This window comes from Lipotes vexillifer, unplaced genomic scaffold (genome assembly GCF_000442215.2).
Source record: "Lipotes vexillifer unplaced genomic scaffold, Lipotes_vexillifer_v1.1 scaffold40, whole genome shotgun sequence".
NCBI classification, from domain to species: Eukaryota; Metazoa; Chordata; class Mammalia; order Artiodactyla; family Lipotidae; genus Lipotes; species Lipotes vexillifer.
Window position 1 is genome coordinate 539,601 of NW_006771578.1, and position 72,089 is coordinate 611,689.

Consider the following 72,089-nt stretch of genomic DNA (forward strand, 5'->3'; position numbering starts at 1 on the left):
GCCTCAGGATAGAACTGTAATGCTCCAGCCAGAGGGGTGTGTTGGTTTCCATTGCAATACGTTAACATGTTCCTCATCTCCTTTTGAGCCTTAACCAGCATGGTCCTTAAAGTTCAGAGTTCTCTAACCAGATTGCTCAAAGCTTTCTCTTTCAGCACTTCCACAACTACCACGCTGTTTGAGCCACCATAATCCCTAACCTAGATTTCAGCACTAGCTCCTCAAGTGTCTCCTTCTACTCATGCCTCCCCTCCATTTTGTTCACAAAATAGAAACCAAAATAATTGTTTTAAACATTATTAAATTATGTGACCACTCTGCTCAAATCCCGCCAATGACTCACCATTTTCCCAAAAAATATATGAAAATCTCTACATTGGCCATAGATCAGGGAGTAATAATATTTTTTTATATCTTTCTATAAAAGGCTAGAGAGTAAATATTTTTTGCTTTGCAAGTCTCTATCCCAACTACTCAACTGCCATTGTTGTAGCACTAAAGTAGCCGTAGACAGTATGTAATCAAATTGTCCTGTGTCTCAGTAATTTTATTTACAAAATAGCCTACAGGCCACATTTGCTCATAGACTGTCATAGTTTGCTGACTCCTGTCATAGATTATCTGAACCCTCCTTGTCTCTGTGATGTCATTTCCTACTATTCCTCCCCTCATTCATTTTGCTCAAATTCTAGAGGCTTCCTGTTATTCCGAGATTACAACAGCCTTAAATCTGCCTTGGGATCTTTGGGCTGTTTTCTCTGCCTGGTGTTCTCCTTCTATATATCCATTTGGTTAAATCCTTCACCTTTTCAATTCTTTGCTCGCATCTCACCTTCTCATTGAGATGTAGCCTAGTTGCATTATTTAAAAATTCAACCCCAACCTCATCCCCAGAACTCTCAATTTCCTGTATCCTGACCACCATTTTTTTCCTTAGACCATTCATTACCTTCTAATTTACTATATAGTTTTCTTAATGAGTATGCTCCACCAAAGCAGTGCTTTTTTCTCAATTAAAATCTTTTTAAAAAGGAAAGAAGAAAGAGGAGGGAAAAAACAAAAATAAACATCCAGTAGTAGTTCTGATAATCAGTGTTCAGATCTATAAGTACTTCCCATACCTGCCTAAACAGACTGACACAGACACTCTGATGTTTAACAAAATATGAAGACAAACATTAAGTCATACATTCTCCAATGATATGGAACAAGATGATGGTGTATTTGAAAGTATATAAAAATTGTCATAAGCAGAATGTCTTATGTTGAAACATGTTACTGTCTTCATTTTGAATAGATGACTCATGGTAGATTTACAAATTAATATGGTGGTGATAATGATTTATAACATTAAGAAGAGCCTATAACCTATTTATGATAAAAATACAGCTTGATTAAATATTCCCCTGGAGTTTAAATGGTACTTTGATCTCATGAATATTCTTTTATGAATGTTATTTACTAACAAATTATCTGACTACCAAAGAGACTCAATCAGCAATTCTAAGCTTGACTTACAAAATCATAGACCTTTTCAGAGTAACGAATATTTCATGACTTTAACTTGTATAGATGTGCATCATTTTCTGAATTTTAAAAAGGTTTATAAAAATGAGACAACTATTCCTACGTGGTATTAATCAAAAGAGGAAACATGAATATCAAGTGAATGAAATTCGCCTATTTATGTGAAAAAATTTTAGTAAGAAGTATGTACAGCCACCAAGAGTATGCCTATTTACTATTTTTTATTTCTAATATACCCTAATAGTATGCAATTTTAATGAGAAACAAAATGAAATTGTGCATACATTTCTTTTTTGTGTATGTGTGTGTGTTTTTAAATTCATATATATATGCAAATATAGAAACTATTGTGAAATACTGGGATTCTTCTGTTCATCACTCTAATTTTTAAAAAGTGTGACTATAGAATTGTCTTAAATTTTTTCCATCTCTTGAGTTAAAAATATTGAATTAAAAATATTCTAAGAGAGTTGTCTTTTTGTCTTGTTTATGGTTTCCTTTGCTGCGCAAAAGCTTCTAAGTTTCATTAAGTCCCATTTGTTTATTTTTGTTTTTATTTCCGTTACTCTAGCAGGTGGATCAAAAAAGATCTTGCTGTGGTTTATGTCAAAGAGTGTTTTTCCTATGTTTTCCTCTAAGAGTTTTATAGTGTCTCTTCTTACATTTAAGACTTTAATCCATTTGGAGTTTGTTTTTGTGTATGGTGTTAGGCAGTGTTCAAATTTCATTCTTTTACATGTAGCTGTCCAGTTTTCCCAGCTCCACTTATTGAAGAGGCTGTCTTTTCTCCAATGTATGTCCTTGCCTCCTTTGTCATAAATTAGGTGCCCATATGTGCGTGGGTTTATCTCTGGGCATTCTATCCTGTACCATTGATCTATATTTCTGTTTTTGTGCCAGTACCATACTGTCTTGATTACTGTAGCTTTGTGGTATAGTTTGAAGTTGGGGAGCCTGATTCCTCCAGTTCCATTTTTCTTTCTCAAGATTGCTTTGGCTATTCAGAGTCTTTTGTGCTTCCATACAAATTGTAAAATTTTTTGTTCTAATTCTGTGAAGAATGCCATTGGTACTTTGATAGGGATTGCACTGAATCTGTAGATTGCTTTGGGTAGTATAGTCATTTTCACAATATTGATTCTTCCAATCCAAGAACATGGTATATTTCTCCATCTGTTTATGTCATCTTTGACTTCTTTCGTTACTGTTTTATAGTTTTTTGAATGCAAGTCTTTCACCTCCTTAGGTAGGTTTATTCCTAGATATGTTATTCTTTTTGTTGCAAAGGCAAATGAGAGTGTTTCCTTAATTTCTCTTTCTGATTTTCACTTGTTGGAGTTTAGGAATGCCAGAGATTTCTGTGCATTAATTTTGTATCCTGCAACCTACAGAACTACCATATAACCCAGCAATCCCACTGCTGGGCATATACCCTGAGAAAACCATAATTCAAAAAGAGACATGTACCACAACGTTCACTGCAGCACTGTTTACAATAGCCAGGACATGGAACCAACCTAAATATCTATCGACAGATGAATGGAAAAAGATGTGGCACATATATACAATGGAATACTCAGCCCTAAAAGGAAATGAAATTGAGTTATTTGTAGTGAAGTGGATGGACCTAGAGTCTGTCATACAGAGTAAATTAAGTCAGAAAGAGAAAAACCAATACCATAAGCTAATGCATATATATGGAATCTAAAAAACAAAAGGTACAGATGAACCTAATAGCAGGGCAGGAATAAAGATGTAGACACAGAGAATGGACTTGAAGTCACCGTGTGGAAGGGAGAAGCTGGGACGAAGTGAGAGTAGCATCAACATATATACACTACCGAATGTAAAATAGCTAGTGGGAAGCAGCAACATAGCACAGGGAGATCAGCTCAGTGCTTTGTGATGACCTAGAGGGGTGGATAGGGAGGATGGGAGGGAGGCTCAAGAGGGAGGGTATATGGGGACATATGTATGCATATGGCTGATTCACTTTATTGCACAACAGAAACTAACACAGTATTGTGAAGCAATTATACTCCAATAAAGATCTATTAAAAATTTTAAAAAGCAAAAGGGAAACAAAAAGAAAAAAAATATTCTAAGATTACTTAGAAATAATGTTAAAATACCCATAAAACGAAAGCATTTCTATATCTTGATGTTTCTGTATCGATTCTCCTCCTGACAAAATGGATCAATTAATATGAAATTCTTACAGCACCATGGCCTATTAAATATATGGAAGAACATTCACTTGCTTAGCAAGCATTTGGGGATTTTTAAATTAAAGACAGTTGTAAAATTAAATCATACATATTAACTTCATTTGGTTGAATTCCCCTCCCTTCCCATTAGACTTCTTTACTCAATTAAGTGAGGATTCCTCTGTAATTCCAATATTATATTTCACCCCACATCAAAATCTCAAATCACATTTATAAAGGCAGATTTCCATATGGCACTACCACTTCATTAAAAAGAGAATTAGAAAAAATATAATGTAACAAATATTCACAAATATATATTTGTGATATATATTTGTTTAAGATGACTTTCTCAGCTAAAGTTTTATATCAGAGTGAATAGTTTTCTTTGTTTTTCTTTTTTTGACTGTCAGATGGGTGATGATCACTGCTATAATCTTGGTTGCCCTTGGAAATATCTAATTTAACCAGAGAAAAGGAGAAATTACACATCTATATCTTTGTGTAACCTGTTAATATAATTCCATAACAAGGCTTTCTTTTTAATTCCTAAAAACAGTTTTTGAAAATTGTCCATTTTTCCATGCATGATCTCATTTGTGCTCAGCTTCATGCTCACACACCTGATACCTCACACCTTCTTTATTACTACAGCATATCCAGTTGCATAAGAGAAGAGCAGAAAAGAAATATCCACCAACTCAGTCTCCCTCATATGTCATACAGTACACATAGCAATATTGATTACACTGCTAGATGTCAAATGGTTAGAAGTATGGGTGATATTCAACATCTTTCACAACCAGTCTGGTCAGAACAAGGCAGGACGCTGACCAGTACCTGCTGAAAGCATTGAGCAGACAGCTACTTGAATGTTGTTTCAGGCGAAGACTGTGAATCTAACTTTCTTTCCAACAATAACATTGATAAGTATAATAGTATAGTAAGGTAATAATACAGCTATTGTTCATTGAGTGTTTACTGTGTCACAGGCACTCTAAATACATTATTTCATTTAATGATTTTGAACCTGATTTGAGTCTAAGTGGTATGACTCTAGAATTCATACTCTTAACCACTACCAGTTATCTTGCCTTTGCATAGACTGGGAGACCAACTTCATTAACCAAGCTATCTGTGATCTTTCTATAAAATATGGATAATAATATCAATCTCACAGTATTACTGGAAACAAAGCACAATATACTATATACAAAGCACATACAGTAGATGCAAGAAAAATGCCAATTTCCTTCTTTCTCATAAACATATCTCCTGCAAACCTGTATGAGTCATCTTCTATGCATAATAAATGACCCTATTGAGATTCTCTAGCTTTAACAGATTTATTACCATCTGGTTTTTATTTTGCTTCCTCTTTATAAAGAGGTGCCAGGTCTTCACTGTAACAGTCTAATACCCATAAAGATAAATATTAGAATTTTACCAATAACATTCAGAATAACTGGAAGAACACATACCATCTATTGAGTTTTATGAGCCAGACACCATGCAATCTGTTCCCCATATATTATTTCATATAGTCTTACAGATCTATGATTCTTATTAATTGAAATTAATATTACAGATAGGAAAACTAAGCTATGGGTGATTTCAGTAATTTATACAAGGGCCCACAGCTAGGAAGTAGTGGCAGATCACAGATTTAAATCCAAGTCTGATGACTCAGAAGCCCATGCTCTTAACAGCCAAGTTTTCTTATTCTCTAGTGGCAAAATGTAAAATTTTTATTTTATTATCCTTAAGTTTTTATTTCTCTATTTTAATGTTATCTCAATATAGAAATTGGAAATTAGTTTGAAATGCACTTCATCTAAAAATATACAATCATATATAATTACATTTTGACATGCAATCTAAAAAATATCAGGAAATGTCTCCTGATTTCATTCTACTTTGTATTCTGATAAAATATTACAGTATGAAACAATGGAATATTAATTTCCAGAATCAAACCCTTTCCTGTGCTTTTAAAACTAGCATCTATTCCCTCTATTGTAATACTTGTGGTTAAATTGGTTTCCAAGTACCCACTAGCTGGTATGATTCACTTACTTTGCACATTACAAACATCAGTGGTTTGAATACAAATGGGTCATTTATTCCCTGAGAATAATTTTTTACACGTGTTGTTGAACTCTAAGCATTTCTGCAAATTAACTGTAGAAGAAAATACAGCAGTTTCGGAGAAATGTCCAGAAAGCTATATAGCTTTTAAACACAACAATTTTAAATTATTATTTATTTATTTTTTATCTAGACTCTCTCAGCACTTTCTCTCTCGTATCTGTTGCACAAATTCTGTTTTTCTGTCCTTAAAATGAGGCTCTTCCATATCCCTCCACAAATTATGTGGTTGTTGCTATCTCTTCCCATCTTCTATGATTCAGAGTTTTCAGCTTCTATCTTTCAAAATTCTGAAATCATGTGATTTACTTTTATTTAGCCATTATCTTCTAAATCATAATGATCACAAAAGGCATGGTGACAATCAATGCATTAGAAATCCCTACTTCCTCTCAACAATCATGATGGGTGTTTCCACAAAATACTCCTGATCCAGTAGGTGAAAGACTTGCCATGACAGAGCAGGTTTCTCTTCCTGGAGCAGGTATACACTTACCTCTGCTAGGGTTTACATTTATAGACAATGACTACATTCAGCTGTTTAACATTTAACAGTTGGAAAGTTTTCAAATGCATGTTCACACTGCCTTAAATCCTTTTTGGAACAAGGCATGATACAACATATGAAATAAATAAGAGTTTAAAAAATGTTACCTTCCCAATAAGTCTGGCAAGAATGCAGGGGAGGTATTAATATTTCCACTGAACACATGAGAAACTTGAGGCTCTAAGATGTTACAGAAATTTTCTCAAGGTTATATAGTTAGTAAACTTTGGGGCTCAGATAAGCAAATCTTCTGAATCAAGGACAAGCCCCTAGCCCCTCTTTGCTTCTGCTTTCTCATACATAGAGAGACATGGTAGTGAAGAATTTAAAAGTTCTTGAAGTCAAACTGTTTGGATTCCTGCTCTGAGCCTGCTGGACTTCTCTGGCTGTGTTAATTTGGGCTAATCACTTCACTACTCTGTGATTCAATTTTTTCTCTTCTCTAAAATGGAAATAATTTTATTGTAAATTTTATGTGACAATGCTTGGTCACATTATTAAGTATACATATAAATAAGCGATAATAAACCTCTACCCACCTGTTTTTGGGTGTTCATTTCCTGGGTAAAATTTTGTAACATCAACAGTAAAGGAATACCTAAGTTACTTTAGAGTTGGTAATGCCCACGCAAAGATCAATGCCTTAGACAGCCATGGACTATGTATGGTCCAACACAGGAGAAAAAGTGTCAGGAAATTAGGGAAAGTGAAAGAAAATGCCTGAAAAGAAAAGGAAGAAATTGAGATAGGTATTGGGTATCTTAGGTACTCCCATAAAAGCACCTTACTTCCCAACACCTGCCATGAACAAATTAAGAAATAATGCAAGGGAGTGGCAGGGGACGCCAAAAGATTACCTTTATGAGTGATAAACCAACCAACAAACATGGAGACATAACTGAGTGTGAAGCAAAATAAATTTGTTAACTAATCCAGAATTAGGCTGCTTTACAAATCCAGGCATAGATATGTACCCCACCTCCTCCTGAATTAGGAGAGGGTACTCATTACCTCCTTTAAAGAACCATCAAGAGAAGGCTTCCAGTACTCTGTTGGCTCCTGGGAAGGAGGGAGGTTAGGGCTGAGCCTAGCATGCAGATTTACTCCTCCCAAACATACTGATGAGAAAAAAAAAAAATCACTCTATAAACCCTGGAATTGAGAAGTAGGAAATAAATAATAGAAACATCTAGAGTAGGGAAGAAGGATTTTCCAATAAAAATAGAAAAAATGCAAAGCTTACAATAACAAAAAGTCAATTTTTGAGGTATAGATGTGTTGAGTAAATGTGACAGAGAAAACTCATCATGAATTCTTACATGAAAAAGCAAAAACAGGCATTAACTTCAATACAAATAAGACTATTAGAATGTGTGTGTTCCTTCAATGTTCTACACCTGCTAGGCACTCACAATGAAGTAGTCCTTTTAAATCCTCGTGATAGCACTATGCAACAGGTCTTTCATTTTACCAGTGAGACGGGAAAATCAGAGAAATTTAGTTGTTGCCTGTGCCATGAAACTAATACATGGAAGAATTGGGAATGAGATCCCAATCACTGTGATTACAGTTTCCCAGCATAAGGTAACACACATGGCAGCAGGACACAATTCTCACATTAAGGTAGGTATTAAACTATTATCAAAATGTGCTTGTAAAGCAGAAAATAAAACTAAAGAGCAACTGAAAACTCTAATGAGAAATAATGATAGCCTAATGTCCTCTCCATTATGAGAATATATTGAAGTATAATTTTTAAGAAAATCACGACTCTCATGCAAATGTAAAATGAAGCCATGTCAGAGATTTTATTCTGCTTATTAATTAAACCACCAGTTAGATGTTTAAACCAGTTTAAAGATCATTTGAGAAACTAGGTGTATATGGGCAATTTATCAAAATAACAATAAGCTAAAATTGCTACATTAGAGTATTTTAAAGTGGTAAATACCTAACGGAGCCATAAACTGTAATCTTCAGTGTTTCATCTGTTGCACTGCACAGAAATTATTTGCATCTTTACTTGACAAAAATCTACAATTTGACTTCTGCCCTGCCCTTCTGGATGTGAAAACTGGCTGGTCAGTAAAAAGTCAAGCTTTTGTAAAAGAGGACCCAGTAATCCCTTTCATCTGTTTCCAAATCCCAAATAAATATTCTGACAGATATATGTAAACACTTGCTACTTGCTAATTAGGACCAGTTTATTTTCTTGGTCATTCAAAAACTGTATCTGCGGCCTCTTCAGTGCTGGAGATATGCAGAAAAGTATTCATCTTTGGCAACTCACTTTTTAAATCAGTCCACTGCTTTAGTCATATTGCATGATGTCCTTCATTGGATCGCAACTTTCTTTTATATTTTTCCCCAGATTACCTGACTTGGTCACTTTGATTGGATTATAAATTATTCTAGTCTATTAACTGCATAAAAAGAAATATCTAATTCAAAATAAAAACTGAAAAAATAAAACCAAATAAAACACACACAAGTTCTTCCCCAGGACTTTTGTGCCCTAGCCCATGGACCTTCCATGGGCCACAGTCAACATCAGTGCCATTGAGAGTAAACAAGAATTCCTACAGGACTTTCTTCAATGAATTATGGACCAGGGATGGCTATAGGCAGCTCCTGGCTGGCTCTTGAAGATTCTACTTTAGGGTGACAACCAAAGCCAGCCACCGTCTGCATTCCTTCTCCCTTGTCAAAAGCTTTTCTCTCTTTATTCTTCTTACACCTTACCAAATATATCTTATTTTTTTCAACAGTGCTTATGCAATTCCCTATGTCCTCTTCCCCCTTATTTACGCTCTAACCACAATTGTTCAAATGTCAGTTCCACTGTGAAAATAGCTCATTTCTCCCATTATGCTCTCATAGACTTTAATTCACCTCTGATTTTAAAAATGCATTATTTTATTCTTTTGTTATACTTAGTCCCTTACATATCTATCTTTCCATGCCCATTGCACAAAATATGTAGTTAGTATGAATTGAATAAATGAATGAAACAATGAATGAGTGTGGAGAGAGTATTTAGTAGAAAAAAAACATTTGCAAATTATCATAATTGTACTAGTAATTTATCACGTGGAAAGGTATACGTAAGTGTATGTATATAACATTTTTATGTTAAGAAGTCCAACCCGTTTTGTTGTTCAAGATTCTGTTCAGAGGTTGACCTCCTTCATGAAGTCTTCTATCCTCTGCCAAGGGAAAATATCTTGTCCCTGTAGGGACGATAAGGTTGGTAAAGGAGTGTGAGATGCTAGATTAGTGGTGAGAAAAACAGAAGCTGGAATAGAGAATACAGTAGTTTTTGGTTTTTGTTTTGTTTTGTTTTAGTGGAAGCACTACCAGAAATTTGTACTTAAGTCAAAATTTCCCAAGTGTCAACCAAGCACATTGGTCATATGCAGAATAACTTAAAGCACTTTCAGAAAGAAATGCTTTCTCAAAAATCTCATGGTTCCCATGGTAAATTTCCCTGTACTAGATGTTACATTCCATGCAGAAGCCATTCTTCTGAATCAGTCACCTTGTGAAAGAAACAATGTTTATGTATAATCTTCCTCTCCCTTAAAAAGAAAAGAAAAACTCTGCATGCCTCAATTGATGAATGGTTACATGGCACATAAACTAATGCGACTGGTAGATAGCTTTCTGCAGACTATAATCCTAAGAATTTCCAAGACAATGTTTTCCCATCAAATGTTATGCAAATTATAATGAATTATGATAATTAATTTCAAATGCAGATTTTCTGCTGAGAAAAATTTTCATTCAAACAAATGTGTTTTCCATGCCATTGGAATTACAAGTTACAAACATGTCTAGTCATTTATTAAGAGCCTTTTATTCAGGTTCAGGTGCTTGAATACCAGTTGATTGTCAGAAAGATTAATCAAATTCTTTCTATAAAAAAATCATAAAGTTTCAGGGCCTCTAGTAATGTATCAGTAAGTATTCACTATTATCTGAATAAGCAAGCCTATGTCACTGAGAAATTGAAACAGTGTGGTACCTAAAGCCTGTATGTAAAATAGAAATATAAATCACATTTCTCCATACAGCTACTCTAACATCTACAGCTAGAACTTCAGATGAGGGGAATGTTGTTTTATGTTTCATCCAGAAAAATACCAGGCTCTTAAACTCAGGCATAAGGACAGCCTTTTTTACATTTGCTTAGGGTTACATTTTGGTTAGTTTTTTGCAGTTCTTACCTCATCTTATTTAGGCTGCTGTCACATACCCTTTAATTAAATATATAATTTCAAAAGTCATACTCAGAAGAAAGCAGTAAAAATGTATGTTGGAAGCAGAAGGCATGGTTCCAAGTAAAGGCCCCAAACCCTGATGAGTTTAATTAATGATAATGAATTTTATCATTTCTGTCTCAGGCTGTGTAGTTCAATCTATTCCAATTCCCTAGACGAAAGTGTTCTTAGTGTAGTCCTCACACATATACAAAAGAATGTTTTCTTCATACCTTCTAGTATGCTCCTAATCTTATTAAAGTCTAACAATGAGGCATGTTTATTTGCTTGATATATAAAGACAGAAACAGAATTTCCTTATGGCAACTGCTTTAAAATCAGTTAACACTAATTCACTCTAGCTTTAGTTATTCTTTATATTTAAAAAACACAAAATTATAAAAATGCAAAGAATATGGCATCAAACAAATTCTCATCTACTTAGAACAATAATTTTAGACCTTAAAACTAAGTCAGCTTACTGACTTATTAAATAAATATTCATTTACACTGGGACTCCCCTGGTGGTCCAGTGATAAAGAATCCACCTTCCAATGCAGGGGACACAGGTTTGATCCCTGGTTGGGGAACTAAGAACCCACTATGCCACAGGGCAACTAAGCCCGCGTGCCACAAATACAGAGCCCACGTGCCTTGGAGCCCGCCCACCACAACTAGAGAAGAAAAAAAACATGTGCTACAACTAGAGAAGAGGAAACCCACATGGCACAACTAGAGAGAAGCCTGCGCACCACAACGAAGAGCCTGAATGCCTCAACGAAGATCCCGCATGCTGCAACGAAGACCCGACGTAGCCAAAAATAAAGAAAATAAATATTAAAACAAATATATTCCTTCACACCAACGATTTTCTAAGCAAAGGTTAAAAAAATCTGTTTCGTTGGAGGAAAAAATGGTTAAGAATAACACAGACAGAACTATCCCTTCATGTAACATTTTGGCTTTGTAAATTTGTCTAAAGCAAAGCAATAACAGGAGAGCACAAGAGAACAATCTGCCAAAGGGTTTTTGAGCAAAAGTTAAGAATATAAAATTTCAAAGTAATTGTCTGAAATCTGAATCATTCCTTTAGGCACAAGTTTGAGTTTAAAAAATCCATGAGAAAATGGTGCTTTAAATATATTCTAAAGCTTACAAATCAAAGCATAAATTATGACACTTTCCAGAGCTGCTGTTGAAGAACAATTTTCAGAGGGTATTCACTGAGCATATTTGGGCTGTAAATATAAAGAAACAGTGAACTTACAGTCTAGTAGTGGAGGAATAATAAATATTCAAAAATAATAGCACAAGTCAGAGAATGACAGTTACCATAACAGAGTCCAGAATAGATTTCTACAGAACGTGAAGGACGAAGAGACTATGTTTTTTCTAAGGAACCCACAGTCTTCCCAGAAATGACTGCATTTGTGCTGGACTTTGAGGAATGGGTTAAATTAAAACATTTAGAAAGGTAGGAAGTTTTATGAGCAAAGTCACACACACCGGAATTGAGGGACCATGCTTAGAAAAGAGCAAGAAGAATTTCTCTTTGGATAAAATGCAGGCTCTATGCAGGGGGTGGTTGGCAAGTAGACTGAAATAGTACACCATAATCACATCTGAAGATCCTCAGACCCCACGCTGACTTGTTTACATCAATTCCGTAGGCACTAAAAGTCTTTAAATATGGAACTAGCAAGCTCCAAACTCTAAAAGACAGTAGAAACCAAAAACTAATTATCTTGCCACCACAATGCTCCTTCCAATCTTACAGTGAAAATGTGGATAGAACCAGAGAAGTACACAAGTAAGCATATTAAGGTTGTGCCACACATGTATTGTTTAAAATTATTTTTACTGGAAACATACTTTAATGCATTTACCAGGACATTCTAGCCAAGAGTTCAAAGTGTATGTTTTTGAAGTATATGACAATATTTGTTTAGGTTTCTGAATATTTTCAATTTCTGAATTTGAGTTATAACTTCAGAGAGAACAGATTTTTTACTTCAGAAAAGAAATATGAGGAAATGTAATCTTTAAATTACTGAATAATCTATGGCAAAAGATATGTCTAACAAAGCATATATCCACTAATATCAAATACTCCATTGTTGAAAATCCAAGTTTTAAAAAATAATTGGGACTTCCCTGGTGGCATAGTGGTTAGGAATCTACCTGCCAATGCAGGGGACACCAGGGTTCAAGCCCTGGTCCGGGAAGATCCCACATGCCGCAGAGCAACTAAGCCCGTGTGCCACTACAACTGAGCCTGCGCTCTAGAGCCCGTGAGCCACAACTACTGAGCCCACATGCCACAACTACCGAAGCCTGCCGAGAGCCCATGCTCCGCAATAAGAGAAGACACCACAATGAGAAGCCCGCGCACAACAATGAAGAGTAGCCCCTGCTCACCACAACTAGAGAAAGCCTCTGTGCAGCAACAAAGACCCAACGCAGCCAAAAATAAATACATAATTTTTTTAAATAAAAAAATAATTTTATTAATTCTGCCTCCCCGAAGTATTAAAATTAAATACAAAATGGAGACTTGAGAATGGACTTGAGAATTCTCTGAGCAGGCAAAACCATTTAGGCCACATAAGCAAAACTAAATCAATCTCATTTCATAAACATAAGCAAAACCTAACAGGTTATTTCCTATAAATGCCTCTGACAATCATGAAAGAGACTTAAGTCATCTTACTAAAAATAGTATGAGGTAATCATTTTTAACCAAGCCTCTGCTGCCTGAAACCCTCCACTGTAATAACCAATCACTGGAAAGGGTAAACAACTTTCTCATTTTTACTTTGTGAGCCATCCTATAACTTCATGTCCCTGAGTTTTATATTCGTTTTTGAATTTGCAAGTTCCCTGTTCTCAAACCATCCTTATATGCCCATCTTACTAAATATTATTTACTGTTTTTGTGGTTTTAGTGTTGCCATTTCAGGATTTTTGACAAGAGAAAACTTTCAGTTAGAACACAAAGAACTGAGGAAGGTATTAAAAGCAGAATATCAACATAGAGCTTATGTCTTCCAAATTAAAATTACTAGGTCAAACAGCTGATGTCAGTTAAATAAAATATAACTATGCTTATTGTCAAATTCACAGGAGAAAAATCAAGTAGGCATTTTATTAAAGTTTTCAATTGTGAGCAAAATATTGAAAGATATACATAGTTCAAACTGTATATATATGTATGTATATAAAGATTGAGAAATATATATATATATAAAGAGAGGGAGAATTTTGAATTTTTAAGTAAGGGCTAAATACATTTTTGGCTTTTAACAAAGGCAAAAATACACAAACTTGCGTATAACATAATATTCACTGAATGATTATATACCCTTGAATAATATGAGAACTGCTAGTGAATAATTAATATTTCTGCCAAGACATAATCACATGATTCCACAGTAAATTACTTGTGAATGTTTTGTATTTCTGGTCCTGAATTAAAACATCTCACACAGGAATAAAGACACAGACCTACTAGAGAATGGACTTGAGGATATGGGGAGGGGGAAGGGTAAGCTGTGACAAAGCGAGAGAGAGGCATGGACATATATATGCTACCAAACGTTAACGTAGACAGCTAGTGGGAAGCAGCAGCATAGCACAGGGAGATCAGCTCGGTGCTTTGTGACCACCTGGAGGGGTGGGATAGGGAGGGTGGAGGGGAGGGAGCCGCAAGAGGGAAGAGATATGGGAACATATGTATAACTGATTTACTTTGTTATAAAGCAGAAACTAACACACCATTGTAAAGCAATTATACTCCAATAAAGATGTAGAAGAAAAAATTCTCACAATTTCCAAGTTCTTAAGTTCTTGACCTTCTCTTCCTCAGAGAAGACTTTATTGACTGCCTCTCTGTGGTAGGTCCTCTCAGCAATGCTCTATTGCAAAACTCTGCCTTTGATGATGGTAGTCTCAGTGTAATCCTTCTATTTATGTTTTGCCCACATCTCCCAGTAGACTGCAGGCTCCCAACGTCAAGGACCTTACCATTCTATGTTCTATTATATCTCTGGTGCCCAGAACTCACTGACATTTAATAAATGTTTGTTGAAATAAAATGTAATTTTTTTTCCAGAAATCTAATAATTTAATAGAGGAAATATTTTAATCAATCACTTGGATGTCTATATATTGTCAACACCTGAAATCTACAGTGATTTATTATTGATAAAAGTACTCCTTGTGTTTAAAGAATAAGGAATTTTTATATAGAATCAGGAAAACTCAAAGAAAAAATGATTTACTTTTAACTTGATTATTTGTTGGAAAACAAAATTGAAAATATAAAACAAACTTTACTTTTGCTCATTCTATACATTTTTATTGGATTCATCCTATGTACAAGGTACTATATTAGCTCTTATGGGAGATGGAAAGATAAATGAGACATAGTTCCTCCTTGAAAGAATGAATTATACAGGTCAGATATGAAATAGAAATATTGTAATTCAAGATAGAAAATGACAATTGGCTTTAGAGATTTACTACAGCAGTGCTTCTCAAACTTCTTTTTACTTCAACCCACAACAGTAAATGTATTTTCCACTGTCATGTACATAAAATGGAAACAAATGTGTCACAGAACAATATTTTACCTTTATTCTATGTATAAGAATACATATTCTATGTATCTATTTTGTATTCTATTTTATCTTTATTCTAATATTTTCTATACTATTGTTCTATACTATTTCTATACTATTGTTATTGTTAATATATTGTTATTCTATTCTATTCTTTTTGTTTAATAATGGGTGTTCATTTATTATGCTACTCACATAACACAGTGATAATCAGCACACAGTTTGAAAACACTGAACTACTTGGAGAATCAACTTCTTCAATGAGATAGTATTATGTTAATGTTGAACAAAAAACTGTCTAATATTCATACATGTAAACTTGAGGAAAAGGAATCATTCCAGACAGAAGGAAGAGCATACATAAAAGTAGTGAGAAAATATGTGAGGCATGAATAAGCAAGAGCAAGTAGTTCAATTTGGCTGGTGTAATAAGCAAAATTCTAAGATGGCCCCTAAGATTCCTGCATCCTGATATACATACTGTGTGTAATATGCTGTTCTTGAGTGCAGCAGAACCTGTGACTATTAGGGCATATTATTGCCATGATTATACTACTTTCTCTAGCAAACAGAATTTGTATAGATGTAACTAAAGTCTCTAATCAAAAAAAGACTGTCTTGGGTGGGTCTGACCTAATCAGATGATGCCTCAAAGGGAGATTCAAACTCAGAGATGCATTTTCCTGACAACTGTGAATATTCAGGCTTCCTGAACTTATGCTGAAAGGGAATGAATTCTGTAAATACCACATGAGCTTGGAGGAGGACACTGAGTCAGCTCAGCCAACATCTCAGGATTGTAAGGCCCTGAGCAGAGAACCCAACAGAGCCCACCAGACTTCTGCCTTACCGAAGGGTGAGATCATAAATGGGCGTTGTTTTAAGCCACTAAGTTTGTGATAATTTCTTACCCAACCATAGAAAACAGCTGGAGTGTGGGTGCACAAAGAAAACTAGTGAAAGAAATTCTTGGAAAGATAACCGAAATTCAGATCATAAGGTGCCATGAGAGCTGGTTAAAAACTTTCTTCTTTAGGAAATGTAAAGTTATAGAAGATTTTGGTGGAGGAAATTGCTTGGAAAGGAAAGTAAACACTGGAAGAGACGTCCCCACAATCATGCTATTCTCTAATTTATTATTTTAAATGTATTTTGCTTTTACAGTCCAGTGGACAGAAACATAAGTATGGGTATTGGTTTTAGGAATAGAAATACATAATGGAATAGGTATGGGTGTTGCTGGTAAAACACTATGTGGAAAAATATGTTATCATCATTTCTAGATTACTACTAATCTTTTAGATATAGATTATTCAAAAATTAGAATATCAATCAATACATCGAATTCCTGCAATTTTGAACAAAGGCAAAAAATGGATCATATACCTTTTTTCACTAATATTTTGCTTCTTTCCTTGACATAAGAGCATGGCATTGATGATTACTCTTTGTAACATAATATTTGCCTTTCCATCATAAGAATGTGATATTTTACTTATTACTAAATGACTGAATTAGACAATCTTAAGGTATAGAAGTCCTCAGACTTTAAGAAAGCTTTGTGGGGACGTGAATGGCCAGAACAGTAACTGCCATCCATGAACAGTTTGACCCATTTACACCCAAGTACCACATACATTTTGTCATTTTCTCTGTGTCCTATGATGTGATATGCTTGGGAAACCCTGCCTTAGGGACTATTTTGCCTTTAGAAATACAATTATGGTTTCCACATCCCTCAGTGAGCAGCTTAGAGCCAGTGACATTTTCAGAGCTCTGCCAATCAGGAAACTATAGTACACCAACTATGACTCATACTTTTGACTGTATGTTTTAAGTCGAAATATTTCCTAAAATGCACAGCGAACGACCTTAAGAACAAGTGCTTCTCAAGGGATACTAGCATTTTGCATATCATTCTTTCAAGGTTTGCAGACTTGTTGATAATCTTGCCTAGTATTAAAATTTTACTAATTTAAAACAGACACCTTACCTCTGAACTGGATAAAAAGGAAACAATTCCTAAGTCGTTATTCCACAACATGAAATGGTATAAAATCATTATTAAATGCACATACTTGTTTGAAATGCAGTCAAATTCTGTCCTTCGCAAGCATAGTGAACTGCAGTGTGACATTAAATGTTTAAAATGCAATACATACATTCTCTGTCTCACACACACATCTACCTAGATTTTCTTAAATTAGCAATGGCATCATATAATAAAAAGAAAACATATCTTAGATTTTTAAAAAATATCTCTGAGCTCTAAAAGAGACTATTTTTTATATCATACTCTCTTCAGCAAAACAATACTACCTGATATAGCCAAAGAAAGAAAGCAAAAATCAACCAAATTATATTTCCCACCTATTTTATGGGGTAAAGACTTTGATATCTTTAAAAAAGATTTTATTAGTGACTTTAGTACCACTTTCAAATTAACTTGTAAGCTTGCTAATTTACAACTGCAAAACCAAATCTCCCTTCCCCTTCTGAGTACCATGGTGGCACTTTTTCCTTGCTAACCACAAGGCAGTTTTTGCAATGGGCCAAAGACTGTACCTCTCTGTAAAAGAAATCACGTAATTTTTATGTGTTAAGAAATTGAGTTTTGGGGTTGCAGAGCACACTGGATGGTGATCATGGGCCTCCTTCCTTTTTGCAACACAACACTTCAGAAATGGCTTAATATATTTAAATCTGATTTATCTGATGTGTGGTCTTAATAGCCATACCGATTCCCATTTTTATCATCATGCTTAAAGAATGATCAATTTTAAATGAATGAATTAATTAATGTGATATAAGATTAAAATCGTAGGAGGCATCAATAAAAACTTAAGGGAGGGCCTCCCTGGTGGCGCAGTGGTTGAGAGTCCGCCTGCCGATGCAGGGGACACAGGTTCGTGCCCTGGTCCGGGAAGATCCCATATGCCACAGAGCAGCTGGGCCCGTGAGCCATGGCTGCTGAGCCTGTGCGTCCGGAGCCTGTGCTCCGCAACGGGAGAGGCCACAAAGAGGCCGCATACCGCAAAAAAAAAAAAAAAAAAAAACTTAAGGTAGTGAAGCTGGAAGTAATATGTATAATTTTATGAATTCAATATTATTATAAAAGTGGTAGTGCTCTCCTTCTATATGTTGAAAATATCAGCTACACAATATCTCTAATGTTGCTACTCACATCATGCTTTACCTGTTTTATCAACAGCAACCTCAGTCAGCCCACAAAATGTCTGATTTAAATTTTATCTTTGGGAGCAAAAATCTACTTAAGACCCCCTAATCCATGCCACAGTAGTGAGCACTTTTTTGGTGGGGAATTGTAAAGAAGAATTCTCAGATAATAGGCAGAAATTTTGTAGCCATCTCTGATAGTTCCTGACTATATTCTATGTACTCAATCTGTTGCTCAGTGTTGATTCTTTCTTTAAATTTTAAAAAAATTCTGTATTTTCACTTTATTTCTACTGTTTACACTCTAAGTTAAGCTGTTGTCTCCTAAATGTCTGGATGACTACCACAGTCCTTTACCTAAATTTACTAATGGGCCTCTTCTCTCAGAGTAACAAAACTAATCTCCTAATATATTGCTTATACCAATGGAAAGGACCGACGTACCAAAAACACTGCCACTGACAGCAAATCTCAAAATCACATTCTAGCTTTTTAGACTATGTTGTGCATACCTTACTTATTAAGTTCTTTTTACTAGCAGTCCTCCAAATGAACTCCAATACCATTAGACTGAATTCTTTATAGCTATGATTATCAACCATAATGTATATAAACATAAGGGTATATTGAAAAATTAGTAACAAATTGAAAATTAAAGGATCAAGGTTTCATTGATAACACAAAGGCTCAGATTATCAAATTAAATTCAAAGGAACAGATATTTCTCAGTGTTAAACTTTACTAAAAATTCAAATAACACTGATAATAAGATACAAGTCAAAGCACAGAGAAGGTTTAAAGTATCGACTAGCTCCCCAGATAGTTTTTCACCACATTAGGACTGACTCTGGTCCATATTTAACATATGAAGTGCAAAATGATGCATATGAGACATGGCTTGCAGAAAAGGAGATACTTCAGTCATGAAACAACTCTATTTTATACTCTAATTATTATACAGAAGATATGACATTCTTAGCAGGTCATGAATCCATAAATTCTAGATTTATTTACCATAAGCAATTTTCAGAGCCCTGAAACTCCTCTTAGATGTATTCCATAGATAAAGACTCTTCATTATCTTTCTGATATCAAATATCTCCATAGATTTGGCATGACCATTTCTTTTCTTTACTCCTAGGGACATTAATCCTCTGGAAAGTAGAGTGAGTTGTGACTAACCTTTTGTTTTCAGCTTGCAAATAGCTCCTGAGGAGGAAATATGAGGATATTTCATATACATGATCTCTTGGGTGTGAGAGAAAGAGGCAAGGTTACAGGAAGATTACCTGGGAATAGTGAATAACCCTGGATTCAACCATTATGCCTATGTGCATATCTATTCATATAATCTACTGAGTGTTTGTGGCCAACAGGAAAACCAACAAACTGACAATTGATGATCCTTTAAAAGTGGTTGCCAATTTTCATGCTTTCAGAAGCTACACATTTAATGGAAATATATAAAACTGCCTGATCTAAGACAATACACAGGTACTAGTGGAGTACAAAACATTGAAGAGTTCAAGCTGCACCTATAAGCCATTGATTTTAAATATTTAAATTCTCTGCTGGCCACCCAAAAGAGTACTATGCAATATTTTATTAGCAAAAAAACAAATTGCCATTCCGACAAAAGAACACTTTTTTCTTGACCATATATATTAAGTAAAAAATAAAGTTATTCAGACACTACTTTAAAAATCATTTATTCAGGTATATAAAAATGAGTAAGACATGATCCCTCCTCATGAGAATATAAAGAAATCCTCACACTCTTAGGAAAAGACTAATTGTTCTATGACCATGATAACAAGTAGTCACCAGAACTGATTTAAAAACTGCTTAATCTATAAATGACATTTTTATTCTGTTTGTCCTTTAGATTTTCTGTCAGTTGAGCAATGATCAACAACGGTTTGACCTCTGACTGTTTCACTGAGTACATGTTTCTAAATTTATTCTATTATCCTAGGACATATAACCAAATAAGTCTTTGCAAAAAGTAATTGTGTTAGTTCCCTGTGGCTGCTATAACAAATTACCACAAATGTAGTGGTTTAGAAAACAAATTTATTATCTCACAATTCTGGAGTCCAGAAGTTCAATATTAAGGTAGTCAGTATGGACAAAGTGGCAACTGGTCTAACTCCTGACCCCTACAAAATCTTCATAAAAGTGCCCCTGTCAATTTGTGAAAGAAAGTTCTTTTTCTTTAGACCATATTTTGTGATAAAGGTTGATGAACTGTTGATTGTAGGACCCTTTTCTAGCCCCTGCCTAGTAAACTGAGGATCATTCATAACCACACATTTCTACCAATTGTGATGGTCTCTTTCTTGTTTATCATGAACTTGTCACTATCCAAAATATCTAGAAGAAATTCTGGTTCCTTTTATAAGCTCATACTGTAATCAAAACTTTGAAATTAGCTTGGTGAAAGGTAAAACTTTTGTCTTAAAATAAGAGTGGCCATTATGGGAAATTTTTGACATGTGAAAAATCAACTAACTAATACATTGAAGAGGGAGCTCTAGAAAAATTAGAAGATAAAATGCAAAACAGTCAGCTTCCTTAATCAAATCCAAAGAAAAATCTAATTCCAAAATAGTCTCTCTCAATCATTCTCTTTTTAATCTTCTAAAACCTAATCTCCTTTCACTGCTTTCTCTTTCAACTTTATCAGCCCAACGCACCTATATTCCTTCTTTTGCTTATGCTTCTTCATCTGACCTCCAAATGTGCTTATCCTTTCTTCAGGTATCTTCAAGAAAATAGTAATCATTAATAAAATTCATATATCTTAAGACAAATCTTTGGATGCTGGCTTTAAACCCTGTTCTACACCTGAGTGGAGTGCTTTAACTAAGGATTTCCTTAAACTTCAGGAACTGAAGAAATCAGGATTGTATTAGATGCATAGTGTCCTAGACTATGAGATGTTAGCAAATTAGATCACTTAATTAATAGTCTTTCATGAGAGACAGAGAGAAATAAAAAGAAATGCTTAAAATTATCAGGGTAAAAAGATTATAAATATCTAATCAAATTATACATTTAAAAATTTTTTTTAATTGAGAAGGAAATATACTATTCAAGTCCACTTTAAAAGCTTTTCACTTATGGGCATATTCCACAAAGATTGTAAAGAAAATTAAGATAAGAAATTGACTACAGGAAACTTTCAAACAGTGCTCTGGTGTATTCTGGTATGGATTTAATAGCTGAAGTAAAGGGAACTTTAGACTCTGTTTTCAGAAATAGGGAAGTAAAAAAGTAAAATCAAAATATAGAATTGCCAGATATGGGGATATATGTATATGTATAGCTGATTCACTTTGTTATAAAGCAGAAACTAATATACCATTGTAAAGCAACTATACTCCAATAAAGATGTTAAAAAAAAAACTCAAAACACCAATATATAGCTGAATATTTTTGAATATTAACAAAATAAACAAGCTAGAAATTGACAAGCTAGAAATTAAAACAAACTTATGGTGCACTAGATAAAACAACTGGTTTCAGAAATAAAAACAAGATCAAAAAGTCTTCTGTTCTTTCAGAGTTCAGAGCCTATGGGTAAAGACCTCAGCAGATGCTGCAAACAAAGGCCCATTAGAAGAAGCAGTGCCCCATGATGCATAAGAAACAAAAAGGCAACTGTACAGAATTTGACCAATTATGCTCTGAGGGCAATGTTAGCACTGAAAATTTCTCAATTTTTCTCTAAATTTCCAAGAGAACTTTATTTATATTTATAAATATAGGTAGACAATAATTCAGCTTTCTTGTTGACAGAGTGCCACCTCCATAGGCCATCAGCTCTTCAGTTAATTTTAAAGGGATTTTCATAGGAAAAAGGGAGGTTAATCAACCAGCTTTAAGCGTGAAAGCAAAAAAGAAATTTCATTTAAATAAAATTGTCTGATTGGGCCAAAATATGAAAGAATAAGGTAAAAGACAATATTGAAGTGGATAGTAAATTGTAGAAAGCTTGACAGGGAAATGAACTATTTGCCTTAGTTTGCCAGAACCACTCAAGTAGATGGAATCGCCAACATTTCTAAATCCTTTCCCATGTCCAACCTGTAACTCATTTGGTGACTCACCAAAAAGATACTTCTTAAATCTTGTGTTATAACCCCTAAAATGTAATAGGTAGAATCTACTTCGAAAATCAACCTTTCCAGTAATATACTATAGAAAGATTTAGTTTTTTGAAAAAGTTTTCTTAAATATGATCAGATTACTGATGATCTTAACATTAATATACATGTACTATGTATGATTCAAAAAAAAAGGAAAAATCTGAAGTATCATCTATGGTTCTAGAATCCCTAAGGGAAAAAGACTCCATGATACAAACAAAATATGTGGAACAATACACACAGGAGTACAGATTAATTCTTCCAAGATTATTATAATCTTTTCATATGCATGAAATGTTAGGCTATGCTCTGGGATTTTTAACAGCATGGCACACATCAATGACCTGTTGCCTATCATAGCCTATCTCTTGATATAGTAGTCAAGTCTTACTCTGCTTGCCTCAGCAATTTCAGCCTTGGGAAAATTAACTACAGATTCTTCAGCACTTATACTAGATAACCATTAAATCTGATGGTACCTTATGCAGAATAATTCCTAATGTTAATGGAAAACATTCAATATGTTTTAACTAACTGACAAACTGATTATGAAAAATTTTTGCTTTCTTTTCTTTCTGTAGTAAAACACTCTCAATTCGTCACCTCTATCATTCTTAACCAAAGAAGGAGTAATTCATAATTATCTTTCTGAGGCCTAAGAAGTATTCATGTACAGATTCCGATATTCTGGATACTCTGTTAACAAATTCTGAAGTATTATTTTTTGTTTTTATGTCTTCCTTTAAAAATTAAAAGTGACAATGACAGTCTGGTGATGCAATAGCTAATCTATAATATACAATCTTCACCAGAAGTCAATCAACTCCAAAAGCCATAATTATGGCATTTCAAGAGCATCTCAAATTACTAAAAATAAAAGTATAAGTATATATATAGTATATTATGGAATGATTATTACTTGATGCCTTCATGCTACCAAATAAATTGTTGTAATAAGTTTACAGGATCACAGTATGTAGAGAAAATACTTTAACAGATAATCATGTTAAACTGGTATATATATATGACTAAAGTTATGTTTATGTAAAAGAAAGAAAAACCCATTTAGAAATTTAGGGATCTCATTATGTACACACAATATGTGGCCTCAATTCGATAAAAATTTGAACATAATTGAGTTGTTAGGTTCATGAGAATAAGATCTGGCACAGCCAGAATGGCTGCCTAGCAGCACCAGATATAACTTCAAGTTGACATTTGCTAAAAATTCTCCATGAGACAATCTCTCACAATCAGTACAAATTGATCATCATATGAAACAGTAATTAGCAAAATTTTTTAGAATAATATAAGATGTAGTCATAGTATGCTGCAACTTTAATTATATAAAAACTGTAATGGTGGTGCATAGAATTGAACCATATCCTGAAGAATACTTCGAATATCTGTAAGTAGCTTATACAATTGCTTCTCTCTATTAGTTATAAAAATATTCTATTAATAGAATTCATATTTTTGAATGGACTTGAAATATTATATTGTCAAAACCACAGCACTTATAGTGGGAAAAACCCCACAACTATAAATATCATATTTCTTATCTAAGGTATTCCACATTATCTGTCCAACAGTAAAGGAACGCATTTTACTGAGATAATTATTATGAATTATGCAAGGCTGGTCTTTTGCTCAAGAACTTGACTCTTTTTATTATCTTTAAACTCTGGAAAAATAGAAAGAACTTTATAGGAAATTTAAATTTTTAATATTTGATGCCTTTAACTGTGATTCTAGATAGAACCTCCAGAAAATGAAGATCAACAGAAGCTGTCTAATGACTCAAGATCCTCAAAACAAGTTGATGCCTTCCCTAAGTAGATAGTTTCTACCTAAGACCAAAGGAACACCTGAAATTATTGATTTTCACACTCAACTTTGTTAATTTGTCATGTATTTCTTCTTTATGTGTGTGTACATGTGTATGTGTGTGTATAATTTCCCTTTAAGATTTATTAAGGGCAATTACCACTCTAAATCTATATTTCAACACTCCCAAGTTATTCCTAAGACAAACACTTTAAATAATTATTGAATATGTTCTGTAAAATGAACAGATTATTTGAAGAAGATGACTTTTTATCATCCTCTATTTACTAAGTCTTCTTTAAAATAGTCCAAAGAGATAAAACCCTTCCTGGGAAAAAAAATAATTGTCAGTTGAAAGACTCTTGAGTATAGTGCTTTCATCCATGGAAGTTGGAAAACATAAGATGGTCATAAAAAATGTGTGTCTTATTTTGTTTAACATAGCTAATAATTCAATTCACGCTTTCTGATCCCCAAATCCAATTTCAATTTCTCAGATGAAAAACAAAATAGCTTTGGCTTTTTCTTTTGGTCAAACATAGGAAATCTACACAACTGGTAATATTTCATGTGTTATCTGGCTTAACACTACAGGTAAAATTAAACAATCCATATCTAAGTTAAAAGAAAAGCCAACTTGCTTATTTCAGATAGATAGACTTAAGACATTACTGGGACTTATCTTCTTGAACATTTGTGGGTAATATTTATATAGAGACATCCAGTGCCACCTTTTATTAACTTTTAGTTTTCTGGTCTCACAGTTGCTCAATGTATATATACAGAATCTTAAATAAATTTATATATCCGCTATTCAAAGAGATAGTTCAAAAAATAATTAAAAGCCAAAAACAGAATGAAATTAAGCTAATTGATACTGGAGCATAAAATCAGTCCTTCACCAAAAAACAAAGCCCCAAATCCTCATGCTCAAAGAAAATTAACAATGGTTAAAATCTAGTTAATCCTTGATAGTCTCTCCTGCAGCCTTGGCTGAAAAAAATGAAAAAGGAAAGAGTAAGATTAAAAACAAGTCCCCATATCCATGGGGAAACCAACTGTTCTTTAGCCATGATAATAAGTAGCCACTAGAACTGGTTAGACACGTTTAATCAATAAATTATAGTTCTATAGTTATAGAACAACCAAAATCCAGTGTGTATTTCTATTTAACCAGTGACTTTTTTTTTTTTTTCTCAGTGAACAAGGCTCTGGACACCAATCAGATAACAGCACCTCATTTTACTTACTTATTTATTTATAGACAATCAGACATGGATTCATTCCCATAAATGGACTCCTTGGACCAACCTATCACTAACGGTCTCACCTGAGTAACCAGACTTCTACAGCTGAATTAACTCATTCATACCTCTGGAAATCTGCCAGTAACTATCTGAACATAAACAGCCTCAAAAGCCATCTCAGTTTCTTTATTAAGCATTTTGGCATTAATTTTTTCTTTGTTTTCTTTTTAAGCAGGAGGATGGCAAGCATGTTTACCATCAAACTCACTTTTGAATTTAAATGGTGACTGTAAAAGAGAAAGTGGAGTTGGGAGAGATAAGAGAGGAGTTAAGAGTCTATGTGAAAGTTTATAGGAGTTTGAAGTAAAGCAGTAGGAATGCAGATAGAGAGGATGAGGTTCACTTTAGAAAGAAGACAATAAATTGAGTTCAAGGATAAAATGAAAAGATTTTTTTTTATCCAGATTTTATCAACGCAGCACCAGGTAAAAAAACACATAATTAATATTGTTTTATATCCCCTGTCAAGATTAGATGCTGAGCCCAAACCAATTTAGAGGTAGTAATGATCAATCACTCTGTAAAAATATTCACTAGTCATTAATTTAAAAAAATATTTTTCCAATAGTGGTACTTACACCAAATTGTGGGCTTATCTTAAAATAGGTGTCAAACCTTTCTACCAAATGAGAATGTAAAAGGATGAAGAAAATAAAATACTTAAAAAATAATGACTCCACTGGTTCTATATTCTCAGAATAAAAATAATAAAATAATTCCTCTTTAGTGGTGTGCTTTGTATGTCATTTTCATTTACCTTAAGGTCAAATGGTAGACTCTGAACTGGGAGAAGTCTGAATAACAATTTCTGAAGACTGTGGAATTTGTATTGCTTTTTCTGTTGTTTCTTTCACCTTCTATTTTTGCTGTGCTATAAGTTTACTGCCTGATTAATAGGGTACATTAGCACCAACACAGCATCTGGTTATCAGTGAAAACTTGTATTCACAATTTCCTTGATGAAGATACAAGTGGATGAAATAACTCACCCTGAATAGCCAAGATGCCATCAGCCTTGCCAAATTTAGAATTCAATATATTTTTTTAAAAATGTAATCCCTACTTAGACAACAAAATTTGAGTTCCTACTCAGGAGTCCAAAATAATTTAAAATGCTTGATGTTCTACATGAGAAACAGAAATACTGTATAGCAATATTTAATTATTATAGTTATAATACATTGTTTATAGAAAATAATGACATTAAATAATTTAGAAGACAATACCACCTGGAAAGAGCTGATAAAAAAGAAGTATTGGATGTTTGGTACCTATTTGAAGGTTTTCTTTATTAAGTAAAACCAATTTTCTATATTCTCAATGATGGCAGAGCTGTCATGTAATAATAAAACAAACCTGTCTGGGAAAGTCATTGTGTTAAGCTCAACATGGCACAAACATGAATCAGACGTGAGTCTCAATTTAAGGAGCTCAAAGTCTAGTCAGAGACACAGTGACATGTAAAATTTACTGTACTACAAAAGGATAAGTACTATAATAAAGCTATAACAAATGGTGTCAACAGAAAGAAAGGAGTTATTTATTCCTTCTCGTTTATGCATTCTTACCTTTGCTTGGTTTGTTACTACAGTGTCTGAATCAATATTTCTCAATGCCGACTGTACAGTATAATCACTTGGGGATAATTTTTTAAAAAAGGTAAATATTCCACAACTAGAATTATGAAGACATTCTCTTCAAAAAATGGTGTTGGAAAACTGGACAGCCACATGCAAAATAATGAAACGACCACTATCTTATACCATACACAAAAATTAACTCAAAATGGATTAAATACGTGAACATAAGACCTGAAACCATAAAACTCCTAGAAGAAAACACAGGCAGGAAGCTCCTTGACATCAGTCTTGGCAATGATTTTTTTGGATTTGACATCAAAAACACAAGCAAGTAAAGCAAAAGTAAACAAGCATGACTACATCAAAGCTTCTTAACAGCAAAGGAAGTCATCAACAAAATGAAAAGGCAATCTAAAGATTGAGAAAATATTTGCAAATCATACATCTAATAAGGAATTAATATGCAAAATATATAAAGAACTCATATAACTCAATAGCTAAAAAACAAACAATTCAATTAAAAAATGGCCAGAGTATCCTGAGACATTTTTCCAAAGATATACAGATGATCAAAAGGTACATGAAAAGGTGCTCAAGATTGCTAATTGTCAGGGAAATACATATCAAAAACACAATGAGATATCACCTCACACCTGTTAGAATGGCTGTTATAAAAAGACAAGAGATAACAAGTGTTGGCAAAAATGTAGAGGAAAAGGAACCCTTGTGTACTGTTGTTAGGAATGTAAACTGCTGTAGCTACTATGTAAAATAGTATGGAGCATCCTCAAAATATTAAAAATAGAACTACCATATGACCTAGCAACTCTGTTTCTGGATATTTATCCAAAGAAAACAAAAACACTAACTGGAAAAGATATATGCAACCCCATGTTCATTGCAGCATTATTCATAATAGCCAAAATATGGAATCAACCTAAGTGTCCATCAATGATTAAACGGATAAAGAAGTATATCACATATTTATCTGGGTATAGGGGCTCAAAAGGTACAGACTTCCAGTTATAAAATAAATAAGTCCCAAGGATGTAATATACAACATAGTTACCATAGTTATTAATACTGTACTGTATATTTGAAAGTTGCTAAGAGACCAGATCTGAAAAGATCTCATCACAAGGAAAAAAATTTTAAGTGTTGTTGATGGATGTTAACTAATTTCATTGTAGTGATCATTTCACAATATATACAAGTATCAAATCATTATGTATATTTGTACACCTTGATGGAAAACATTTTCACATACTGAGGTATGGGGAAGTCATTCTGGCTTATATATGATTTAAGTTGAACTTTATGCTAACTAGAACAGCCTGTATTGTGCCCTGTCACACATGCAGTATACACATGCTTTAATCATTACAGAAAAGAATGCATTTAAAAAATTAAGATGGAGTGACTGTGGTTCAAGCATCCAGGATGGAGCAGAGTGGCCATTTTAGATTTGGTTTCAGACATGTTTTTGCATTACTGATAACTTGAATTTTATGAACTGTATCAGACTCAAGGATACCATCAGCCATTCTCAAAACAATATCTGCTAGGAGCTACCAGTTACAACCTTATTGTCTCAAGGTCTCCCCTTGTAATTATGCAAGCATTTCAAACCCCAAACAATCCTTACTTAACAAGCACCCTTACTTCTTGTCAGTTCCAATCCTAATTCTTGACAACAGCTTATGTAATTTTGTGCTTTTTGCCTTTATAGGCCCATTTTGTAGTCCAGTGGACTACAAGTACTTTCTGAATCTGTGTCTCCTGGGCTATAGTCCTCAGTTTGGCTCAAATAAAACTTTCCTATTCTTATTACAGATTGGTTATTGATTATTTTTGTTGACAACCTGAAGCTAATATAATGTTATATATCAATAATTCCTCAATTTTTTTAAAAAAAAGCATACACACACAAAGAAAACTCAACTACTATTAGAATGACCATAAATTTAAAGTTGCCAATCAATGAGGCTTTAACAACTGAACAGTGATACAACAGTTCTCATGCCCACCTAATGCCTTGTACTGACTGGTTCCAGGGTGCTAAGCCTCAACAGACTGGCATGGAAGGGCAATACCAGGAGACTCACCAGGTTTTCCAGTAATTTCCTGAGAATCTCTAATTCATGCTCTCCCAGCCAGCTCTTCTGCAGGGGTCCAAAGGTGCTCGCTGCCCACTTCACGAAGCTGACCTCATGGAGTTGGTACTTCAGCTCCATGAAGATTAGGTTCTCCGTTTTCCCAGGATTGAATAGAGCAGACACCTGGGACAAAGAGCAGAAAACCGTCAGCTCATGTGTGTGTGCACAGGTACCCAGACACTTACCTATGTTCATACGTGATCAGGGAGGTTTAGAAACAGAAACATCTGGAACACTGACTGCATTGGGCTTTTTCTCCCCAGAGGAAAAGCCACTCCAAATTTGTTGGGCATGCACCATTTCCAGGGAAAAAGATATTAGTAGGGTTTTTTTCCTTAAGGTCAGTGCTTAGATAGAGGAGGAAACAGCAAGTATTAAACCTTAAGAATAAAATAATACAGAGGACTGAAAATTTACCTAGGATACACACACACACACACACACAAAAAGAAAAGGTGAATGGGCCATAACTAGAATAATGAGTCAGTGGTAGGGAATGAACATAGGTAGTGTGAAAAAATTTCAAGTGATTTTACTATGCAACAAAGATTAAAACCTTCTTTTCATCCATTTCCTCTCTAACTTAAACCTGGTTCTCATCTGATCACATTTCCCCTGGAATCACTCTCAAGGGGTGACCATACATTTTTTTATTTATTTTTTTACATCTTTATTGGAGTATAATTGCTTTACAATGGTGTGTTAGTTTCTGCTTTATAACAAAGTGAATCAGTTATACATATGTCCCCATATCTCTTCCCTCTTGCATCTCCCTCCCTCCCACCCTCCCTATCCCACCCCTCCAGGCGGTCACAAAGCACAGAGCAGATCTCCCTGTGCTATGTGGCTGCTTCCCACTAGCTATCTACCTTACGCTTGGTAGTGTATATATGTCCATGCCTCTCTCTCGCTTTGTCACAGCTTACCCTTCCCCTTCCCCATATCCTCAAGTCCGTTCTCTAGTAGGTCTCTGTCATTATTCCTGTCTTACCCCTAGGTTCTTCATGACATTTTTTTTTCTTAAATTCCATATATATGTGTTAGCATACGGTATTTGTCTTTCTCTTTCTGACTTACTTCACTCTGTATGACAGACTCTAGGTCTATCTACCTCATTACAAATAGCTCAATTTCATTTCTTTTTATGGCTGAGTAATATTCCATTGTATATATGTGCCACATCTTCTTTATCCATTCATCCGATGATGGACACTTAGGTTGTTTCCATCTCCGGGCTATTGTAAATAGAGCTGCAATGAACATTTTGGTACATGACTCTTTTTGAATTATGGTTTTCTCAGGGTATATGCCCAGTAGTGGGATTGCTGGGTCATATGGTAGTTCTATTTGTAGTTTTCTAAGGAACCTCCATACTGTTCTCCATAGTGGCTTTACCAATTCACATTCCCACCAGCAGTGCAAGAGTGTTCCCTTTTCTCCACACCCTCTCCAGCATTTATTGTTTCTAGATTTTTTGATGATGGCCATTCTGACTTGTGTGAGATGATATCTCATTGTAGTTTGATTTGCATTTCTCTAATGATTAATGATGTTGAGCATTCTTTCATGTGTTTGTTGGCAGTCTGTATATCTTCTTTGGAGAAATGTCTATTTAGGTCTTCTGCCCATTTTTGGATTGGGTTGTTTGTTTTTTTGTTATTGAGCTGCAGCAGCTGCTTGTAAATTTGGAGATTAATCCTTTGTCAGTTGCTTCATTTGCAAATATTTTCTCCCATTCTGAGGGTTGTCTTTTGGTCTTGTTTATGGTTTCCTTTGCTGTGCAAAAGCTTTTAAGTTTCATTAGGTCCCATTTGTTTATTTTTGCTTTTATTTCCATTTCTCTAGGAGGTGGGTCAAAAAGGATCTTGCTGTGATTTATGTCATAGAGTGTTCTGCCTATGACCATTCATTTTTAACAAACCAGTTCCACTAGGCCTGCAGTGGGATAGTGTCCTACTCTCAGTTGCTTCCTTCTCTCTAAAAAAAAACCTTCCAACTTTGAAGCTACTACAACCTATCCTTGTTACAGTCATGGACAGATCTCCTTGGTCACCTGTTCATTCCTTGAAGATCTTCATATTTGCCTCAGTCTCTATCTCTCCAAAACAATTCCTGCCATATTACTTATAATTCCAATATCTACAGAGAACTTTTTAATAACCTAGATCCCTTCCTCCTGATTATCTTCTCCATCCCCCTATTTCAGTTATTCATTTTACAACTTAGACTTTGTCACTCTCAATAACTATATACTCTCCATAATCTTTTTCATTTATAATTTTTTTAATATCAATTTAAAAGGTTACACTCCACTCACAGTTATTACAAAATATTGGCTGCATCTACTGTGTTGTACAATACATTGTAGCCTAACTTATACCCAAAAGTTTGTACCACCCACTCCCCCACCCCTATAGTGCCCCTCCCCACCCACTAGTAACCACTAGTTTGTTCTCTATATCTGTGAGTCTGTTTCTTTTTTGTTGTATTCACTAGTTTGTTTTATTTTCTAGATTTCACATATAAGTGATATCATACAGTATTTATCTTTCTCTGTCTGACTTATTTCACTTACCATAATGCCCTCCAAGTCCATCCATATTGCTACAGATGGCAAAATTCCATTCTTTATGGCTCAGCAGTATTCCTCTGTGTGTGTGTGTGTGTGTATACATATATATATATGTATATATATATATATATGTGTGTATATATATATATTTACACACATACATATCACATCTTCTTTATCCATTCATCTGTTGATGGACATTTAGGTTGCTTCCATATCTTGGCAATTGTAAATAATGCTATAAATACTGGGGTGCATAAATATTTTCAAATTTTTGTTCTTTTTTTTTTCTGATATATACCCAGGAGTGGAATTACTAGATCATATGGTAGTTCTATTTTTAGTTTTTTTTTGAGAAAATGCTACACTGTTTTCCATAGTGGCTGCACAAGTTTACACTCCTACCAACAGTGTACAAGAGTCCCCTTTTCTCCACATCCTTTCCAACATTTGTTATTTGTGTTCTTTCTGATGATAGCCATTCTGACAGGTGTGAGGTGGTATCCCATTGTGGTTTTGATTTGTATTTCCCTGATGATTGGCGATGCTGAGCATCTTTTCATCAATATACAGAAATCTGTTGCAGTTCTATACACTAACAGCAAACTATAGAAAGAGAAATTGAGAAAATAATCCCATTTACCATCATATCAAAAAGAATATAATACCTAGGAATACACCTACCTGAGGGGCAAAAGATCTGTACTCCAAAAACTGTAAAGCACTGATGAAAGAAACTGAAGAGGACACAAACCAATGGAAAGATATACCATGTTCTTGGACTGGAAGAATCAATATTGTTAAAATGATCATACTACCTCAGGCAATCTACAGATTCAATGAAATCCCTATAAAATTACCAATGGCATATTTCACAGAACTAGAACATATGACTTAAAAATTTGTATGATTTGTAAAGTAGAAATAGAGACACAGACATAGAGAACAAACATATAGATACCAAGAGGGAATGAGGGGTTGGGATGAATTGGGAGACTGGGATGACATATATACACCATTGATACTATGTATAAAATAGATAATTAATGAGAACCTACTGTATAGCACAGGGAACTCTACTCAATGCTCTGTGGTGACCTAAGTGGGAAGGAAATCCAAAGAGAGGTTACATATGTATATATATATACCTGATTCACTTTGCTGTACAGTAGAAACTACCACAACATTGTAAAGCAACCTATACTCCAATAAAAATTTTAAAAAAATAAAAAATAACTAGAAATCAAAAACAAAATTTTTGTATGAAACACAAAAGACCCCAAATAGCCAAAATCATCTTGAGAACGAATAGAGCTGGAGGAATCATGCTTCCTGACTTCAGACTATACTACAAAGCTACAGTAACCAAAACAGTATGGTACCAGCACAAAAATGGACAGATCAATGGAAGAGGATAGAGCGCTCAGAAATAAACCTATGCACTTATGGTCAACTAATCTATGACAAAGAAGGCAAGAATATACAATGGAGAAAAGACGGTCTCTTCAATAAGTGGTGCTGGGAATACTGGACAGCTACATGTAAAAGAATGAAAGTAGAACATTCTCTAACACAATATACAAAAATAAACTCAAGATGGATTAAAGGCCTAAACATAAGGCCAGATACTATAAAACTCCTAGAGGAAAACATAGGCAGAACACTCTTTGACATAAACTGCAGTAATATTTTTTGGATCTGTCTCCTAAAGCAAAGGAAATAAAAGCAAAAATAAACAAGCGAGACCAATTAAATGTAAAAACATTTGCACAGCAAAGGAAACCATAAACAAAACAGAAAGACAGCCTACTAAATGCGAGAAAATATTTTCAAATTATATGACCGATATATAAGCAGCTCATATAACTCAACATCAAAGAAAAAACAAACAACCCAATTAAAAATAGACAGAAGAAATGAATAGACATTTTTCCAAAGAGGAATTGCACATGGCCAGCAGGAACATGAGAAGATGCTCTCCATAATCTTAATTTCAATTGTCATGCTCTTTGATCCACATCTACAACATAACCCCAAGACATCTTCCAATACCATGATTTTAATTTTTTTTAATTCCACTAGAATTGTAAGTCCACTGATCTTATCATAATTTTACTGTTTTGTTTACAGTTTTACTAAATTTTTTACAAATGCCTCTTTTCATGGATTAAATTAAATCCTCGATCATTATCAATCTTTTGATGTGCCCTTAAGTCTATTGCCTTCCATTCATTATATGGTACTATACTAACACAACAGCCATTCTGTTTAAAGCCAACTCTTTGTATGTTCCTGGGCAGCTAATAACTGGAGAAAACCATTTAACCTTGTAAACTTGTCCCATCATATAATGATTAATAACCAGAAGTGGAACTATCATAATGTCCAACAATCCTATGGCTTTCTAGAATACATTCAGTGCCCCATCTTTTAGATGACTATTATGCCTCCTCATTTCCCATCAGACCTCCAACTCCTCTCCCATACATTCTCAGTGTCAGCTATTGATCCTACTTTCTATTTCATTGAGAAAATACAAAACAATCAGTGCTTCTAAAAGTTCCCACCACATTTACCCTCTTGCCTACACAAATGACAATTAGTTTTGTTTTCTTTTCTGATAAAATTTCCATATTCCTACTTAAATGATCATGTATGTGTTAGATCCCATAATCTCTTGCCAGCTCAACTGCCTCAGAAGTTGCTTATTTTCTCTTCTGAATTATCATTTTTCCTTCTAATGTATAATTCCAAATGTGCTCTAACATTTCCCATCGTAGTGAAAAATTTTCTCTTGATCCAACAGCTCCCCAAGCTACCACCATATTTATTTACTCCTATTCAGAATAAAACTTTCTGAATGACTTTTATATACTCACGCTTCCAATTTCTCTCTCCCAATTTTTTTTACGTTGAGTGTACCCCAGTAAAACTTCTGTGGTACTTACTCGACGGAAACAGCTATTGACAGAATCACTCATGAATCCCACGTGATCAATTCTCCATCTTCATGTTACTTAATGTAACAGCCATATTGGGCATAGTTTCTCATTCATTCATTTTTTGAAATAAACTTCTTCACGTGGCTTTTAAAAACCATGTTTCTCCTATTCTCCCTGCCCTCTTAATGCTGGAGTGCAACAGGTGGCAATTTTGCCCCTCTTCTCTTTTGTAGCTTCACTTACTCTCTAGATATCTCATGTAGTCTCAAGGAGTTAAATACTATCTCAACACTCAAAATTATATCTTTTTTTTTTTTTTTTTGCAGTACGCAGGCCTCTCACTGTTGTGGCCTCTCCCGTTGCGGAGCACAGGCTCCGGACACGCAGGCTTAGCGGCCATGGCTCACGGGCCCAGCCGCTCTGCGGCATGTGGTATCTTCCTGGACCAGGGCACGAATCCATGTCCCCTGTATCGGCAGGTGGACTCTCAACCACTGCGCCACCGGGGAAGCCCTCAAAATTATATCTTCAGTGTCAATCTCTCCACTGGACTCCAGATCCATGTTTAAAATGTCTATTCAACATCAATACTTGGTGTCTAAAGGCATTTCTAATTGAGGTCCTGATCATCCTCGAATTCTGCTACTTTCAGTCAAAGTAAAAGCCAGTAAAAGCCAGCATCATTTTTTTCAATTGCTCCGACAAAAAACAAAAATCGTTATCATTCTCAATTCCTTTCCTTCTCATGCATTTCACTTCCAGGCTGTCAGCAATATTGTTAACTCTACAGATAGTTTTTTTTCCAGAATCTAACCACTCCCTACCACTTCAACTGCTACCAATCCAGTTAAATCAACATTATCTCTAGACTGGAAAACATAGCCTCTAACCAATCCCCCACCTTCCATCCTCTCCCCACTGTAAACTGTTTTCTATGCTGTGAGCAGAGTCATCCGTTTTAAACTATAAATCTGATCATGCCAGTCTTCTGCACAGAACATTAGAAAGGAAAATAATAATTTTAATTTCAAAAAAACCTTTCCCTATCTGTCTCAGAGTAAAAGGCAATTGTTTTTCCAATGGCCCAACATTAGTTAAGGTAATGCTAGCTGCCATAACAGAGCCAGAGATGCATAAGGGCTTAAATGTAATAAATGTTTACTTTTGATTCTCATAAGTCTTAAAACAAGCATTTCTAATTGGAAGGTATTTCCCTTGCCCATGGCAGTTCAAGGCCATGAATTCAATCTCATGTCTCCACCCTCTTAAGCACGTGGCTTCCATGGTGACTATGCTTATCTGTCTCATGTCAGTGAATGAAGAAAGAGCATGATGATCAAACCTGAGAGACTTTTATAGACCAGGGCTAGAAATGGAATATATCACCTCACTTCCTGTTCCACTGGATATAAGTCAATCACATGACTACATCTGATCCAAAGAAAACTGGGAAATGTCTTTATGCCCCATCAGAAGAGGAATGCATTTTGGTAAAGAAACTGTTTGTGACAAAGATCCCAAGGCCTTATGATCTGACTCACTCTCACCTCTTTGACCTGAATTCCTGCCATTCTCCCCTTTAGACTCTCAACCCCACACACTAACATCCTTACATTCCTCAAACAATATGAATGTATTTGATGCCACTGTGCTTAATGCTCCCTTTACCTTGAGTGCCCATCTCTAGACCCACCCTTAGGCCCCTGAACATTCCTCAGATGCCACCTAATCAACAAGACCTTCTCTGATTCTGTTTAATGTAAATCAGAAATTGCAAACACCAATATTCTCTATTTCTTCTTATTATCTGTCATTTTTCTCTGTAGAGCTTACATCTGTTTGCTTATTTAATGCTTTATCTGTCTCCTACTGCTTTATATGCAAGGTGTTAAGAATATAGTAACCATTCACTAAATTCTTAACTAAAATTATGAATAAAAGAATGGATTAAACTGATCCTGCCAATCTCAATATATTACTCTGGGCATCTCAATATTCAATTACTGCAAAAAATAAGGATGCCTCTCCAAGTGGCCCCTGTCTCCACTGACCAAACTGACAGCTTCTCCTTCAGCTGTTCATACAACAGCTAGCAAGGTGGAAGAGTAGATGAATTTTTAATTTGGCTGAAATGGCCTAGGGTTGACGGTGCATCAATGGAGTTGAGGTTAAGCAGATTAAATGTACAACTGTGAAATCAGTTCTTCATTTTAAATTAAAACTTGCCCCAAATTCCTTTGTAAACCCCTTTAGTTGGTTTCAAAAGCCTGTTTACTAAAGTGAAGAATCCTAGGTAATCAAAAGAGCACAGGTACAGCTCCCAAATGTGTGCTGTAGGTGTCTGCTTGTGAAAGAGTACATGTTTTGTGGTAGGGAGGTGGATTTGGATTCTTCTGATGGTTTGTCTAATTGATTGAAATACAGGAGTTTTTAAGTGACAAAAATTTACTGTAATACAAATCCACATTTTTTATATCACATGGTAAAATGATTAGACCATAATATATTGAAGGGGATAAGTATTTTTCAGCTTTGATTTAATATTAACAGGAGAAATTACAGATTAGTGAATAACACCAGAGTACCAGCAAATCATGGTTTCTAATATTTAATATAGTTCCTGGAAGAATTAGCTTCTAAAGCATTGCTTCTAAGAACCACAACACACTGGGTTTTTTTAATTACCTTTCAACTGAGTATGTTCATCTGATTACCTCGTTTCTCAAACTCTCAACTTTTTAGCTTGTCTGTTTTTATAGTGATATGTAATAATAACTGAATAAACCTGCCTCATTTTTTGGACTGACAGAATCCATGAGAAAAATATACAGGTACAAAACTTCATGATTTTCACTAAAAAACTTAGCTGTCTGATCTTACCTAATATTATTCTGTGCACTATAAGATTTTAAATATATTTGTCTTTAATTACTTATCTGTTATCTTTTCATTTTTCATGAAAAATGCTCCTTAAGCTGTTTCCTATGCATGTGGTTTGCTTGGGAAGATATATCTAAAATGTTGGAGGAAGGGTCTTTGGAAGGGTCTTTGTCAAGACTACTTTTCATTCAGTCAACAAAACTTTCAAAGACCACTTTGTGACAAAGTAATGAGGAGTCACTGAAAAATTTTAGGAAGAAGGGTGACACTAGCAAGCCAGTGTTTTACAAAGTTTCTTCCTTCTTAATAAGGGTGGCTGTAAGAATTGAAGCTGAGAGGCAGTAAGACCAGTGTGGATACAGGCACTGAAATAACACACATTTGAAAAATGATAGTTTCCTGGATGATCTTCATTGCAGTGAGAATTGAGAAAGTAGATGTAATCATAAGCTATATGTTGGTAAAAGAGAAATACTGGGTGATGAATTGAATAAGACTTGCCATGATAACCTGTCCAGCCCCTGGTCAGCCTTCATGTGGCAGACATAACATACTTCCAATATTAGAATTTTCAAAACATTTCCATGTTTTTGATCTCAGGCACAGTTTGCCCACAGGTCCAGAAAGAGAAGTATTTTTCCGTACTTATTTTAAGAGTTACTTCATTTCCTCCTACACTTGACCTTCTTCCAAGATCTGACAATGGGTTCAAGTGAAACTCAACCCACTCACATAAAGAGCTATCGAGTCCATGGCCTGGATAAATCTAATCAGATTAGTTGACCATATGCTTCCAAGAATCTGGATTATTAAGTCTCAAATGAGACCATATGTGGCTCAGCAACAAAGGGTTCCAGGTAGCACTGTGCCAAGTTCAGGGCAGTTGTTTTCCACTCTTTACATTGCCAAGAGATGAAGATACTCTAGCCTGCATGTAATCTGTACTGCCACATGATCTTCACTCTTAACCTCCTGTGACCAAGAGGTGACACAAGCACTCACATATCTAAAGACGAAAAATATTTTTTAAGTCAAAGCCATTCTAAATCTAGATGTAAGAGAGAGAAAGACATTTTCTATATTTATTGTGCATAATTGTGCTAAAGTCACACAAAATTCAGATTCCTACACAATATGTTCCACATACACCACATCTCAATCTGAAGTTACTACATTTGTGTTATAACAGAGTCAGGTCTTGAGAGAAAATTTCCACCACATAGTTACATTTTACCTTATACATGTGAAGATAAAAGACACATTAAAGAACTTATATCACGCTAAGAACGGTTTCTCCCAAATGTAAAACTTTCAAGACCAAGGAATGGAAACCGCTTGTTTCTTTCAAAATGGTAAAGTCCTAAGCTACACCAAGCACTCCACTGTATTAATTAACACATTCAGTTTCATTTCCAAATTTAAGAGACATTGATAGAATCCACACTACCTATGAGAGATATCTTCACTTGTATATCAAAAATTGTTTGTGGTATTTGTATGTGTGTATTTTTCTTCCCTTTGAGAGGGCCTCTCAATGATTGCCATTTATGTTTATTCTCTAATGTACTAACAGAATGTCTGTTCAGTCTACTCTACAGTTCTGGAATCAGTCTTTTTTAAATTAATTAATTAATTTATTTTTAGCTGCATTGGGTCTTCGTTGCTGTGCGCGGGCTTTCCCTAGTTGCGGCGAGTGGGGGCTACTCTGTTGCGTGTGCGGGCTTCTCATTACAGAGGCTTCTCTTGTGAAGCATGGGCTCTAGGTGCGTGGGCTTCAGTAGTAGTGGCACGTGGTCTCAGTAGTTGTGGCTCATGGGTTCCAGAGCACAGGCTCAGTAGTTGTGGTGCATGGGCTTTGTTGCTCCGCGGCATGTGGGATCTTCCTGGACCAGGGCTCAAACCCGTGTCCCCTGCATTGGCAGGCAGATTCTTAACCACTGGGCCATGAGGGAAGTCCCTGGAATCAGTCATGTTTTCCACTCCTGATGCCACTAGTCCAGATCATGGCTTTTTTATTTTTTATTAATTTTTAATTTTATTTTTAACTGGAACCCATGTTATTGTACTCGCCTCTTCACTAACCTCCAAAATGTTAATTTATTTAGTCACCCTACTTATCTCCTATACTGCTACTTGAATTACTTATGTAAAAGCAGCTGAGATCAGGTCGCTTCCAGGTCCCCCATACCCATTTTACAGAATAATATTCAGAATCTTCAGTGTCCTTGTCAGGCCCCAGTCAGCGTATGTTAAGGATGAGTGAAGCTGCTTGGTGGAGACTGTGGGACTAAAGATCACAGATCAAGACTGTAATCATTCAGTTATCTTCAAAATATTTTTAGATGACATTAAGCAACCATACAGACTAAGTAGAGGCCACAGATCTTTAGTTTGCAATTTCTGAACCTAGAAAACCTGGTTATATTTTTCCTTCCTAGATTCTATTCTTACTACATATTTTTCACCAAGCCAGACTGAATCATGGGTCTGCCCTGTATATTCTCTGAATTTTACTGCCTTTCATACATTAACTCACAAATGATCGGTAGCCAAGAATGGCCTCTCCACCTCTGTAGCTAAAACAATATTCATTTCCTTTTAGCCTGTGCTCAAATGAAAGTCTATCCCTAAAACTGTCCGTGATTTCAGAATCCATAATGCCTGATCAGAAGTTCTTTAATGTTGTTCTTTACTTTGGTCCTCAAGTCAATTATTAGTGTGTGTGTGTGTGTGTGTGTGTGTGTGTGTGTGTGTGTGTGTGTGTGTGTGTGTATACATATATTAGTATATTATATGTATATATACATATATTTTAAATTACTCACACAGTTCTTTTCCTCTATATAGATGGAATGCTCTGGCTCTCAGGAAATGTACTTGGTCTTGTGTAACTCTCACTCTCTGATATAGTGTCTTGGATATACCAGGTCCTCAGTACATTTTCCTGAAAATAAATATGTGAAAGGGAAGCATCTGAGTAAATAAAATGCATGACTTTTGGATCTAAAAGAATTTGGTCTGGGACTTCCCTGGTGGCACAGTAGTTAAGAATCTGCCTGCCAATGCAAGGGACACGGGTTTGAGCCCTTGTCCAGGAAGATCCCACATGCCGTGGAGCAACAAAGCCCATGCACCACCACTACTGAGCCTGTGCTCTAGAGGCCACGAGCTACAAGTATGAGTCGGCATGCCACAACTACTGAAGCCCACGTGCCTAGAGCCCATGCTCCGCAACAAGAGAAGCCACCACAAGAAGCCTGCGCACCGCAACGAAGAGTAGGCCCTGCCTGCTGCAACTAGAGAAAGCCCACAGCAGCAATGAAGACCCAACACAGCCAAAAATAAATTAATTTTAAAAAAAAAAAGAATTTGGGCTTTATGTTTCTGCTTATTAGCTAAATAAATTTTACCCATTATCAAAATTCCCTGAGTCTCAATTTGTTCAGCTCTAAAATTATCCTAATAAAGCAGACCTCACAGAGTTGATATAAGGATTAATCATAATCTAGTATATATAAAGTCTAGTATATATAAATGACTTTTTTGGGGGGGTTTTCAGTTTTGACCACTTAAAATTCTTTTTGATGGGATGGTTCATATCGAGCTCTTAATCATTTGACATAAACTATTGCTGTCCCCATAATAAATTTAAAAATAAAGCACTGTGGGACTGAAGCACTATATATGATTGAATATTGCCTAATATTCACTGATGGAATGTATAAAGTCTGATGGAAAGCCCCCAATAAAATAGAAACAATTCTGAGTTGTTTGACAGCTACATATCTATATGATAAACTAGGGACCATTTTAAGAATTTTCAATCATTTTATAATTTAAGATACTTTCACTAGCAAGTAACAGAATATCCAACTCAACCTGGCTTAAGTAATCTAGGGGACTCAGTCTAGAGGCTAAGCTCGAAAAATGTTTTTTATAACACCTTTACTGGAGTATAATTGCTTTACAATGATGTGTTCATTTCTGCTTTATAACAAAGTGAATCAGCTATACATATACATATATATCCCCATTACTCCTCCCTCTTGTGTCTCCCTCCCACCCTCCCTATCCCAACCCTCTAGGTGGACACAAAGCACCGAGCTGATCTCCCTGTGGTATGCAGCTGCTTCCCACTAGCTATCTATTTTACATTTGGTAATGTATATATGTCCATGCCACTCTCTCATTTCGTTCCGGCTCACTCTTCCCCCTCCCCGTGTCCTCAAGTCCATTCTCTACATCTGCGTCTTTATTCCCATCCTGCCCCTAGGTTTTTGAGAACCATCTGTTTTGTTTATTTCCATATGTATGTGTTAGCATACGGTATTTGTTTTTCTCTTTCTGACTTACTTCACTCTGTATGACAGACTCTAGGTCCATCCACCTCACTACAAATAACTCAATTTCATTTCTTTACATGTCTGAGTAATATTCCATTGTATATATGTGCCACATCTTCTTTATCCATTCATCTATCGATGGACACTTAGGTTGCTTCCATGTCCTGGCTATTGCAAATAGAGCTGCAGTGAACATTGTCGTTCATGACTCTTTTTGAATAATGGTTTTCCCAGGGTATATGCCCAGTAGTGAGATTGCTGGGGCATATGGTAGTTCTATTTGTAGTTTTTTAAAGAACCTCCATACTGTTCTCCATAGTGGCTGTATCAATTTACATTCCCACCAACACTGCAAGAGGGTTCCCTTTTCTCCACACCCAGTCCAACATTTATTGTTTGTAGATTTTTTGATGATGGCCATTCTGACTGGTGTGAGGTGATACCTCATTGTAGTTTTGATTTGCATTTCTCTAATGATTTAGTGATGCTGAGCATCCTTTCATGTGTTTGTTGGCAATCTGTATATCTTCTTTGGAGAAATGTCTATTTAGGTCTTCTGCCCATTTTTGCATTGGGTTGTTTTTTTTGATATTGAACTGCATGAGCTGCTTGTAAATTTTGGAGATTAATCCTTTGTCAGTTGCTTCATTTGCAAATATTTTCTCCCATTCTGAGGGCTTTGTTTTCGTCTTGCTTATGGGTTCCTTTGCTGTGCAAAAGCTTTTAAGTTTCATTAGGTCCCATTTGTTTATTTTTGTTTTTATTTCCATTTCTCTAGCAGGTGGGTCAAAAAGGATCTTGCTGTGATTTTTGTCATAGAGTGTTCTGCCTATGTTTTCCTCTAAGAGTTTTATAGTGTTTGGCCTTACATTTAGGTTTTTAATCCATTTTGAGTTTATTTTTGTGTATGGTGTTAGGGAGTGTTCTAATTTTACTCTTTTACATGTAGCTGTCCAGTTTTCCCAGCACCACTTATTGAAGAGACTCTCTTTTCTCCATTGTATATTCTTGCCTACTTTATCAAAGATAAGATGACCATATGTGTGTGGGTTTATCTCTGGGACCAAGCATGTTTTGATCAGACATTAGATCTACTTTTTAGCAATTTCATTTATTCTGATCTTTCCTATTTATCAGCTTCCTCTTCAAGCTTTGCTTCAAAGGACGCAAAGTACTTGCAGCTTTAATTGTACCGCAACGTTCTTTACTTTGGTCCTCAAGTCAATTATTAGTGTGTGTGTGTATATATATATATATATATATATATATATATATATATATTAGTATATTATATGTATATATACATATATTTTAAAGTACTTGAGGCAGCTTTAAAGGAAGCAAAGTACTTGAGGCAGCTTTAATTCTACATCTATATAACATGCTTTTTAAGAGAAGGTAGAAGCACCACTCACCACTACCACCACCACTGAATGACATTTCTGAGCTTTACTCTGATTGGGCAGACACAGGCAATGATCCCTTCCCTGAACCAATTAGTGAGGCCAGTGAGGCCACCTTAGCTGATAGGTGATTAGCTTAGTTGAATCAGAGCCAGTCTAGCAACTAGAGTTAGGTTAATATAATCAAAATAGACAGCTACTACACAATGGTAAGATTAAAATGAGGAATTCTGGGGAGACAGTCACTGTCCCAAGTGTGTGTGTGTGTGTGTGTGTGTGTGTGTGTGTGTGTGTGAAGACTGTCACTTAATTTTTCAATAATAATCTGAGTCTGGTTTAGCTGTAACCAGTATAAATGTTATCAATATATCATTTCAACTCTCCATCTCAAATCTTATAAATATTTCCTTTTACATAATATGGGTGCAAAAACCAGTTCTCAGGAAAATTTTTGAGTGTAAAATTCTCCCTTTAAATTCATTATTCTAGTTTTTACTTTTTTATTTTATTAATCTGAATTTCCTTAATAAAGGATCTGAAGTGTTTCTGTGTTTTTTATTTAGTTGCATATGTCATGGAATTTACAAATAATATTTCTTTGGAGAAACAAGTAACCAGCTACCAGTTACAAAACAAGAAGTTCTAGAAAATTTTCCTATTCTTAATTTTAACATCCAAAGAAAACAGACCTAAGTAAGTGTCTCCTAAAGTCTTTTATTACAAACTGCTGACAGCATTAAGGTCAACTTAAAATACCTGGAAAAAAGTGGTATTTTTCAAATATATTCAAAAAGTGAAAAATCTCAGACTCAGTGACTTAGCAGTTTAGTAAACCAGAATCTTTGGAACCAGAAGTATTTTCCTGCTAATTTAGAGAAGTTGTGCCCTCTAATTAAATAAGTAGTTAGTTGATCTCAACATTTTTTTTACACATATTTTGATCTTTTTTAACATGACATGGTGGATCAATGTTGGTTTTAAAACTGAATCATGGACTCTAACACAGTACATGTTTCCACATTCACATCATAATGGTAGATAAATGAGAGGTAAGGAACATGGTACCTCTGCTTGCCTACAACATTAGACAATGGTCAATCTATGAGTGTTTTGGCACAATGACATAAATGTTAATTATTGTCATTTATGAAGGGTGTGCTGGTTCTGATCATTTATTTTCTAGGAATTATAAAGTCTTCCTAACCTTATATATCTGGATTTCAGAAGTCAATCTCTACTAGTATGTTTTCCAAGAAAGATTAACATCATCAATTTCAAAGTAATATATATTTGTGTAAAGAAGATGGTTGCAACTGCAAGGAAAAGTGCCCAAATATGGAATATGGAGAAGGGTGGAAAAATCACCACACCCTCATCAGACCATGAAAGATGGCCCACAGTCCCACAAGGGACCTGGTGTCCTCCAAAGGTAAATAAACTATTGTTCAAATAACAACTCATGTTTTCCATGCTGAACTGCATATGAAAGTATATCGTTTCCATATTTTTCAAAGTTTGTGCGTGTTAATTAAACCTAATTAACTAATTAACCTAATTAATTGTACATGTTAATTAAACCTTACAACTAAGACCATTGTAAATCAAGGCTCTGCTGGGATAAGATTAAAGTCTTAAATATTTCAGTAGTTACGTAAATTAGAGTGTATTTAAAAGTTTACTTGATCATTTGAGATTTAAAGAAAAATAAATGTTTTTTGAGATAATGAATAGGGAGAAATCTAACCTTTCTAGTCAGCTATGAAAGTCCCTCATGGTCTTTCAGATACAGAAAGGAGTTCCAAGAGCCTGATTATTGACATTGTATCAATTCATTCAGGTATGTATTGGCAGCTATCCTTAAGAGAAAAAGTTAGTAGGGTTAATTAAGAGCACCGAAATTGAAGAGAGAGACTTTACATCCACTGTGCTTTATGTAAAAGCACTTTGCTTTTTCATTTTTGGCAGAAGTCTTAGGAAGATATGTGTATGTGTGTGTCTGCGTGTCTGTGTGTGCATACACACAAATACCAAAAGATTATTCTGGAATCTTCTAAGATAGGCCTACTAAATAATCATCCACTATACAACTTTGAACAATTTATATGCAATTTTTTTAGTAAATGAAAAGTAAAATAATACAGTAATATGACACTCCATGGGAGGCAAAGCAGGTTAACTTTCGCTCCAGCAATTTCTATTTAACAAGCTCCATTAGCATGAAGTTTCTGATTTCTCTCTGATGAGTGAAACAAACCGCAGCATTTCTTTCTGCTTGTGTTCATTTTAATAGAGTGAATCAGTGACTACAGTAAAATCTAGGGCTTCTGTAGTATTAGGGAGGTGAATAATTTTTTATTAACTTACTGTCAGTCGTTCAATCTACACAAACATTGTAAATGTATCTTGTGTCAGTGTGGCCTAGATGTGAAGGTAATAGACTGACTTACAACAAAATCCTTGGCTGCTAGGTGCAGATGAAGAGGGTGTGCTTAAAAATACTGCATAGGAAATGTCAAGAGGCTCTGAAATTTATGCACAGTGAAAAAAAAAAAAACAGTTTTCAAGCAGTGTTCAAACTGGACAGACTCTCCTTCTGAAAGCTAGAATTACATACAGTGAAAACACGTTTTTATTCAGTGTATAAACTGGAAATAGTTTTGCTATCACAGCTGCAGATTTGTACTACAATCTCACTTTATACCACTACCTTCACTTCCACCAAAACAGCCTCTTTCTCCTTCTCTTTTCGCCCTCTTCTGCGCCATCACCACTACTATAGGAGTATAGCTAGTGAGGTATAGACAGAAATCAGAGCCAAAGAGAACAGCCAGAGCTGAGCACAGAACAAACACTGAGAGAAGGCATTTCCCAGGTCTCAGGAAGCAGACATTTTTTGGAAAATGTATCATAGGAAAATGAAGCATCTTAAATCCCAGCATCTCAAGGATTGGAGTCATTAGAGATGAAAAAAGCCAGAAACAAAAATAATGCTGAAGAATCTCCACTTAACTAAATTCAGATGTTTGAGTAATTACATGTCAAAGAAACAGTTTCTCCAATTTCTGGAGAAAACAATACAAGGAAACTGCCATTTGTCACAAATGGACATGGGGAATGGAAGAGTTTGAGCCCTTTTCAGCAATTTTACTAACTGACATTATCAGGAAAGAAGTCCTAACGACGGAGGAGAGATATTATTGAAGCTTGAAGGATATTCCCATTTCTTGGATGCCCCCAATTCTTGGAGAAAGAGGGAGAAAAATTAGTGAAGAAGAGAGAGCAAGGTAATCAATAAAGTAAGAAATGAACCAGGATGATATGTGTCTGACACATAGAGGGCAGGATCAGAGGAGCACGTACCTTTTAGGACGGCAGGGGTCACTACTAGTCATTCATCCCTGATAAGTAAATCCTGTGAATATTCACAATGCAGACACATTCAGATACTGCTAGGACTCTGATATTTCTATCAGTCTTTCATAGTTATTCGAGTAATAAAAACACTATACTTTATTTTCACAAGATGAATGATTTAGTTGCTTAGTTGCCTAAATTTGTTTCTGAGAATCCACAAAAAATCAATTGTCAAGGACAGCACATGCCCTTCTGAAGAACTCCTGAGTGCTGCTAAATGTAGAGGGCATTACAAAGCCATGTGATCATGAATTATCTTCATATGCATTATATGCTCCAGAATCATCCCTTTTACATACCATAGCTGTTGAAATATAATACACTGCACTGGTGGGCAAACAGTGATGTGAACCAAGATCAAATATGTAATGTATTCCCTTCATTGTCTTGGGCTACTTATTAGATGTGCTGTATTAACAAGCTGAGTCTAGGCATCTGGCAGACAGGACAGCTGGGCAGTTGAGTCAGCAATTCTGGCACTATCATATTGCAGGTGCAGAACTGAAACTCTCAAAACACTTGAGAACAGTGGCCTTTGGGCCAGCTATGAACTTGACCTCATTTCAGAGAGCCGCTTTTCTTTCTTACCCAGCAGCACAGCTGAAGTTTAGAATAGAATTCATTTAGCTCAACTTTCAAAAACAAATTGATTTAAAGCCTACTTTCCTAAGTTTCCTTTGAAGACAAAATGCTACGCATTTTTTCTTTGCTGTTTAAAAGGTTTATGAAGAATTAATTACCTAGATTTTTAACAAGTGAGAATAAATTCCATACTTCTGTTTCTAGCATATACTTTATTTAAGGTACAGAAGTGCTTTGTGAAATTTTGAAAGCATTTTCTTGGGCATTATTTTTTTATTCTGATAAGATGTAGTCCTTGAATTAATGAATAATTTGATATATTTTTATTAGACTACACAAAATTTAATAGAAGTACACAATGTCCTGATCATTTTTTTTCTATTCAGGGCATTATTATATTGAATTGCTCAGTCCAAAAACGTGACCCCAGCAATTGCAAATTTTTTATTGAGAGGTATCTGGACACCTTTCCAAAATTAGAAATAACATTATAAACTTTAGGTATTTGAGAGATCTAAGAACTAGAAAGTCTCTTAACTCTGAAGAATAACAATTTGCTAAAAATATATTGTGCCTCATAATAAGGCAAAAAAGTACTCAGTGATTATTAAACCAAAGAGTTTATATCACTTGCAGATAAAAATAATCCTGCTGGTAGAAGCTGTTCAGTTTAGATCCTGAAGTGATTAAATGGAAATGGCAATGGGAAACCTCTGAAATACCACTTGAAGCGATGGTTAATGGGCTTGGATAAGACATTGACATGGTCTCTATAACTGTGGAGTGAAGAAGTAACTTTCCACTAAAAACCTTTAGACTGTCTGTATCTTGTCCCTCCTAACACTTACACTTAGTAGGCAGAGAACACTGGATATTCCAGAGGAGAGAGACACTAATATCTTTTTATTTTTAATTGATGTGACATTGCTAAAATCTATGTCTATATACATCCGCAGTGACTCCCTTCCCACTAGAGCCCTCCCCACCCAACTCATACCTTTTACCACCACACATGCCTGTCATGTACTGGACCTGATCATGTTCTAAGTCTAGGTCATTAAATGAGAAAAATTTAACCCAGTAAATATTTTTTAGTGCCAAGAACTAGGAAAGGATTTGTTTGTGACATGAAGATAACTAAACATCATCCCTGCTTTCAAGGAGATGGTCAGCCAAAAAAGAATGTGACATATGCACAGATAATACATTAAGGAGAAACTATAATATTTAAAGGAGTAATAAAATGGGGTAAGGGAGAATCAAGATTCTGGGATGTTATCATGAAGACCTCCCAAGTGAATTAATTCTGAGTGACTGTATGGGACTGTCAAGCAGGGGTTGAAATGGCAAGGAAGGGAAGGCTTTCTCAAATAGAGGAAACAGTATGATGAAAGGCTCAAAAGGAGAAAAGAGCAGGAAATTCTGACAGTGCATAAAAAGAGAGGAGCCTCTGGACTTGCTAATTTCTACTTATGGTATCTTTTTCCTCACCCTACTCATTCTTTAAGACTTAGCTTGTAAATTACCTCCTCAAAGTCTCAGAAAATAGAAATATGTAGTTGGCCTGGTGATGTCTATCATAATATATTTTCAGCATTTACTGTATTGTATTATAATCCATCTGCATACATAATTGACTTCATAACTAAACTGTAAATCCTGAAAGGGCAGGGTTTGTGACTTAATCATCTCTGTACCTTGAAACCACAGTCCAGTGCCTGATACTTCGTAAATATTTGTTGAACTGATGAATAATTACTCAAATACTTTATATTGATATATATTCACATCATCTTTTTTAATACTTATAGCATATACCAAAGATATACCTATATCTGTATGTATGGTAATGTGCTACAGATAATATTTATAAATGGTTAGATATTATCTGTCATATTCAGGCTTTTGGAAAATAATTTTATTCAAAATGAAAGTCTCTACTCTCAAAGATAAAGAAGTTGTTCTACTGATATAATACATCCACATCAAATGCTTGTATAAGCTTGATTCTAGACTATAAATGCAGTAGTAGGTCAATGTTAAAACATTTAACTTTATATTGAAAAATTTATTTCTATGACATAATGCTCCGTACTGAGGCTGCATTCAAGTTTCCCTATGTATCTTTTTCTAACCTGGGAATCTGGATGTTTCAACCTCTCTTTCACCCAATACCATCTATAAGAATATAACAGTAACTGATGTCAGGAATAATGCAACAAAACTGACTGGAATTATAGGTGAGTGTGTTAACAGTTAATTTCTTCTTTGAATAGGTGTCCAATTCTTCTTTTTCAAGACTAAACAGAGCATTAAATTTTTTATAATGTCAACAACTTCTTTGTCTTTTTTTTTTTTTTTTGCGGTACGCAGAACTCTCACGGTTGTGGTCTCTCCCGTCACAGACCACAGGCTCCAGACACGCAGGCTCGGCGGCCATGGCTCACGGGCCCAGCCGCTCCGCGGCATGTGGGATCTTCCCAGACCAGGGCACGAACCCACGACCCCTGCATCGGCAGGCGGACTCTCAACCACTGTGCCACCTGGGAAGTCCTTTCTTTGTATTCTTAGCTGCAAAGATTAGGGACATTTTTTTTCTCTCCAGAGTTAAAGCAATTAGAATCCCACTGATGAGTCATCCCCTAAATTTAACTCAGTTTTTGGCTTTCTATTTTTAATCTTACCTATTTTGCTTTAATTTTTAATTATAAAATATTAATATTTATTAACACATATTAAAGTATTTAAACAATACAGTCGTAGTAAAAATTCTCTTTACCAGCTCATTCCAATTCAGTCCTTCCCCTAAGTGTAAGCATTAACATCATTCTGCTGTGTGTCCTTCCAGAATTTTTTAAATGTTTTACATGCTTATATTGTACCCATAGAAAATAGAAAATATAGCTTGTGTGTGTCAGTGTATTTTATATTAGAGGTGTCATACTGTAGATATTGTTCGGCCCTTAGTTTTTTTATTTAATATCTTAGAGCTCTTCACATCAGTATATATAGATCTGTCTTTTGCTTATTCTCTCTCCTTAATATTCCTTGATGGGGCTCTACTCTACTTCACATAGCCTGTGATGGAACTCCTCATCATTTCAATGAATGATGGGTTAAATGATACATTTATTAATGCCAAATTATCCTCCAAAACATTTACCAATTTTTAATCTCACTTGACAGTGGATAAAAATATTACATTCAAATATTAGTCAATTTTCTGTTGTATTACAACCATCTTCCTCACACAGTTTTATTTGGTCTTTAATTGTATTTATGGAGTACTTTATTTTACCAATTTTTTAAAAGTTATGCAATTAACTTTGTATATTTCTCTTTAAGCACCCATACCTCATCCCCCACATCTCTTTTCCCAAACTTCCTATATAAAATATTTTTTTCAACACCTTTCTTTGGAAACATCTAGCCAATTGTTTTAAAACTGTTCCCAAAAAAACAAAAAAACTGTTCTCAGAAGCCACTAATAGGTTAAGTTGCTCTGACGTATTATGAATATTCATCTGCCTAGACTTAACCCCTTCCATTTTACTGTATGTGTATATTAAGCTTTACAAAATTTTAACACAACTCACAGCCACATTTTCTCTCCATCCTAAAGTTTCCCTCCCTAAATAAGACAAGAAATATTAGTGTTTTTACCTGCCTTCTCCTCCTTCTTGAATGTTCCACACCCTATAGAGTTCCAGCAACCTCGTCATTGAGATCTTCTGATATTTTATTTCCAAGTTGCTATTGTTTCAATTTGTTAAAATAATAAATTAAAATCTGTTTTAGATTACTTCCTATATCACATTCCTGAGTTGTTTTTTTTTTCTTTAATTTTGCTCAAGTATGTGCTCTAGAAACTGGGCAATAAGGTTTTCCGCCAGCATTTTCACTGTTTCTCTACTTTCCTCATCTATCTGGTAACACCAATAAGATGTCTGATGATAATCTAGTTTTCATTATTTCAAGTAAATCTATTCATTCCCACTGGAAGGGGTTTAGGAGTTTACCCTCAATACTCAGTACTCTGACATTTGCTCCAACATATGTCTAGAGATGAATCTCTTTTAAATTCATCCTATTCAGTCCTTGGTAGAGCCTGTCAATCTAAGGATGTTGGCTTTATCTCAGGCTGTGAGAGTTGTTTTGGGTTTTTTTTTATCTTTTAATGTTTCCTCCCTCCCTTCCATTTTTGTGATTATTTTAAAAATCTTCTCTTTTGATGAATACTGGTCCATCTGAATTATTCTGTGCCTCTGAATTTCCTTTCATTTTTCTCATCTGAGCTCACTATTTCAGTTCACCAATTTGTTCCTCAGCGCTTTCTCTTCTCATTCCCTTGGGCCTTTCCCAGACTGCTCAGTGTCTCCTCACTATTCATGTTCACCCTGTTCCAGAAAGTCAGTATATTTCAGCAACCAGCATTTCCAAGTCTTTCCAGCCTCTGGCAATAACTGATCATTCCTCACAACAGTGAATCCTGCTGAACACACTGAAATATTTGCAATTTCAGTTACAGAAAAAGTAGATTTTCATCCAATCAGAGTCAAAAAGGAAAGAGAGATAATCATGCTCCCATTACGTTAAGTCATATCTTTTATTCGAAGTTTAATCTTACTCACCTCGGCAGTGACCCTTTGATAATTCTAGATGGTAGTGTAAATTTTGCAGAAATGTGCAAAAAGAAAGTGTGTGAAATAAAAATGTCATGAAATTACAAATGCAGGTGACAGCTTGTGGCAGAAATTGGAAAGAATATTTGATTGTACTTGAGCTAATGGTGGTATTGATTTCATGCTCCAATAGACCCTAAAGGACAAGGCAGCGTAATGGTACTTCATTTCCATTTAACATTATGGGTGTAATACAAGTCAAGGTACTTTTGCTTTTCAATGTCTTCTTTTAAAGTAAGGTGAATTGAAGATACAGAAAAGAATTACATATAAATCATATTTATCTGAGGTGCATGAGTGCTTCTCCAAGGAAGTGCATATAAACTATCATTATTATTAAAACATACCTCACAAAATAACTTCTCAATCAACTTGATGTAAATTGAGAAAGTAGATGTGGACAAAAACAAATAGGTACACAGGCCTAAAATAACAGTTTTATCATAAGTCTAGACACTGTAGAGCTCTTTACCTTTAGCAACAATGTGATTAAAATATTTATTTAGGCTATCAAGCTCTGAGTACTGCAGAGTGAGAACAGAAATGGTTACTCTTCTCAAGGAGCTTAAGTTCTGCATATAGAGACAGACATTATTAAAATAATCACAGAAAAAGGGTCAAAATTACAAACTGAGACTGAGTAGACTCTAAAGAGGGAAGGGGGTAATGTATATGATAGTTTCAACTAACCGGAAGACACAGGAGTATCAGGTCAAGCTTTCCTAAAAAAAAGGTACTTGAGCCAGTTCTGAAGGGATGAATAAGATATAAGCAGGAGAGGGGGAGGTTGGTGAGCATTCTGAAGGCTAAATGCAATATGTGTAAAGGCCCTGTGGCAGGAGAAAATAAAAGAAAATCTTTAAGACTGGAGAGCAGTGAGACACCAAGAGAGAGTGACACCAGAGAGGAGTGGCAGCTGGGCAAGGATTCTGCATCACTAAGTACAGTTCTTTAGATTTTTTCTAGGAACAATGGGGAGGCAATAAAGGGATTTCAATCAATTTATTAAGGAGTGTGACAGTATCAGATTTTTATTCTGAGACCAGAATAGCAGTTTCAGTCTGAAGAACAGATTGGACACTAGCAGACCTGGTCGTGGGTTATTGCTATAGACTGGACAGGTGAAAATAGAAGCTTGAACTAGGCGGGTGGCGATAAAGAAGCAGATAAATAGGAAATGTGTTGAAGATGTAAAATTGTTAGAACTGGATAATGGAATAACTATGTAAGGTGAGAGAAGCCAGTATTGATCATTTTTAGGCTCGGACTTTTGTGTTTACATGGAAGGTGGTAAAACTCACCAAGACGGGAAATGCTAGATTAGAAACAAGAAATCATGCTTGATTACTGCCTAGTTCTTTACATGCGAGAGAGTATTTATAAGATCAGGGGTTTGGTCTTGGGACATACTGAATTTGAGATGAGACTGAAACATCCTAGAGGAAAGGGAATTTTGAGTAGGTAGTTGGATATATACATATATAGGTTTGGCGCTCAAAGGAGAGATCTGGTCTGGTGATATACATTGATGAGTCATTATTACATGGATGATAAATGATAACAAGGAAAAGGATGAAATTGCCTCAGGAGAGGCAACAGAGTGGAAAGAAAGAGAAACCCTAGAAACTCTGTTTATTCTCTGGGTTAATTTTAATGACTCCTGAGAATGAGATGAGGTGACTTAAGAAATAGAGGGAAAATAGGAAAAGCATTGTGTTATAAATGCTAATAGAAGAGTGTTTTGTGAAGAAAGGAATGATCGGTTCAATCAAATGCTGATGAGAGGTCAAATTTCAGAAGAACACTAAAATACATCCTTTAGCTGAAGAGACAGAGATTATTAGTGTCCTTGGCATGAGACATTTTCATAGAATGGTGGGGAGTGTTTATTTAAAACATGACTAGAGTATCTCAATGAATACTCAACAGTAAATATTACTTCTTCCCATTTAATTATTGAAGAACAAATTCAAAGTAGTTACATCTTGCTCATGTTTCCAGTATCTGAATCAGTATTTGAATCTAAAGTCTTTCACTCAATATACTCCACATACAAACCTTCTATACAAGTAACAGAGATTAATTTTTTTTAATTAGGGGAAAAAACAGACAAAATGGGAAAATTATGCATATTCCTATGTTAACTATGGGTCATTAAGAAAAGAATGAGAAACATTTATTAATATTTCTCTTGCCCTTTTCCCCATACGTATCTTGTATACTGTCTCTCCATCTGGTTAGTTCCAGCTAACTTCTACCATTTCTCTACTGGCAATTAGGCCAAGGGAAAGTCTTCCAACCTGTAACTAACTGAAACTTGAAGAGAGCAACTGAGAAACTTGCTTACTAGAAGAATTACTAGTAAGAACAACCAGATGGAAGCAAGCTAATAATCCTTTAGCAAGAGAAAGTAATCACCTGAAAAACAAATACACTTAAAGAATCTAATCACTATTTAGAAGACCTCAGTTTACTCATCATTTTTCATATTTTGTAGTTGGCCAGATTTCTTCCAAATTTCCCTGCCATAAATAGCATCTGTATAGACCTCACCTATGTCAATTATATTCTTAGTATCATAGTTAATAAGAATAAACAATAGATAGAAATATCTAAGAATTACTAGTACCTTTTTACAACTGCAAAACAGATATGTCTTATGAGGACTACTGTTTGACGAATAAGTAAACATATATTCCAATAATACTATTATAGAAAAAATCTGTATGCTGCATTTCAATAATAATACAGTGCTTCATATTTGACAATGTACTTTCATATACATTTTAGTAATGAGTAACATTTGTCCAGCAATTTACAATGGGGTTTCACATTGTCTAATTTAAGCCTTATAACAACTATGTGCCGTGAGTATTAATATCCTATCTTGCTGCTAAAGAAATTGTGACTTGGAGGTGTTCGGTGATTTGATACTTTCACTCAGGTAGAAAGAAGAAAATCAGGGATGCAGCTCATGACTACCGATTACAAATTTAGGGCAATTTCCACATGCATAGCTACCTAAGAGAATTCTTGCTTATCTTAATTATTTCTTCAGGTATGGCTTTATTTTTTCCCAATATTTTTCAAGATTTAGTTAAATGAGAGTAGATTTCTCATGTTTCTTATGACATTCTTCAAATACTACAATCACTTCACATATTTATTATCATATGCTACCACATCCACTGTATGCAACAGATATTGCTGATTTTACAAGCACCATATACTTAGCATACCTCTTCCATACCTCAGCATCCAGGTTGAAAGTTTGTTCTCAGGTATATTCTATATAAATATTGATAGAAAATAAACATGCTAGAAAGCAGCTCCAATTTTATTTTTAATTCCAAATAGACACATTCTTTGTTATTACTGATATTTGCAGTTAACGGATAATACATACTTATAAAATTAAAAGATTATACCATCCTTGTTACAAATGAATTAAGATAGAAATAATTTAATCGCTGTATAAAATGCTTTTAAAATAATATACTTGATAACATGTGAAGACCAGAAAGATAAGAATAAATGAACACCACTGAATGAGTTTTCAAAGTCTAAAATGCTAATGAAATTTTACAATGTAGAGAAACAGCTTTCAGGAGCAGGTTTAATTGGATTCTGGTTTCTATAAAATTTGAGGTTCATTTTTAGCAGTTGGGATAAGGTGATGCAAAGTGTCATTTAAAATAACAATTCAAATGCTTCTAATAAATATACTTTAAAATGTTCTTAGAAGAATTTGGAAAGTAGAATGTCACCTAATATTCAAGTTACAAGCTTCATCATTCATAGATTTATGGGATTTTCCATAAAATTTAATTTCAAACATTCTTCCCACAAAGAACATCATCTCATATTTTCATCCATAAGCAAGCTTTACTGTAAGAGTAAAGTAGACTGTGATTCTCCCAAGGAAAAAGTGCATTTTGAGGACAAAAAATGTTTTACTTCATAAAATTAAAAGCATTTGTATACAGAGACATTTTATTGAATTTCAGTAATGGACTCAGGATAGTTAACAAGGGAATTTGTATTTATTGAGGGCCTACTATGAGCCAATAAATGTGCTGGGCACTTCAAATACAATAGCCGATTGGCAGACTCTTGTTTCTGGTCTTCTATCAGCTTTAGGGATCCAGGATAATGAACTTCAACATTAAAAAGAAAATAAATTTGCTATGTATGTTACTAGTTAACTATAGGAGCAATACTCCGGGATGATTTTCCATTTACCATCCATACCTATCCAAAATACACACACACAAACACACACACACACAGATAAACACATATACATAAAAACACACACTTAGTTATCTCTTTTAGCTTTACAACTATACATCATTTACGGAACTGATTTGACACTTTATCAATACTATCTGATTGAATACTCAACACCCCTGAGAGATATCAATTTTAATCTCAATTTACAGTTGAAAAAATTGAGGCTCAAATATAATAAATGATCCTGCCATGGTCATTCAGCAAGTAAATTTATAGTGAAAATTTGAACTCAGTGTTTCACAGAATGTGCCCTTGTAAACACTATAATATACTGCCTCCTGACAGATCTTAGCAGATTCCAGCAGTAAAGTTCAGGGACCGATCAGCTCCCTCCCCTAGAGGAATGCAGTCCTAAATCCACAGTATCTTTGGCTCAGCCTTCCTTATCTCTGTCAAAGCTGCATTGCAAACCTCTCTATTTCTACCCTGCCAATGTTTTATACAACCCTAATCCTTTTTTCTCTAATTATCACCAATTTTCTAAATGGGTAACACATTTTCATAAATTTAAAACATGCCAAGGAATATTCAGAAACCAGGATTCAAAATCTGGGAACTGTGCTAGAAAATACATATTTCTTCACTTATATAATATTTCATGCCCTGATTTAAATGTTTAGTGTTCATCCAGGAACAAAAGTAAACTTCTATTTGACTCCCACTATTAACTTCACTGTATAGTTGTAACCTTTTTTGCAAAGTATTTCTCTTCTCATATATTTTATACTTAATTTCATTATAGAACAATAAAGCAGGAAAATGTGTATATTATTTTTTTCATACAGCACACTATAAACATTTACTATTTGTCTTAAAATGGATACAGTCAATTTAAGGGGGATTTTCTCTTTTCCTAGAGCTGATTCAATGGTAAACAACAGAGATACATACTCAGATCAGAATGACTTAAGATCTGTGGTGGTTTGGCTGAATGAATTGAAAAGTATATATATATATATATATATATTTTTTTTTTTTTTTTTTTTTTTTTTTTTGCGGTACGCGGCCTCTCACTGCTATGGCCTCCCCCATTGCGGAGCACAGGCTCCATACACGCAGGCTCAGCAGCCATAGCTCACAGGCCCAGCCGCTCCACAGCATGCGGGATCCTCCCGGACCGGGGCACAAACCCACGTCCCCTGCATCGGCAGGCGGACTCCTAACCACTGCGCCACCAGGGAAGCCCAAAAAGTATATTTTATATTTTGCAGATTGTTCCAAAGCCAGGTGAGGTTCTATGATTCCTTGGGAAATAATAACAATTCACAGAAATTACTGCAAAATAAGATTCTGCAAAAGACCTTAGATTGATAAGTATTAAAGGTAAGTAGAAATATGGCATGTATAATTTTTTTAAGTGTTTCAGAGGATTGTGGCATACAGACTATCCCAGTTATCCCTGCCTCCTAGTACTAATGCCTTTGTGCAATACCCTCCTGTTTCTTGTGTGTGGGACATGTGACTCACTTCTAACAACAGAATATGGCAAAGGTGCAGTGACAGGATGTCACATCAGTGATTATACTACATAAGGTTTTAACATCTGTCTTACTAGAGATGCTCCCTCTTGCTGGCTATGATAAAGTCAGTGGCCATATTGGGGAAGTCCATGTGGTAAGGGAGCAAGGGTGGCCTTGTGTCAACAACCAGCCATAAAATGAGGGCAGCCCTTGGCTGATAGCCAACAAAGAGCTAAGACCTCATTCAGCCTGGAAGCATTCCCTCCCCAGTTTAACTTAAGTTAGACTGCAGCCATGGCCAGCACCTTGACTGCAGCTTTCAGATGAGATACTGAAGCAGAAAACCCATCAAAGCCCAACTCCTGACCTACAGAAACTGTGAGATAATAAACATGTTTTATTAATCCAAGGGTTGGTGGTAATTTGTTACACAGTAATAAATACTTAAAACAAGGACTACTTAGTGAAAGAAAAACATTGACTTTGTTGGGATCTCCTATCAGAACAGCCATCCTAGGCAACAGACAGATTTTGTCTCCTCTACTTTAGGATTTTCAGTTGAGAAACTCACAGACACTCCATAGACAACAGTAAAATTGTCAATCCTGTTTCTGAGTATAGTCTGAATACTTGGGATAAATATAAATATATTTTATTTAGGATTAGATCTGGTTGTATGCATAAAACATACCAAATAAAATTGGCTCAAAAACAAAGGATTATACTTTCTTGTAAAATCAAATCCAGATATAGACAGTTCAGGACTGGTTTGTGGGCTCCATTGTTGGCAAGCTCACAAGCACTTTAAACATCCTCTCATTATCAAAGGTGACTGCTTTAGCTCAATGCAAACAAGTGGTAGAAATAAAGGGAAAGGGAGAATTATCAGTAGTCATAGACAATGCTTTTCCTTACACTTAATATGAAAAAATTTATATAGCTACACCTAAGTTCCAGGAAGCTATAGAAATCTAGTCTTTTAACAGGGCTCATTGTCATCCCAAATAATATTATAGTTTTATTACTAAAGAGGAAAAGAATGTTGGAATTCTGAGAGTCAATTAGCAACCTCTACCACATAATTACACTTCTAAAATGATTAAGTCTTGAAGAATGCTTTAGGTATAAAATTAGGTGGCATAGATAAAAGTGTTCCTGAATTATATTTATAGTTGTACAACCAGAACATGAGTTAATAATAAAGCAAGATAAGTAGTAAGTGACACCATTTATGATAATTGAATTATAATAATTCATAACTGTACTCAAACCTCTGCTTTTAAGTTGTCACATATGCAAAAACACTATCCTAATGCTAAATAAAATCAATACCAAGCACTCAAGATTTATAGATTGACTCCAAATAATGTGGTATAAGAAAAGTTAGATTATACTTTCAAAACATAAGGATGGCCCTAATATGTCATGTTTTAAATAAATCATCATTAATAACTGAGTCTATTTCTTTACCACTCTTCCCACTTTTGAACTAACTGACTTTGGATAATCTATGTACTTTTGACCAAAGTGGGACATCAACAACAAAAACAGAAAAAAAACAGGGAAAAGTAGCTGATAAAAATACAATTAGAGATGACTGCTTTTTCAGGGGACCAAACAAACGCAAATGATTGAATAAATGGCCTGTCCTGAATATTATATTGATCTCTGAGAGTTATTCTATTATGTTCTATTATTGTTTTATTTGTCAATAGTCTTACAAAGGTAAATTTTTTATATATAACAATTCTATGTCTAGGCACTTATTTGGGGGAGTAAAAAGTATGATTTTTTATTGCTGCAGCATGAATGATCATATAAAAATATCAACAAGGCAGCTGCTAAACTGTAAGGGATTAATAAATAATTTATGGTATAAACATACAATAAATACTTTTCAGACTTTTTAAAAGATGAGGTTGGAAAAATAAATTATGTTTATAATGTATCATTAGTTCAACTAATATTTATCAAGTGGTTCTTTATGGATTATCTTCAGGAAAATCTCCCATCATTGAACTTAAAACACTCAGTGTTAGGAGGCTATTAATATGTGATCACTTTTCCAATATGTGTCACTATGACATACTATGAACGAAATACTCATTAAGGGAGAGTTAGAAATAAATACAAAAATCTCTGCTTAAATATGTACCTTTAATCTAATTATAAAATTATAATAAATATAAAGATGAAAAATATTGACTATAGTATAAATGAACTTAACAGAGTAGTTAATTTTGAGAATAAGTAACAGCATAGAAGCAATAGAAATTTGACTGGTGAAGTTTAAAAGGAAGAATCTTCTAGGCTAAGGAAGCAACATGGGGTAAAGCTTAGCCATGGAAGCCTTGGTTACCACAGAGTGTGTGCTCTGTGATCACAGTTTTGTAAAATTATGTTGATAAAGGTCTGAAAGGATAATAAATACTATCCTAAGTAATAGCTTTATAAACTTTTCATGTATTTGTTTTAAATTTGTCTTCAGTTTATCTATATGGTATTTGGATTATGTTTCATTGAATCTAGATTGCTTTTGTAATGAGAAAAGGCACTTTTTGTGGGGGGGGGGGCGGGGTAAGAAAAAATACTCAGCATTAACATGGAGTAGATGTGCCCCTATATGCTCTCACAGTGTTATGCTTCCCTCTGGAATAGCGTTCTTCATCAAACTGTGTTAAAATGACTATTATGTTCATCTGGTACCACTAGGAGACTGTGAGGTCCTTGAGGGCAGGAACTTTTCATCCACCCCTGGGCCTGCCATGCTCATTGCAAATGGCACAATCATTCCTTGTACTTGTCCCTCATAAATGCTTGTACCTGGGATCAGATTTCAGTCAGGTTTGAATCCCAGGTTCACCATTTACTACCTGGGTGTCTTAGGTCAAATTACATAAACTATACAAAGCCTTACTTTCTTTTATGTAAAATGGGGATAACATTAAAATCTACAATGTAGGTATGTTGTATTAAATGAGATGAAGCACACAGTGCTTAGAAGACTGACTGACACCAATTAGTCAATAAATATTTTCAAACATCTCAACAACAGTCACCATCATCAATTTACAGTTTAAAAATGTCCATCAACAGCTTCTCAAAGGGCATGCAGTACTATTAGTACTGTTACTGTTATTCCTACTACTACTAAGCCACCAAGGATTTATGGTCATCATTCTATTAGATTTCTACATCTGTCTTCTAAGATGAACACACATTCCCCATAAAGAAATTTCAAAGAAAGTATATACTACAGGCATCCTAGATTTTTTATAGCATGGAAAAGATTTAGCAAGGAAAGAAAGAGTAATAAAAGAAGAAAATAAGAGTGATATGTAGAAAACAATAACATATTCTATGTACCAAATTCTGTATTAACTGTCTTAGGTTTTATTTATTTTTAAAATTAAAACCCTATACATGTTAAATTTGGAAAAGTAAAAAAAAAAAAACACTATATATATGAAGAAGAAAATTCAAATTATCTGTATTTGTACCGTCATGTTTCCAGCAGTATTTTAGTACACCCCCTTCCAATCTTTTGCTATATAAAAGTGACAGTGTAATTGGGAGAGGGACAGGAGAAACTTGGTGGCAGTTTTATGGATCTACAGCCTTTCCCCAGAGTCCTCATCCTATCATAAAAAGGAAAATTAGAGATGATACTTAATACAAGAATTAATTATTAATTAATACTTAAAGAACTTGCAACCTCAAAATAAAACTTAGCACAGTGTGAATGGATAATTAACAAGGCAACAAATTTCAGTGGAAAAATATTACAAATCATGTCACTTCACTAATTATAAAAAAGCAAAACATGTTACATATTTCGCTATTAAGTAATAAAGATATACTTTCATAAGAGGATTCTGAGTTGTCAAGGGTCCGTCAGTAATGGTGATGGGTAAGTAAACAGTAAACATTTGTTGAGTAAATGAATGAGAAAATGATGGGTATGCACACCAACAATAATTTCCGAAGGAAAATTTGGCAGTAAGTGTCAAGAACTTAACTATGTTTCAGACCCTTGGACCCAGAAATTCACTACCTTATACATATTTTAATTTAAAGATTATATATAGAATTAATTATGTATAATTATATGCATAATAGGAATACATAATATATGTAGAATTACATATATATAATTTATGTAATATATATAATATGATTTGGAAAATCACATTAGCTTACAAGTCAATGAATTGTCAATGCACTTGTGTAACCACTATCCAAATGAAGAAATAAAGCATTACAAACCTCCCAGAAACCCCTCTCATTACCATTCCCAATCACTAACCTCTCTCTCTTCCTAAATTTAAACACTATCCTGACTTCTAAAACTAAAAACGTTCACTTCAGATGGTGACTAGAGCTAAAATTTAAATCTAGTTTTGTCTGATGCTGAAATTCATGTTCTTTCCATTGTGTCACCCTACTTTATGTATGTTACGGGCTGTGTAACTGTAAAATTGTATCACTATAGAACATGTAAAACATGCTTAACATTATAAAATGGATATCTGGTACCTGGACTTGGATTTCTCATATTGTTAGAAATATGGATCAACAATTCAATAAATATCATTGATTATCTTCTGGTCATGTACTAGTCTGGATGCAGTGGATACAGAAGTGAAAAAGAAAGGCAGGGTATTGCCCTTGGAAACTTGCATTTTACTGTGAAATGAACACAAAGTAAATAAATTTTAAAAGTAAGTTCAGTGTCTGCTGAATGCTGTAAAGAAAGTAAACACAGTTATGTGATGGGAATTAATGAGGAGAAGCAGTGGATGGAGGATAAGTAGGTAAGCTAAGCCTGCAAAGAAGCCCAGCCATGTGCCAAGCCTGATGAATCAGACTCATTGAAGGGCAAAAGCACTAAGCCACGCAAAGCCTCCATGTTTTCTCAGAGAAAACAGAGCAGGGCAGCTGAGCCTAGTGAGCAAAGGGGAGAAGCTATAGAATGTACTCAAGAGATAAGCAGGAACTGGCTATGCAAAGACTTAGCAGAGGTGGGGGGATGTCTGCATTTAATTCTATAGTTTTATTTAGCAATGTCTCAACTAGTATTAGTCTTTAGATCATTCTTACTTCTGTGTGGAGACTGAGCTACTGCAGAGTAAAAATGGAAGTGAGAAGCCTACTGAGGAGGATAATTAAGTGACCTAGGCAAGAGATACAGTGGCAAGGACTACGATGGCAGCCTTGGAGGTAGAAATCTAAATGTTGAAGGGATTGCTAAGGGCATGGCTGATGGATTGGAGGCAGAGGCAGTGGGAGGGATTAAGGATGCTTTCAGGGATTTGGGCTAGAGTGACTGGATGTCACTCTGGGGAGTCACACTGTTACCTAGTGAAAAAGTTTACATGATTCAGGAGACATTACAATAGATACACACTACAATTTTCAAACAATTTGTTCTTTACAAATTAGTCATTGCAGTTTTCCTATTGACACCATCATTCATTTACATTAATGCTGATGTGCTTTCTTAAATGAGAGAGTGAGTGGTGCAGCTAAAAACAGCACACAACTACTGAGCTGTGTGCCACAACTACTGAAGCCTGCACGCCTAGAGCCCATGCTCCGCAACAAGAGAAGCCACTGTAATGAGAAGTACGCACACTGCAATGAAGTGTAACCCCCGCTCACCACAACTAGAGAAAGCCCGCACACAGCAATGAAGACCCAACGTAGCCATAAATAAATTAATTAAATAAAATTAAAACAGCACAGAGAATGTCCCACACATGTGAATGCCACCACATGTAGTGGTGTGTGTGTGCATCTGTGTGTGTGAGAGAGAGAGAGAGAGAACTGAAGGAAGGATGGAAGGAAGGAAAGGAGGGAGGGAGAGAGAAAGAAGACTGACTATGAAGATAGTGTGTCTGCTGTGATGAGATGGGATTGCTAGCAAACATCTGGCCTAGAGGTATCAAAGAAAGCGATTTTAGAGGTTTGGAAGTCTGGGCCTAATTTGGATATAGTTTTATTAGATGAAGTATTTATGCCTTTGATTTCAAATACAGTGTGCAAAAGTCAAAAACAATACAGCTTGAGGTCTTATTCTAAATTTAAGAGTAATAGTTTGTGGTATTATGTATTATGACTGATGCTTGAGGTCTTATTCTAAATTTAAGAGTAATAGTTTGTGGTTTAGGATCTAAAGCACAGGTTGATGGTAACTTCCATTTACACAAGAATTAAGGATTGAGACAGAAACCAGCCCTGTGTAAGAGAGATTGTGATTATTTTAAGGTTTTTCAGGATGCTGCCATCTCAAAAGGTCATGAGGCTGCCTGGTCAGAACAGCTTGAGGACACTGGTATCTGAGACTGTCAAAGGTTGGGGTATTAGAAAAATTGAAATAAACTTAGAGAGAGCAGATTAAGTGTTAAACAAAAAGTTCACCCTCAATTGTATTCAAGCCTGATCCAAAATAGTAATATTTGCCAGAAAGGAATTCAAACCAAGGATTTCTCTGGAGACTACCTCATAAAAAATTCAATTTAACTTTAAATTGATATAAAAACATAAAGCATTAGAAACACTTTAGACATGATTTAGACCAACACTGTTTTTAAAATATGAAATTATAATAAGATCCATTTCATAGAGTAAGACATTGAGTTCATCTTGGTGCAAGCAAGTAGTAACTGGGTAACCTCTTAGATTACTTGAGTCCCTGTTTACCTTCTTTCCCAAGACACCAAAATTACTGCTTGATTTCATCAATTCAGCAAAACAGTTTTTCTTGAAAATTTTAAAACTCTTCACTAAGTGAAAATGACCACTTAGTTAAATCAAAGCATCCACCTGTACTTGCCCCAAGAAACACACAAATGCAACACCAACCAAAGTGAGCCAATGAGAGTACCACAAATAACTGGCAAGACTTTGCCCTTCCTCACCTCCCAAGACCAATGGCATTACTAAAAATAAAAATTAAAATAAAAATGAAAGAAAGAAAAGTAAACAAAAATGGTGGCAACTAAATGACAGATGCCAACTTACTGAATAACACTTGAGTATCCTGGGCTTCCCTGGTGGTGCAGTGGTGGAGAGTCCACCTGCCGATGCAGGGGACACGGGTTCGTGCCCCGGTCTGGGAAGATCCCACATGCCGCGGAGAGGCTGGGCCCATGAGCCATGGCCGCTAAGCCTGAGCGTCTGGAGCCTGTGCTCCGCAATGGGAGAGGCCACAACAGTGAGAGGCCTGCCCACCGCAAAATAAAAAGAATTAAAAAAAAACAACTTGAGTATCCTGCAAGAGGACAAATAGAAGTCCTTTGAAAATGACTAATCTAAAAAAGATTAGAAGAGAACCTGCAGCAAATTCCTAAGAATGTTGGTTTTCCTCTGATAGTCTTAAGGTTAAGCCTCATTCATTTGATGTGACAGAGAATGGTACAGTTATTTCAGACCTCACAGTGCTGAAGCTAAAAGCCAATTTAATTAGCATCTTTATCTGGCCACTTGGACATTTATTACTCTAGAACAAGATTTCAAAATAGTAGTGAATTCTTCCAGAAGTTTAAAAATGAATATTTTTATTCTTTCTGCACATTGTATCAGTAATTTTTTTAGCTCTTTAGTTTTCTAAGTGTTATCTTCTATTTCCTACACTGTCATTTGTTCAAGATAAAGCTTTCCTTCTCTTTATAACACAGAAATAAGGGAAAATAAAATTATATGAAAACAAACTTTACCCTAGATTCACTTTAGGTGTGTTTTAGGTGAATTTCAAAAATTGCCTTAATACAGAAACAGAATCATCTTTGTCTACACCATAGGCCACAGTCCCTAACAGCGGCCCTGTGTGATGTTATTTCAGGTGAGCCAGGGGAGGAATCATTCAGTTCTTTCCTAGGTACCATATCCAGTTCCATCATTGGCTACCCATAATCAGCTACCCAAATTCTTCTCAAATGAAACAACTCCTGTCAGTTTTCTCTACCAATGTCCTCTCTCTAATCTTACTCATTCCTCTAACAATCCACTTTTAGTCAATGCATAGCTAGAATGTCATTATTCTGAGTCTATAATTAGCCCAATTATTTTAGTAGCTTTACTTTCCCATGGAAATGTTTGCTTGGGGGTGAGAGCACTTACAGATGACAGAATGGAGTTATCTGTGTTTGTGCTTAAAAGAGGTGATCGTATTGATATCTATGAAATCTCCACTGAACTGCATACAGGAGTCAGGGGGCTACAGATAAGGTACAAATCCCCAGCCATGTACCTTCTCCTTGGCCCCTCAGTGGTCAAGGTTACAAGGATAAATTGAGGGCTTTGAGATTCTGCTTCTAAAAATATTCTCACTCACGTATTAAACAAACATGCTTGAATGCCTAATATCTGCTAGGCACAGCCAAAATATAAAAAGCAGCAAATTTTGGACCACATTTCTTTGGTCTTTATAGCAAGGCATATTTTAGAATCTTGGTGCCTTTTACCTTTCAGTTTACACATTTTATATGTCCCCAGTGTTGATAAGGCCAGCTACTGCTTGCAAAATTCCTTCTTTATTTGCATTAAAGAACAGCACGGAAGGTTATCTCATCTAAACCATTTCATGGATAGTAAGCATATAAAAGCAATATAATTTTAATAGATTTTAAATATTTATATGGTAGAGGGATTTTTTTAAGCTATTCTTAGTATCTCTAGCTATATGGCATTTTATAAGTATCTAGAGACTGAATCTGTAACAAGAAAACTGAGATTTTTGCTTTTTTCATTAGTGTTAAACACTCACACTACATCAAAAATATATACAAATCCACAAAGATTACACCATTTAGATTAATTTTTTTCCCTGAATTCTATCCAGATCTTTTAAAACACACACACATACAGCCATAATGTCTTAATTTGGAGTCTTTTATAGAAATTAAACTGTTGCTGGATCCGGTTCTAATTTTCATATTTGTTTAAATATGTATATTGTGGAAATAAATGAAAGCCACTGAAATGAAAACAGAGGCAATTCAGAACTTGCTATCACAAGGGAATTAGTCCATCACCTGTGTTTGGCAGAGACTCAAGGCAGGCAGAGGAGTGGGATAGTTTCATAGTGGGAAAAAAAAAGAAGGACAGGCTTCAGGTATGCTTGATTGGAAGTTGTTGGCAGGGGAAGCTGGAGGATGCCTAACTAGAAGCAGTGCCTCTTGTGTGATAGGTCTGGGGAACATATTTGTCTTTCTCTACTTGGTCCTGAGTTGGAAGCAGGAGGCAAAATAATAAAGTTGGTAGTCACTGACCAAGTTCTGTCCATCTGGGTCTGGTTTATACAGAGGTTGTGATTTGGCTTCTAGGGCTGGTTGCTGCAGAGGTTGGGAGCCAGAGAGAGTTCTATTTTCATATAACGGTCTGACTATTGTTCCTTTGAATATTCGGTCTCTCAGTGTTATATCTAAAATAAAACAGTCTGGCTGATTCGTTACCATAAAAATATATCTCTATAAAGTATGGTTAGGAGGCAATTCTCTCCGAGTTTCTTGTGTTTTCTGCACATCTTGTAAGCGGAGGCGTAGACATCTTTTTTTTCCAGATTATTTTTCAAGGATATTTGTATAAGAGCCTTAGAAGATATAGATAGTAGCCCTCTCCAGAGGGAAGCACAAGTATGTTTACAACTGAGTACATCAAAGCTAATGTGAGCCTTCAGGAAAAAGTGTGGAGAGTTTGCTTTATAAAACACTTGAGTAGCCTAAGTTTAAGTCTCCTCAGTTGTAGCAAAACCACTGTGTGCATGATGTCCACTAAGGGCATTTCATGTGCCACTATGGAATTTGGGGGCAAGGGGAACTGAAGCAAACAGGAAACTTAAGCTGCTTGCTGTGTTGTAAATTAAAGCCCTTCATCTCTGATCTAAGAATATCATGCCTTCTACCAACATCCAGTTTCTACTTATAGAAACTGTGGCAGGATAGCTTGTTAGCTTAAAGCAAGATAAAATCTCAAACTCTTCTGCTCTTGACAAGTACTAGGTATTAATACACAAATAATCAAGTGTATGAGTGAATGCTATCTATTCCTTCCTCTAATTTAGGAATATAACCAGGATTACAAGAATAATGCACACAAATGTAAAGAGCACCTTAGAGAAAACTCATATAAATTAATTCAGACTGTCTTTGGTAAATGGAAAGTAATTTAGTGCTTAAGGTATTAAAATAAGGCCAATCATCAAAACTGTGTAAGAGGGCTTCCCTGGTGGTGCAGTGGTTGAGAGTCCACCTGCCAATGCAGGGGATACGGGGTCGTGCCCCAGTCCGGGAAGATCCCACATGCCGTGGAGCGGCTGGGCCCGTGAGCCATGGCCACTGAGCCTGCGCGTCCAGGGCCTGTGCTCCGCAACGGGAGAGGCCACAGCAGTGAGAGGCCCGTGTACCACAAAAAAAAAAAAAAAAAAAAAAAAAACTGTGTAAGAATGAAAAAGATTACAGAAAATGCCCAGATTTAATTTATGTTTAATACTAAATACTCCATCTTTTTCCAAATCTCATAAAAAATAATTGCAGCAAAGGTACAAAACATCTCTACTTCATGATAAAATATCAGTGCACCAGGCATATCTAAATTGTTTACTTACAAGCTGCCAACATTTTCATCTCAATGAATGTAATCTAACTAGAAAAAATTCATATGCTTAAAATACATCTAAATAGTCACCCATGGATTGGAAAAATAAATGACCTTTTTAAAAAATGTACTTAAGATAGTTTTTATGTCTCTCATATACAGTCAGAGCACATGCTATGACACAGCATTTTGCAGAGTCATATTATGCTCAGCAGTGAGTCTATCTTTAAGTCAAGTTATTATTAACAGGGTCTTTCTTAGTCTAATGCTTTGTTGTCTGAGAATTTTTGTATTAATTCTAATTTATCCAATAATAAAATTTAAGATTATGTACACAGACTACGTACTTTTAAAAGAATGACCCAGAGCTTGGATTAAAATATTCAGCTTCAGAGTTTACCATGTGTTACGCCACAGAGGCAAGGACATTTTTATTCTGCCAGGGCACTGCATTTTCTTTTTGAGAAGGAAGGCCAATACACTTTAAACTTCAAGGCAAGCTACTATACTTTTTAAAGTAAAAACTAAATATATGAGCAATGGATATATAATGGATATATAACCTTTAAAGTGGCCATCCCATAGAGCTTGTCCTTCTTTGGAGAGTATAATATGTTATCTGTGTGATAAGAATTATAATGTTAATTTTCAAAAACTGGGGACAACTTCAGACAAATATCCTGAAAGTAAAATGAGCAGTAACCACATATGCAAAGGGAAGGTTTATACATGTATTGGGACCCAAATATCCCCTGGATCTAACCAAGAAGACATAGGCATCACCCCCGCAAACTCTATCATATTCAAATGCATGAGTTAAGAATTGTGCTCCCATAACATTTCTAATATAGTTTAAATTAAATCTAAAATGAGAAATTTAAAAGATGGAGAATTTGTTTCCTGTTGTTCAGCAGAGAATCTTAATGACTGATTCCAAAAGAACAACTTTATTTCATCGTGAACATTTTTAATATAAATCAGGGTAAGTCATTTACGTACCATAATTTGATAAAAATATCTTGAGCATATCCAGCATCCCTTGTCCTATTCCAAGCTTATATTGCTACCTTCAGATTTGTAATTTAGTCTCCTGAGTGGCAGAGGGAAGAGCTCTTTGCAGGAGAACACCCCTAGTTCTTGAGCCAAATCACCTAATGGCATGTCATTTGGTCTATTACATTGCTATGAGCTTATCTCTCACAGACTGAGAAACTATAAAATGATATAATTATTTTTCTCAGCCGGAAATATTAAGGACCAGATCCTGGGCCACGGTGATCCCACACAATTACTGGTGGAAGACTCTAGCTGAACCAGCTCATCTGTTCCTCTTTACTGACATAATGAGCTACCAGAAGAGATTTTGCATAAAACATAGTTTGTACTTACTTTGAAATTCAAAAACAGAAGTGAGAGTTCTAAAGAAAACCCTAGATGAAAAGACAGCCTCTCTATCTGAGTAGGAGTGACTGTAAAACCAAAACGAACATCTTTAAAGGAGATCTATAACCTTTCAAATCTAATTTTAGAATAGTTCCTGTTTTAGGAGGTGAGGTGATTGATAAAATCAAATAAAAACGGAAAGGGTAGCTTTGGATGCAAATTTAAAATCTAGGAGTGTCCCATACAGACACAGGCTATATCTGGGAAAACTATCTAAAAAGAGGTGAGGGCTTCCCTGGTGGCGCAGTGCTTGAGGGTCCGCCTGCCGGTGCGGGAGACGCGGGTTCGTGCCCCGTTTCGGGAGGATCCCGCGTGCCACGGAGCGGCTGGGCCCGTGGGCCGTGGCCGCTGGGCCTGCGCGTCCGGAGCCTGTGCTCCGCAAGTGGGAGAGGCCGCGACAGTGAGAGGCCCGCATAACGCAAGAAAAAAAAAAAAAAAAGAGGTGAAAAGCTCTAGAAGATTTGTTCAACTCCAGACAAAGGTTGGAGAAAAGATTCTGCTATGTGGCTGAGCAACAGGGCTGTTCAATCACTACCATGCACAAAGAAACCTAATAAGATGGTAGATTGGTTACCTTGAGGTGGGACCCCAAGTCCTGATCCTTTTGATGCCGCACGACCTTACCTTTTAGTTTTGTTTTCAAGTCCTTTAAGCTAAGACATTCAGTTTATTTTAAATAGTACTTGCTCTTTGGAACAAAGTTTCTATTATGGCTAAAGCTTTGTGTCCCCGGCTAGTAGTTTAATTGTGTTTACATGATCCTGACAGGCAGCAAGAACCAACCTGGAAGAGAAGGTTCTCGCGGCAGTGGTTCTTAGTTGACCAATTAAGAAGTGGGGCATAGAACCTATAAGTTACTACAGAGGAATAGGTACTTAAAGGCAGATCCAGCATCTGTCAACAATAGTCAAGTAGGCAAGTAGAGCATAATCTATAAAGTATGGTACTAGGTAGAGATTCAGGCAAGTCTTTGTTATCTTCAGAGATTTTCAGCAAGGGTTATATGAGGATGTTTTTAGATACGTGAAAGAAACCAAAGTAGAATCTGGAAGAAGGACATATCAGACAGGTGAGAGATGGTTATCATTAAATAAGGAAATCTATGGCAATTAATTATTAGGGTAAATGGGACTGGAGCCCAAGTTACAGAACTCCAGCATCCTGAAGGATTGGCAATAGTCATATAGGGTCCCCAACTACAAAGAAGCAAGATTCTAAGTAGATTCGAGGCTCATGCTCATATGCTGTTTACAAATCCAGTCATGTCTTTTGACATTTGTTCCTACTATGGTCAGAGGAACCAAACAAAAGCCATATCTGTACATTTATCTGCTGTCTTATAACAGATAACTTCATTTTTATTTGTTTACCACATTGTCACTCAACCTCCTACTTTCAACCCAAAGTGTAGTTTCTCTTGTCCACAAGAGTTCTTGAATTTGTGAACTCAGCGCTGATTTCCTGAGTATTTTAGCTTATCTGTTGACCATACTGGAATTGGCAGCCTGTTCTTTATGTGTGTTTCCTGACACACACTCTGGGTCCACCTGTTTTAACCTCGTGGTATCTAGTCTTGGGTCCTAACACATCACTGCTGCTCCTTAGGGGAACCTTACTCCCCTTTTCTGTCCAAGAGTACAAATAATCAGGACTGGGCTTCCCTGGTGGCGCAGTGGTTGAGAGTCCGCCTGCCGATGCAGGGAACACGGGTCCGTGCCCCGGTTTGGGAAGATCCCACATGCCGCGGAGTGGCTGGGCCCGTGATCCATGGCCGCTGTGCCTGCGTGTCTGGAGCCTGTGCTCCGCAGCGGGAGAGGCCACAACAGTGAGAGGCCCGCATACCGCAAAAAAATAATAATAATAATCAGGATTTACCTCCACTCAGCATCTGCCCATTAACAAACAAGATCATAGTGAATAAGACAAGAGAACAGGCTGCTAGACTCCGAATACAAGCTTAAACATAAATGAATT